The sequence below is a fragment of the Ipomoea nil genome, unplaced genomic scaffold, assembly GCF_001879475.1.
Source record: "Ipomoea nil cultivar Tokyo-kokei standard unplaced genomic scaffold, Asagao_1.1 scaffold2833, whole genome shotgun sequence".
Taxonomy (NCBI): domain Eukaryota; kingdom Viridiplantae; phylum Streptophyta; class Magnoliopsida; order Solanales; family Convolvulaceae; genus Ipomoea; species Ipomoea nil.
Window position 1 is genome coordinate 1,830,953 of NW_017619261.1, and position 72,089 is coordinate 1,903,041.

The 72,089-nt window shown below is 35.3% G+C and overlaps 2 protein-coding genes and 1 long non-coding RNA gene across 6 annotated transcripts in view; all 3 read left to right on the forward strand.

Annotated features, from left to right (window-relative positions):
• The window catches only part of LOC109159566, a 6,513-nt gene extending 467 nt beyond the window's left edge, over window positions 1-6,046 (forward strand). The window contains exons 2-3 of the long non-coding RNA XR_002050607.1: window positions 744-748; window positions 6,036-6,046. This is a non-coding gene — a long non-coding RNA (uncharacterized LOC109159566). The remainder of the gene's footprint in view (window positions 1-743; window positions 749-6,035) is intronic.
• Window positions 6,047-29,158: 23,112 nt separating this feature from the next.
• On the forward strand, window positions 29,159-38,082 carry LOC109159606 (DNA (cytosine-5)-methyltransferase CMT3-like). Of its 4 annotated transcripts, none has more exons than XM_019307725.1 (20): window positions 29,159-29,664; window positions 29,800-29,840; window positions 29,980-30,079; window positions 30,453-30,560; window positions 30,644-30,763; window positions 30,877-30,976; window positions 31,054-31,235; window positions 31,310-31,375; window positions 31,480-31,746; window positions 31,858-31,916; window positions 32,000-32,066; window positions 32,159-32,488; window positions 32,719-32,787; window positions 32,874-32,960; window positions 33,042-33,218; window positions 33,301-33,402; window positions 33,477-33,520; window positions 33,604-33,777; window positions 33,880-33,978; window positions 37,835-38,073. In XM_019307725.1, the coding sequence occupies exons 1-20, from the start codon at window positions 29,248-29,250 to the stop codon at window positions 37,911-37,913; spliced, it is 2,688 nt and encodes an 895-aa protein (XP_019163270.1). In that variant the 5' UTR covers window positions 29,159-29,247; the 3' UTR covers window positions 37,914-38,073. The 4 variants fall into 4 exon arrangements, 3 of the variants coding, with proteins under 3 accessions (XP_019163270.1, XP_019163273.1, XP_019163271.1); XR_002050629.1 differs by having other exon boundaries at window positions 29,160-29,664; window positions 33,880-34,111; window positions 37,982-38,082; XM_019307728.1 differs by having other exon boundaries at window positions 29,160-29,664; window positions 33,880-34,077; window positions 37,929-37,947.
• Window positions 38,083-62,809: 24,727 nt separating this feature from the next.
• Window positions 62,810-63,298, forward strand: LOC109159547 (TMV resistance protein N-like). The gene has a single exon (XM_019307648.1). It carries the CDS (start codon window positions 62,810-62,812, stop codon window positions 63,296-63,298), a length of 489 nt encoding a protein of 162 aa, XP_019163193.1.
• The last annotated feature ends 8,791 nt before the right edge of the window (window positions 63,299-72,089 follow it).

The following is a 72,089-nucleotide window of genomic DNA, read 5'->3' on the forward strand; positions in this document are numbered from 1 at the left end:
ACCCGGTAACGGTGCAGTTAGAATCTTGGCACGCTTTCGACAGGCTACACAGACCTACTACGGATAGCTTGCACTAGCAATCACGTAGGCGAACCTCACTATTGCTCAGACGAAGGGAGGGAGAAGGAGAATAGAATAAATGACTCGAATTCATTAAGGAATTTAAAACTCATATAAAGCATTCATAGGGTGCAAATCAATATTGCAGTACTTCAACAACTTCTATATTGCAAGGCTTTGATTGTATTAGCAACATATGAAAGTCAACCTCATTTCAGGTAAAGATCAAGTGGCGCTCTAACTAGCCTGCATGATCAACACCCTACTTCTTAAAACTCCCAGGTCGAGTGGTGAAACCGAAGTTTACTTAAAAACCATCTTCCTAGATAGAGTGTTCAAGAATGATGACTTTTCCATGTTCTCACTAAATTACAATTGAAGCCTATGATATATGCTCTTAATTTTATACAAATAATTTTTGGTAAAAAGTTTGAGCAATGTCTATGCACAAATTATTTCAATCAATGTCATTAGTATTCAAAATACTAAAGAAATAAGTACTGCTAAGTAATCAAAATTTAGACAGCTCAACTAGAATTCGGTACTAAGATAACCATACTTCATGCGAACCCTTAGAACTAGAGCAAATATAGTTACTCAAAATAACTATTTATTTAAAGAGACTCAATACTCATCTTGCGCTGTCAGATTGACTTTTGCTAGTTTTGCCCTTGTGATGGTAGCACTGGTGTGCTCGGTGTCCTTGCTTTCTGCACGCAAAACACCTTCCCTTAAACTTCTTGATTTTTCTACTCCTTTCGTTGTAGACGGTTCTGACACTTTGATTTTCAGTTCCATTGGCACCGTACTTTTCTGACAGTGATTCCCAAATGACTTTTGCCGAATCTTGTTTGACATAGATGTCGAACAAATCGTCATTCATTTGTGACAGCAGGTATCCTCTGGCTGCCGCATTGTCATTTCTAAATTGAATCAGAGTTACACCCGGTTCTTGACCCGGAATGTAATCTATTTCAGGACTGCTTTTTCTCGATTCTTCACCCGGAGTGTAATCAGGTTCATGGTTACATTTTGTAGCACCAAACGGAGAGAACACGGTTGGAGTAGGTTCAGGTGGAACTGAATATAGCACGTAAACCAACTTTAATTGTTCGAAAAGAATAAGCATTCTTTTATCCCACCTACTGTAATTTTTCCCATCAAGCGCGGTGATTTTTGATAGATCCGGTATGACAGAAGGTGTCATAATGCTCAAGGTTGACTGTTGCAGAATAACGCTTTTAACTGTTGGGAAAAATAGCAACGTCAACGCGCGATCTGGAAGCCTTTTAAGAATCACGGACACTATTGGTGTATGGTTGAAAGGAAATCTGTGTCGTGTTATAATAACACTACCTTAAAAGCGTTATTTGCCCGGTAACGGTGCAGTTAGAATCCTGGCACGCTTTCGACAGGCTACACAGACCTACTACGGATAGCTTGCACTAGCAATCACATAGGCGAACCTCACTATTGCTCAGACGAAGGGAGGGAGAAGGAGAATAGAATAAATGACTCGAATTCAAGGTGTGTTTTGAAACGATGTTGGGAGCTGCTATTTATAGTAAGCAGCCCCTCCATCCCTTCCACAAAAGTGGAAGGGACGTGCATTGTCCACAAGAAGAGCGCAAAATGCGCTATACCACCTACAACACTAGCCACACAAAGTTAAGCATATTCTCCAAACTTCATCTTTAATTTTCCAACAATTAGTTCTCATTTGAGGCTGTAAGAAGCGGCCAAGACCAAATATGGCAAAGCTCCCGCAAACAAGGCCAAATACGGCAAAGTTCCCGCAAACTTGGTAAGGTCACAAATATCTTGTAATATTGTTTCCAATTTTAGCACCGTGCTTATGGTGCTTCCTTATTCATTTTTGACATTTCATGATGGGTGTTGTACAATGTGGTGATATTTGTCGTGCGTAGAATGATTTAGCGGTGCAGTATAGTGTATTTTATAGTGCATTCTCAGTTGGCTCTTGTGTTTTACTATCATGTATTCTGGTATGTAAAGTGGGATCATGTGTCTAATTGGTGTATTCTTTGTGGACATTGCAGCAAGCCTTCCTTGCTTCATTTTTTTTTTTTTTTTTTGTAGATGTTAAGCTTCTTGAGAGAGCGGATTGCGTGCGACGCCTTAACCCGAAGCGCATGCAAATGTCTTGGCAGCTTACTGTTAAGAATGACAACTCATTGTGTGGACATAGTGTTATATGAACCATAAAAGAAACTACATTCTTAATATATTAAAAGTACATTATTTGTATACTGAATGTACATTATTATAATGTACATCCATTACACAAATAATGTACTTTCTCTTATTACAAAGTACATTTTTAATATATACTAAAAGTACATTATTTTTTAAATAAATATATATTATTTTATAGTATACAAAATATGGTCCACACAACTTGTGTGGACTATGGTGGCATGTACTACTCGGTTGGAGAACATATAGTATAACATAGAGGCTCTCTCTCGTGGCATGTACTACTCGGTTGGAGGACATACCATTTGGTCAAGGAGATTTGACCGAGTTGTTGTAGTTACCATTCGGTCAAATGGGTTTGCCCGAGTGGCTAAATCCTCAGTTGTGGTTACCATTCGGGTAGCGACCGTTCTGGCCTTCTGCGTATTAATTCAACTAGTACGATGCACGGACTATAACGGAAACAATTATGATATGGTGAATTAAGGGAGAAATTAGAAAAATGAAAAAATCATTACAGAAAGGAATAAAAAAATTATAATTAAATAGTATATTAAAATTTTACAAAATTTGGATCAACATCCTTATATACAATGTTTTTTATGTTAAATTTCTTTAGGTTCCTTCCTTATCGCAAATCAAAATCTTTAAATCATTTGGGTTGACGACTCTTGAAATAACAACATGCAATTGTTCGGGCTGAATACTGGTCTTTTCAAAAAGATGTCCACGTGAGAAAGTGATTATTGACTCTGACTCTTGTTAATTGTCATTGCATAAGAGATGGTTAGATGGAATTATCTTCTTTGAAATTTACAAAGTAGTCTCAAGTATGCTCATGTGGGTAATTGAACCCCTAGACACCGGAAGGAAGTCAGAAATGACTTCAAACTTAAAAACTAAAGAATGAAAGCATTACCAAGGACTTTGTAGTCCAATAATGGTATCAAGTTGCTCCCCTTTGTGGGAGGTGATGGGTTTGAGCTTTGGTGGAGGCATAGCTTGTATATGTGGGTATCCACCTTCCTTTGTAATAATAAAAAGGAAAGAAGGCATTAAACATGGCAAAATATTATGAAAAAATTAAGAATAGATTAACAATAAATAAACCTCCACATTTTCAAGAACAGATTTTAAGTTGACCTCGTACAGTCGAATCAACTGTACCCTTATTGTCTACGCAGTACATATTTTTTGATTATGCCTAAAACAATAAGAGATAATTAAAATGGTGGAGCGACGATGAATATTTCTTGGAATGAATGTTATATATATATATATATATATATATATATATATATATATATATATATATATATATATATATATATATATATATATATATATATATATAATATTATTAATTATTAATTGTAAATAATATTATTGTCCAAATGGTTGACATTACTAAAATATAGAAAGTAAGTAATTAAGGTAATAATAATAATAATATAATAATAATAATATTATTATTATTATTATTATTGTTGTTGTTGTTGTTGTTGTTGTTGTTGTTATTGTTGTTGTTGTTATGCATATACATATTAAATGTTAATTGTAAATAATATTTTTGTCCAATAGTAAAGTAATGGGTTAGATAGAAAGTAAAGTAATTAAGGTAATAACATTATTATTATTATTATTATTATTATTATTATTATTATTATTATTATTATTATTATTATTATTATTATTATTATTATTATTATTATTATTATTATTATTATTATTATTATTATTATTATTATTATTACTACTACTATTATTACTATTATTACTATTATTACTATTATTATTATTATTATTATTATTATTATAAAAAGTATATAAGGTATGACTAAATAGAATAGAGATTTGGCTACAGGCAATATGGGGGCTTTGGTTTCAAGCGCATACATGAGTTTAACATTACCTTGCTTGGTAAACAAGGGTGACGTTTGTTAACTAACCCTACATCTCTTGTGGACATATTGTTGAAGGCTAGGTACTATCCAAAGTATACATTTCTTGAGGCTTTCCTGAGAGTAGTCCAAGTTATGTGTGGAGAAGTATTATGGCTAGCCAGTTATTATTTAAAGGTGACATAAGATGGAGAATTGGGAATGGTTTGGAAACTAGTATTTGGTTACACACGTGGCTACCTGACACTAATGATCATTTTGTGCATACAGTTCCACCGCAGGGGACCCAGGATTCAATGGTTGGAGATCTTATCAACCCCGGAACTGGGACATGGGATTCGGAGCAGGTACTTAATTTGTTTGACTCTAGGGACGCAGGCCTGATTTTGAAGACCCTAGTGAACCACGTGAAAGATGATATTTGGTATTGGCATAGTGATCTACGGGGAGCCTACACTGTTAAGGATGGCTACAGGAGGTTAACTATTATCAATTCCCCACCAAATGGCGTTTGGAGTTATTTATGGAGGCTCCAAATCCCTCCTAAATGGAAATCATTCCTCTGGAGAGCTCTATCATCAGTGCTCCCTACGGCTAATAATGCACTTATGAAGAGGACGTTATGCACTTACTATGTAAATGCCAATACACCCAACGTGTTTGGGCAGTATCTGGTCTTCCAGATCACCTTCAGACGACTCCGATTTCGTGCGGTGGGTGGAGGCTGTTGGAAATACATTCAAAGTGGAAGCTTAATTTTTGGATAATCAACATGGACATATCCATTATTTGCGTAAAGATATGTGGCTGCATGGATTTGCTTTATTTCCACTTCCCTTCTTTTACGTTAGTGTGTGGATGGAATGAGAAACTATTATTTGAAGTCTTCATACCTCTACACTATATAAGGAAACAAGCCATTTTGTCTAAATGCAGCAATAATATTCCTTATCCTACTTCTTCTCTTGTCCGTCTTTAAAGTATGAGCAATAGTGAGGTTCGTCTACGTCTAAGCTAGTGTAGGCTCAACGTAGTTTATTCTATGTTTCATGTCGAAAGCGTACCGGTTTACTTTGACTGCACCATCACAGGGAAAATAACGCTTTTAAGGTAGTGTTTTTATAACACGACACAAACTTCTTTTTAGCCATACACCCGTTGTGTCCGTGTTTCTTAAAAGGTTTCCAGCCCACGCGTTGACGTTGCGAATATTTTCCAACATTTAAAAGCGTTAGTCTAGCAACAGTAAACCTTTAGCGTTATGACACCTTATGTCATACCCGATCTATCCAAAATCACTGCGCTAGATGGAAAAAACTACAAAAGGTGGGCTCAAAGAATGCGTATCCTCTTCGAACAACTAAAGTTGGTTTACGTGCTGTATTCAGTTGAACCTGAACCTACTCCAACAGTTTTCCCTCTTCTTGGTGCTAGAAAAGCTAGCCATGAACCTGATTACACTCCGGGTGAAGAATCGAGAGAAAGCAGCCCAGAAATATATTACATTCCTGGTCAAGAACCGGGTGTAACTCTGATGCAGTTTAGAAATAACAATGCGGCAGCTAGAGGATACCTTCTGTCACAAATAAATGACAAATTGTTTGACGTCTATGTCAAACAAGACTTGGTAAAAGTCATTTGGAAATTACTGTTAGAAAAGTTCGGTGCCAATGATACTGAAAATCAAAGTGTTAGAAATGTCTATAATAAAAGGAGTGGAAAAGTCAAGAAGTTCAAAGGAAGATACTTCGTGTGCGGAAAGCAAAGACACCGAGCACACCAGTGCTACCATCGCAAGGGCAAAACCAGTAAAAGACAATCTGATAGAGCAAGATAGTATTGCATTTCTTAAATAAGTAGTTATTTTGAGTAACTCTAATTTGCTCTAGTTCTAAGGGCTCGCATGAAGTATGATTGACTTAATACTAAATACTAGTTGAGTTGTCTAGTTTTTTATTACTTAGTAGTACTTATCACTTTAGTATGTTGAATACTAATGACATTGATTGAAATGATTTTGGCATAGATGTTGCTCAAATTTTTTACTGAAATTATTTGTATAAAAATAAAGAGCATATATCAAAGGCTTCAATTGCAATTTGATGATAACATGGAAAAGTCATCATTTTTGAATACTCTGTCTAGGAAGATGATTTTTAAGTAAACTTCGGTTTCACCACTCGACCTGGAAGTTCTTAAGAAGTAAAGTGTTGATCATGCAGGCTAGTTAGAGCGCCACTTGATCTTCACCTGAAATGGGGTTGACTTTTATATGTTGTTAAACAATCAAGCCTTGCAATAGAAGTTGTTGAAGTACTGCAATAGTAATATTGATCTGCGTCATATGAATGCTTTATATGGGGTTTTAATTTCCTCAAGTGAAGGAAAAAATTGTGCAAGTGGAATAACTTTAAGTATTAAAGTTATACTTGTTGAGTTCACCATGTTGAAATATATTCCCTAATAAATGTCCGTTTGAACACACTCTTTGCGTATGACATTAACTTCTCATAAAATTATTATTATGTGAAATTTGTGGTTATGTTGTCCAACTTGAAGTAGTATACAGACAACATTATCTATGTGGCTTACAAACAATGAGAATTTATATATATTATTTAACTTCTTGGTTGAGTCATCTTGAAAGACCTATAATTCCTATTTAAAGAGTAACTATGATGTGTCAAAATAACCAAGTTTGTTGAAATATATTCAAGTAAGTATGTACCAGGTAAAGTGCGGTGCTACTATAATGCTTCACAAAAGCAAATTTTCAAAACTCAGTCTACAAAGGAGCTAACGTTGGGCACCAAAATCAATCTGGGTCAGCGATCAAATACTTTTGAGAAAAATATTTGTAAGTGTTGCACTGTAGGGGTAATTAACTCCTGATAGATTTCTTTCTTAAAGGTCTCTTTGTGGTACAAACAATAATGGTAAAAGAGAATATTTCATGTTGAACATGAAAATTTTAAGGAAATTATTTGTGAGTAAATAAAGTACTCGTCGTAAGTTGATCGAGAGGATCAACTTACTTTAATGGAAAGAACTAATTATGAGGTTAGTCGTTGAATTATTGAAATGGCTTAAAGCCCAAGAGGTGATAAATTTGTGGTGGGTCCCACTTCTATGGTCAAATGAAGCCGTGAAAAGAATCACAAAATAGTACACTAATTGGCAATTCCTACAATGTGTGTACTTGTGAGGTTGAGCTACAACTCTTAATGAATTCATAACCCTATGAGAAGGGTGGTTTTGTTGAGACATAATGCTTGAGTACAAACGTGCTCTTGATAATTTATACTCAATTGGGGGGTCTATTTTTTAGGTAGACCTAACGAGATCCCTGACTTGATGAAAAAGGGTTAACCGCCTCTTATGAAAGATAATGGGGGTGTCCCAAGAAACAGAGTGGTTAATAAATATGTTGATAAACGTGCAATTGTAGGGGGGTCCAACACCTTCACTACATATATATTGCGATTCACAAACTGTCGCTTGCATTGCAAAGAACAGTGTCTATGATAGAAAGAGAAGACACATGAGGGTCCGACATGAGTCGGAATGGCAGTTGATGACTAAATATTGATTATAATAGAGTTTGTGAGGTCTGAGAAATCCTCTCACGAAAGGTCTAAACTAAAACCATCCTTGAAATGTCAAGAGAGGTGGGGTTAAGACCAGTGAGGTAAGGAGTTCATGGCGGATACCACTTCTGTGGTCAAACAAAATCATGGGTCTATACTGAGATAGACTCTGATAAGGTAGAAGTCTATATTGAGATAGACATGAATACTAAGGGTATTCATAATAAGTCAAAGAGTTTGACTTTTGTAGAACCTGCATTTTGAGTTGGTGTGCGCATTAGAGTTCAAAAATTTATCTAACCGGTGAGTTCAAGATTCATATCACTCTCGAGAAGAAACTCAGTGTCACTACGTGTCAGTTCAAGTTCTCAAACACTGACATTAAGATCAACTCATTTGTATTGCTCAAACCTTATTTCTTTCTAGCCTTCTACTTTGAATGTGTGGGGGATTGTTAGAAATACATTCAAAGTGGAAGCTTAGTTTTCTGATAGTCAACATGGACATATCCATTATTTGCGTAAAGCTATGTGGATGCATGGATTTGCTTTATTTCCACTTCCCTTCTTTTACGTTAGTGTGTGGATGGAAAGAGAGACTATTATTTGAAGTCTTCATACCTCTATACTATATAAGGAAATAAGCCATTTTGTCTAAATGCAGCAATAATATTCCTTATCTTACTTCTTCTCTTGTCTGTCTTTAAAGTCTAAGCAATAGTGAGGTTCGTCTACGTCTAAGCTGGTGTAGGCTCAACGTAGTTTATTCTTTGTTACCTGTCGAAAGCGTACCGGTTTACTTTGACTGCACCGTCACAGGGAAAATAACGCTTTTAAGGTAGTGTTATTATAACACGACATAGACTTCCTTTCAGCCATACACCTGTTATGCCCGTGTTTCTTAAAAGGTTTCCAGCCCACGGGTTGACATTGCGAATATTTTCCAACAAAGGCTTGATTGGTAAGTGCAGCTGCTAGTTTGCGTGACTCCAAGGGGATAATATGTGGAATATTGTATGAAATTTGGAGGGCAAGGAATCAGACAGTCTGGGAAGGTTCCATGCCAGCGCCAAGATCTTTGTGGCTGAAGTTGCAGACTCAATGGGATGCATGGATCGTTGCCAACCACCCACGTCACACCACTTCCACTGCCCAACCGACAGCACAACTCATACCGCCACCAGGCCGTGTTACTTTTACTGGAAGGATGACCTTTGTTGATGCAAGTGTTCAGGTTCACAATGGCACCACCATGTTTGGTTTCTTGCTCCGGAATTGAGATGGATCCTTCGAAGCTGCGACTAATGGCCCCCTAAGCTGCCCCAATGACCCATTATTGGTTGAGGTCATGGCTGTCCGGGAAGCGTTATCGTAGATTAAGGAGAACGGGTACTCGGATGTTATTTTATACTCAGATTGTCATACTCTCTGCTTAGGTCTCCACCAAGGCATTAACTTTCGTTCGTATGTTGGTCATGTCTTTCTTGCTTGTTTACAGTTAGTTCGTTTTATTCCTCGTTGTTATGTTAGCTTTGGGGATGCCAATCAGGCTGCCCATTGTTTAGCGAAAGATGAGGGTGATATGACTGCTTGCTTTATTTGGAGATTTTCTCCTCCTGCTTGTATCCCACAGCCTCCCTTATAAAGAAGAAACTTGGTGTCATTGGACTACAAGGTCCTTGGCTGATGATTTATTATAAATAGCTTTCTTGGCTTTCAAAAAAAAAAAGATATAGATGATTATGTTTTTCATTTATAAAACAGTTTTTAAAAGTTCATTAGTTTTCTAGAAAATTGAAAAACGTTATTAAACTTGTTTTCTGTTTTCAATTCTACAATCCTCCAATTATTTAGAAAATTTGAGAAATTTTCCAATTAATCAACGGGCAAGCTTCTTTGAATTTTTGAAAAAGCAATACAAAGCCCAGAAGACAAACTATTCTAAAAGCCAACCATGAGATAAACCAATTGTTATGCTATGGACCCGTGTCCAGCATGCATGCTGGACACGGGTAACAGTGCCTACGGCACTGTTATCCTTTTTTTTTTTTTAATATTTCAGACCGCTTCGTTATAGGAGTATATGTTTATAATTTTATTACTATATGTTCATAATGTCAGAGTTCTATGTTCATAATTCCATAACTGTACATTCATACTTCCATAACTGTACATTCATAATTCCATAACTGTACATTCATAATTCAATAACTGTAACTTCATAATTTTCGAAACTCTATGTTCACAATTTTAGAGCTCTATGTTCATAATTTTATCACTATATGTTCATATTGTAAGTTCATAATGTTAGAGCTCTGTGTTCATAACTGTACATTCATAATTGCATAACTGTACATTCATAATTGCATAACTGTACATTCATAATGCAATAACTGTACATTCATAATGCAATAACTGTAAAATCATAATTTTCAAAGCTCGATATTCATAATTTGAGAGCTCTATGTTCATAATTTTATCACTATATGTTCATAATTGTAAGTTCATAATGTCAGAGCTCTGTGTTCATAATTTTATAACTTACATTCATAATTCCATAACTGTACATTCATAACTCCATAACTGTACATTCATAATCCCATAACTGTACATTCATAATGGCACAAACGAATAACGCCGTTAACGGCGAAACAAAATCAATTTTTTTAACTAAAATGACGCGTTTTCCCTTAAAACGACGTCGTTTTGGACTCGTGTCCACAATGCATTGTGGACACGAGTCCACTGCATAATTTGTGGAGATAAACCTTCATAATCAACAATGAATCCCCTACGAAGTTTAGAACAATGTTCACAACTACACAACACAAAATATCTATAGAAAAAACATATAATAAGTCTCAATTAAAGTTATATTCTTGATTTATGTCCCTCTTTTTGTATGCTAATAAAGGTATATATTTTACTTTAAATATTATACACTTCAATGTTATTAGACAAAATTGTCCCTACTACATTCTTGTTAGACAAAACTACTATTATAGTGTTATAACACTATTACTTTTTAATTATATAACATTGATGACTCCATCATTATTACCATACACTCATATCTATCATATCTTCTCCATATTCATTAATTATCATTTTATTAAAATCATTATATAATTAATTTAATGATTGATTATATTTTAATTAAATTTTTATGAATTGTAAATCATATATGTGTGTATAAATACATATATTATTTGTATATATATAATTCGAATTATAATTTTTAATTATTTGTATTTATCAATGTTTTAATATTGAATATGAATTTTCACGCATTGCGAGTATGTTAGTTATTATATAAGTATAACAATATATGATGTGTATCCACATATACTTAATCATTTCTCCATATGTATAGATGCTATTTATATATCTATTATGTTTCACATATTAAGGATAACACAAATCAAGTTAATTGGGCAATTAATTTGGTAACCACAGAATTTCAAGTTTAACTACTCAAGAAATTATCTATTAATCTTTTTTGTTTGATTTAGTCGTCAACTATGAACAACCTTAGCATTACTCCTTTATAAGCACCTCATAAATAAAAAATGTATCAAATATTTTTCTATTCTATTTATATAAAGTCTACATAACATAACGAATAAATTTTTTTTTTTAATACTACTGATTCCATTACAATGTAGTATCTGTTCATAACTACTTTTTCAACCAAATAAAGCATAAAAGAGCTAAAATCGCCTCCACTAAAGCTCAAGCCCACAACCTCTCCTATGAGGAAACAACTTGGTGTCATTGGACCACAAGTTCTTCCTCGACAGAAAATGAATAATATTTAAAATCAAATAATTAGCTAGACTAACTTCACAATATGATAATAATATTTTTATACCTTACCAAGCAAATAAACATAAGAATCGCGTGAATTATCGTGCTACATATATAGTACTGCAGCCTGATTGTTCTAAATTTTGTCTAATAGGTATTTTTCCTCTGCTGTTGTTGATGACATAACTTGCTTACTTGCTGACATCCTCGATGACATATATCATCTTAGCTTTATAAAATTGACTATTCTCATCTTAGCTTTATAAAATTGACTATTCAAAACATGGTCGGTTCTGAGCATGTTTAATATGTGTGATCGTACAGGACCCCCAATTTTTAGGGGCCATATATTTAAAAAAAAAAAATATTATATGTATGTATAGTATACATGCAATCGTTATGTTGTGCATCCGTATGCATCATGCATGGTGCATCTGGATGCAAAAACGACGTCGTTTTGACGTCTAACTTTTAAAAAAAAAAAATCAAAATTACATAACTACACATCCATAATTTCATAACTATACATCCAGAATTACATAACTACACATCCATAATTTCATAACTGTAAATCCAGAATTGCATAACTACACATCCATAACTTCATAAATATACATCCAGAATTGCATAACTATACATCCAGAATTTCATAACTAAAAATCCAGAATGAATAACATAATGTTGTTGCTAGGAATCGAAACTGATTTTTTTGAGTAGGATGCGCGTTTTGATGCAAAACGACGTCGTTTTTGCATTTGTATGCACCATGCATGGTGCATATGGATGCACAACATAATTTTTCGTATACGTGATTTCAGGCTAAGTGCAGGGAGATTGGGCCAATCTGTGATAGGATGAAATTGAGTCTAATTGGCAATTACTTTTAAAACCCAAAAAAAGTACATATATATTTGTGTGTGTGTGTGTGTGTGTGTTTTCTAATCACTTGATTCCCTTCCCTACTTTTGGTGATTCCCAATTCTTAAATCTCGATTGACAAGTACCATTGTTAATTAAGAATGGCAATTCTCGATTCAAAATATAATCTCAAATAACAATTAGCATCTTCGATCGGGACCTTATGCTAATTAGCAATTACCATTATTTTTATTTTCTAATTCAATTCCCAAATCTCAATGAGTAGTGTGGTGATATGGATAGAAATGAATTGTGTATTGAGCTAAAATTGCTTAAAGAGATTTTATCAAAACAAAAGATAGGGCAATGAGTATATTAAATTCATTGAAACAGATGGGTTATTTTCCAAATGGTAATATTGCCTCTGCAGAAAGGAGTTTTTCAAAGTTGAAATTGTTGAAATTTTACTTACGATCAATTATGTTACGTTGCAAGAGAGACTCAATGTAATAGTTTAATGTCCATTGAAAATGAGCTTTTGGAAGAAGTTGATATCAAAAGTTTGGTGGATGATTTTGCGTCTAAATGCGCACGACGCATGTCACTTTTTAAATAAAATTTTAGATATATTTTATATAATATTTATATTTTAATACAATTTTTTGAACAACTATTATTTATATATAGAAATTACTTTTTTTATAATAAAAGAAAAAGGACCTTAAATTAAGATATTGCACAGGGCCCCAATTTTTATTAGAACGGCTCTGATTCAAAATAGAGTGATCACATTTCCTGAAGTTTATAAATTCTAGATATATTTCACTCTCAACATGCATGGGAGATGATGCCTGTGACCTCGAACATGAGTATATGACACAGTGACACACACACTCTATAGGATAGGATAGTATAAGCCGCACATGCTTAGTACAGTGGTTCAGTAAACAATATTTGGAAGAAGAAATTAAGATTTGAAATTCAGCAAACGATAGTGAAGGGATTTTACGTAAGGTGGACAAATTCTTTATAGGCACCAACATTTGGTCCTATCGGCTGAGTCATTAAGTTACCGTGGTTTACCTTTTCCCACATGTGAGGTTGGCTCGGCGTGAGGCACTCGGGACCGTGAGGCACTCGGGTGACGTAGAGATTCGAACACATAACCTTTGGCATGAGGTTGGCTCCGATACCAAATTGAAGCATGTGTTCTATCTTAACTAAAAAGTCTAAACTGATAATTAGATTGTACATTATTTATGTTTATATTTTATATAGAATTAATACCTCCAGTGGTCCTCCGAGTATTAGCGATTTACCAATTGTGGTCATCCGAGTTTTAAATGACATCTAATGGTCCTCTATGTTTTAAAAAATAACCGCCCGTGGTTCTAATTCTTTAAAAAAAAAAAAAAATCAAGTTTAAAATGACCACGAGACGTCCTAAAAAGACCACGGGTGTTTATTTTTTAAAACATGAATGACCATTGAAGGTCATTTAAAAATCAGATGAGCACAGCTGGTAAATCGCTAATTCTCGGAGGATCATTGAATGTATTAACTCTTTTATATATATGCTCAACAGTTGCAACTGATAATCGTACTTATAATTAAGAAAGAGACATTAACGCAAAAAGTCACGGGCTTAGTGTTAATTTGCGTTGATTGTGTGTTATACTGCTCTCCAATTCAATCTGCTTTCTCAGTTAGTTTGCCCCTTCAGCAGGGAAAAACGTGATTTTTGAGGGAAGATGGATTGCACTTTCCCAATTTTTTTGGTATAAATAAAGTCTTGTATTCTTCTTTCTGTGAATACAAGGATTAAACACAGAAAAAGGAAAGAACAAATACAAGAAGAAAAGAGTAAAACAGCGTAAGAAGAAGGATCAATGCACTGTGCATATTGAAGAGATTCCCACATCGGTGGAAAATAGAAGGTGGAGCTGAGCAAAGGCTTATAAAATTGGGCCGGGTGTAATTGGATTCCATACTTACTTGGACGGGGTCAATGGGCGATCAACAAAGCCCATGGCTTAGGTTGATGACTTCCATTGCACTTTGGAAGGGTGTTAATCTAAGGTCTATATTATAGATGGAGCCTATGTCATAATTTGTGGTAGAAGGGGGCCTGCGTTTGCGCGAACCATGCCCAATTTTATTGGCATCTTTATTTGGGCTGTTAGTACCAAAGATAGGGCTTAAGTGCCTCTCTGGATTGTAATTTATTATTATTTTTTGAATTTTTGAATAAATGAATATTTTTAATCGTGGAAATTGTTACCACATCAAAATTTGATTCCACTTTTACTGGATGCATTGTTCTACCTGCAAATGAAGTAAAATATTTACATTACAAGTGGGCGTGGCCTAGCTTTCTTTCTGCTAGCATCAGTGAGGTTCTTATACATTTTTTTGTCAAATGAGGTTTACTTGTTTATATAATTTTGCAAAAACTTGTGTAACATTGTCAAATTGTCGGACTTGCGAGACGGATCAAATTTTTGATTAATGGGGGTGAAGATATGACCTATTAATCAAATATTCGATCCGCCTTATATATTGAGACTCGTAAATATTCGATCCGCCTCACGGATTGAGACTCGTGAGACAGTCTCACACAAGTGTTAATTTATTCGTATGTGACGGTCTCACACTCTCACACAAGTGTTAATTTATATGTATGTATGTATATATATACATATTAAATAATTGGAAATGATATTCAAATTTTTGATTAATGGGGGTGAAGATATGACCTATTAATCAAATATTCGATCCGCCTTATATATTGAGACTCGTAAATATTCGACCCGCCTCACGGATTGAGACTCGTGAGACAGTCTCACACAAGTGTTAATTTATTCGTATGTGACGGTCTCACACTCTCACACAAGTGTTAATTTATATGTATGTATGTATATATATACATATTAAATAATTGGAAATGATATTTTTGTCCAATAGTAACGTAATGGTTAAATAGAAAGTAAAGTAATAATAATAATAATAATAATAATAATAATAATAATAATAATATTATTATTATTATTATTATTATTATTATTATTATTATTATTAAAAGAAAGTATATAAGGTATGACTAAATTGAATAGAGATTTGGCTACAAGCAATATGGGGGCCTAGGTTTCAAGTGCATACATGAGTTTAACCTTGCCTTGCTAGGTAAACAAGGGTGGCGTTGGTTAACTAATCCTACATCTCTTGTGGCCAGCTTGTTGAAGGCTAGGTACTATCCAAAGTCTACATTTCTTGAGGCTTCCCTAGGGGTAGTCTAAGTTATGTGTGGAGAAGAATTATGGCTAGCCAATTATTAATTAAAGGTGGCATAAGACGGAGAATTGGGAATGGTTTGGAAACTAGTATTTTGTTACTCCCGTGGCTACCTAACACTAATGATCCTTTTGTGCATACAATTCCACTACAGGGGACCAAGGATTCAATGGTTGGAGATTTTATCAACCCCGGAGCTAGGACATGGGATTTTGAAGACTCCAGTGAACCATGTGAAAGATGATATTTGGTACTGGCATGGTGATCTACGGGGAGCCTACACTGTTAAGGATGGCTACAGGAGGTTAACTATTATCAATTCCCCATCGAATGGCATTTGGAGTTGTTTATGGAGGCTCCAAATCCCTCATAAATGGAAATCATTCCTTTGGAGAGCTCTATAATCAGTGCTCCTTACGGTTGATAATTTGATTCGTAGAAGAGTGGAGGTGTCTAGCTTGTGTCCAGCCTGCAGTTTATATGAAGAGGATGCCATGCACTTATTATGTAAATGCCAATACGCCCAACGTGTTTGGGAAGTATCTGGTCTTCCAGTTCCACCTTCCGACGGCTCTGATTTCGTGCGGTGGGTGGAGGCTTGGTTGGTAAGTCGTTTGCGTCACTCCAAGGGGATAATATGTGATGGAAGGCAAAATTTGTGATGGAAGGCAAAATTTGCAATGGAAATGTTAGCAACAGAATCACGACAGCAATTATTTCCATCATTATATTTCACGCGAGAATAGGCAACGAAATATGAGTTTCGGGACGGAATATTTTTTCACGCGATGGCGAAGGGAGGAAACATTTTTGTTGCCACAATCGCGACGGACTTACGATTGACTGATTTATGTCGCCAACTTCGCAACGGAAAAATTCATTGTCGTTTTCCGACACCACAGCTCATGATGGATTATTTACGTCACAAAATGAAATACGACAAACTTGGAACCTACTAATTCGATCCGTCGCGAAAATGTAAAATTCCGTCGCAAAACATGATTCACGACAGAAAAATTAGTACGCAAATTGTGGTTTTTCTTGTTGTGAAGGAAATCTGCTTGTGCGGTAAGAATAAACATAAAGCATGTATTTAACTTCGTATGTAGAAAGTTTTTTTTTATTACGTGAATATGTATAAATTACGGAATACTTGTTATCCCTGTTAATACTAGTTAAAATATTCATTGACAAAGTGTTAGCCCCTTGATGGGCCACACAAACCCCTTGGTACACCTCCTCGGCATGTTGAGGCAACAAACATTTAAGCAACTTAAATGGGCCGCTAAAGTACTTCTTATACAGTTGCCCTTCCAAGATTACGTAGGCTGGCGCCTTCCTCCTTACCTTAACTGCCCTCCAAGGGTCTAATAAGGGCTCGACCTTTACTATGTAGCCGACCAGGTCATCGATCTAATTAGTCGGGTTCCACACCTCAATGGGGAACACCGCGGTGACCACCAAAGCATTTGTGCTAGCCACGTCAACCACTTTTGTTCGACATATTCGGTTCAACTAGTCAAGTATACCGACCAAAGCCAATTTTGGACAAGATGTTGGTCTCTTGATTCTCTACCGGGGAACATGATGAACCTCGTGGGCCTCTAACTTACCAAGCAACCCCTAAGTCACATTCGTGTACAGTTTCATGCTCTCTCTCTTGGCCTCGAAACTCCTGTTGATATGTCTAACCACCAACCTAAAATATGTTTAGATCCTTTGTTGGAGAATATTCGCAACGTTAACGCGCGGGCGGGAAACCTTTTAAGAAGCACGGACAAAACGGGTGTATGGTAGAAGGGAAATCTGTGTCGTGTTATAATAACACTACCTTAAAAGCGTTATTTGCCCGGTAACGGTGCAATTAGAACCCTGGCACGCTTTCGACAGGCTACACAGACCTACTACGGATAGCTTGCACTAGCTATCACGTAGGTGAACCTCACTATTGCTCAGACTACGGGAGAGAGAAGAAGAATAGAACAAATAACTTTGAAGTCAGGTGTGTTTTCCAAATATGGTAAGAGCTTCTTTATACAGTAAGCAGCTCTCCCATATTAGCCATGCAAAGAGAGACAAACAATGATGTCCACAACTTTGCACCAAACATGCTGACCACAAAAAAGGAGCGCACAAAATGCGCACATCCTCTTTGAATTTTCCAACAATCCCCCACAAATTTAAAGAGGAAAGGAAAAGGATAAAGTTTGAGCAATACAAATGAGTTGATCTTAATGTCAGTGTTTGAGAACTTGAACTGACACGTAGTAACACTGAGTAATTTTCTTTCCGGGAGTGACGTGAATCTTGAACTCACCGATTAGATAAATTTTGAACTCGAATGCACACACCAACTCAAAATGCAGGTTCTACGAAAGTCAAACTCTTTGACTTCTTATGAATACTCTTAGTATTCTAGAATGTTACGTCTGTCTCAAATAAAGACTTCTACCCTGTCAAAGTCTATCACAACATAGACTTTTAATTCTGACAAGTCTTACCGCATTACAAGATTTTTATGTCTTATTAAGTCTATCTCAACATAGACTTTTAACTCTATCAAGTCTATCTTAGTATAGACTACCACTAAAGGCTTATAGAGTAGTTAAAGACATAAATCAGTAGTAAGTCGTTTCTTTCTACATAGGCACTGTTATTTGCAACGCAAACGACAGTTTGTGAATCACAATGTGGTGAAGGTGTTGGACACCCCCACAACTGCACGGTTATCACCATGTTTCTTAGCCACTCGGCTTCTTGGGATAACCCCATTGTCTTTCATAAGAGGCGGTTAGCCCTTTTCCACTCAAGTTAGGGATCTCTTTAGGTCTATCTCAACATAGACCATCCCAATTGAGTATAAGTCACCAAGAGCACTTTGTACTCATGCCACTCTGCGGTGAATTCATTAGGTTTGTCTCAACAAAACCCACCCTTTCTCAAAGAGTTATGAATTCATTAAGAGCTGTAGCTCAACCTCACAAGTACACACACTGTCAAAATGACCAACTAGTGTACTATTTTGTAACTCTTTTCATGGCTTCGTTTGACCACAGAAGTGGGATCCACCACGAATTCATTACCACTTGGACTTTAAGTCCTTCCAATGATTCAGCGACTAATCCTCATAATTAGCCCTCAAGTAAGTTGATTCACTTGATCAAACTTACATGCACTTTGACGAGTACTTTGTTTACTCGTAAATAATTCCTTGAGATTTTCATGCTTAACATGAAACATTCTCTTTCATCATTATTCTCAATACCACAGAGAAACTTTTGGTGAAAATATAAGGAGTTTATTACCCCCACAATGTAAACACTTACAAAAATTTTGTCAAATGTATTTGATATCTTACCCAGACTGATTTTTGGTGTCCACCATTAGCTCCTTTGTAGACTGAGTTTTGCCGATTTGCTTTGTGGAGCATTATAGAAGCTTCGCACTCTGCTTGATACATACTCAGCAGTTGAATATATTTCAACAAACTTGGTTATCTCAATTGATCATAATTACCCTATAACTAGGAATTATAGGTATTTCAATAAGACTCAACCAAGAGTTTAAATAATATATATACAAATGCTCATTGTTAGTAAGCCATAGAAATAATGTTGTCCACATGCTACATCAAGTTGAACAACCTAATCACAAATTTCACATTATATTCTTATAAGAAATTAATCTCATACACAAGGAATATGTTCGAGCTCATATTTATTCAAAAATATCTCTCAACAATGAAACTTCAGAGTTGCCACTTGCACAATTTTCCATTCCCTTTAGAAAATTAAAACTCATATAAAGCATTCATAGGATGCAGATCAATATTACTATTGCAGTACTTCAAAAATTTAAAGGCTTTGATTGTTCAACAACATATGAAAGTCAACCTCATTTCAGGTAAAGATCAAGTGGCGCTCTAACTAGCCTACATGATCAACACCCTACTTCTTAAAAACTCCCAGGTCGAGTGGTGAAATCGAAGTTTACTTAAAAACCATCTTCCTAGACAGAGTATTCAAGATGGATGACTTTTCTATGCTACCACCACAATTTGAGTAAAGCCTTGGAATTTAGTCTCGATACACAATTTAGATATTTAAGATTAAGTGACTGTAAAGCATATATGTATCTCATCAAATAGAGCAAAGTTTGTAACATATCCACAATATAACACATAATGTTATAAATTCGATATGTGCATAAGTACACAATTTATAAGCTTTAAGTCAGATTGATGATTTAATCACTTTCCAGTAGTGTTAATTCAACACTTCTGACACAACAAAATAATAAAGCTCATCCATGTGAATAATAACAATTAACTTATCCTTGTGTACACCGTTGTTAATTTTCTCTATAATATTCAAAGCACTCACCATATAAAATATAAAAGCATGATTTCCAAAATGCTTGTCACAATATATATATTTCACGTTTCAAATGCTCTCAACATAATAATCGAATGGATGCAAAGATATAGGCAAACCATCTTCTAAATTATGCCATTATGATAATTTTAAGGGAATATGGTCAATGCCCAATAATATATGACTACTTGTGCTCAAAATAATCATTTGCATATGATAGTCTATTATCATATAAATATGCATGTGTCATATTAAAATATGAGAAGACAAACCTCATCGGAGTATGGTCAAAGCTCCGATATGAACCCAATAATTATTTTTGTTGTAATCCCTTGCTTAAAGGTTACACATAAGCCGAAATAGTGTGCTTCACCAGTATTGTTCTTTATGAAGCTGCTGCCTTCCACTGCTAATCTCTATTGTTGCTGCACCATCATGTCGCCAGAAAATTATTATAATCTGCTTCATGATTCGAGTAGTTGACTGTTGCTAGAATAACGCTTTTAACTGTTGGAGAATATTCGCAACGTCAACGCGCGGGCGGGAAACCTTTTAAGAAGCACGGACACAACGGGTGTATGGTAGAAGGGAAATCTGTGTTGTGTTATAATAACACTACCTTAAAAGCGTTATTTGCCCGGTAACGGTGCAATTAGAACCCTGGCACGCTTTCGACAGGCTACACAGACCTACTACGGATAACTTGCACTAGCTATCACGTAGGCGAACCTCACTATTGCTCAGACTACGGGAGAGAGAAGAAGAATAGAACAAATAACTTTGAAGTCAGGTGTGTTTTCCAAATATGGTAAGAGCTTCTTTATATAGTAAGCAGCTCTCCCATATTAGCCATGCAAAGAGAGACAAACAATGATGTCCACAACTTTGCACCAAACATGCTGACCACAAAAAAGGAGCGCACAAAATGCGCACATCCTCTTTGAATTTTCCAACATCCTTATCTTCCTTGCCATAAGAGCAGTCACCAAGTGTACCCCCTTCCCCAAGTATACCTCTCTGTATGTTCTATATATGCGTCTATTCAGTGTTTGGGTCGGGGTCATGTGCCCTTTATGTGATAAGAGTTATGTGCCTCCACCTATATAAGGAGGCCATCCCTGCACACATGGGGGTGCCGCTTCTTGACTCTCTCTACAACACTCAAGGGATTCCATTTTCTCTTCTCAAAACACTTAATAACAAAGCCTTCTTCAAGCCAATTTCTCTCATCTCCTCTATACAATTTACAATGGCTATTTCATTCTTTCTAAATTCAAGATAGCTAGTACATGCAATTAGTTCTATCAATTCTCATTCAGTTTATGATGTAAGAAATACAAAAATTAGTTTAACAAATGAATATTAACATACATGACATGTAAAATTTAACAGAGATAATATTAAATAAAATAATTTTAAAGTTAATAACTTATAAGAAACATGATAGACAATAATGGGGTGGCTTTGTATGACTTATTGATGATGATATAACACAATAAATGGTGTGACAATAATAACAAGTAACAACTCATAAAAGACAAATGACTAGGTGATGACTTGACAATATGTACTATTATAGTTTGTGAAAAAAAAAAATAAAACTACTATATTTTGGTAAATAATGTTTCAAAATACTTTGGTTTAGAATAAAACGCCATAACTCATTGTGTACCCAGTTAGCCAGTTAGGGTTTAGTAAATAAAACATATAAATTAAAGAATTAATTATTGGAAAAAAAAAAAAAAAAAAAGAGGCCGCAAGAAAGGAACAATGCGCATTAAATAGAAGAAAATGCATTTAATTGAGACTTGAAACGAAATACTATCTTTCAAGAATTCAAAATTTAAATATTCATTATCATAAAAATCTCGCGCATTATTTATTGAGACCTAATTAGGCTTAGTTAATAAAGCATATGTTAAAGAATTAATTAACTAACATATTTAGGCTTCATTCAAAAAGGATGGTGAGTCAAAACTGGTTGTAATTAATGAGTTTGAAAATGTAAAAGTAATAATTAAGATTTGTGTGTATTTTGAAATCGAAAAACTTTATAGGTGTGGCTATAGATTATGTTTATGCTATTGTTTTTTTTTTTGGGCACTAAGAGATTTGTGTATTATGCATAACATGTTGTAAATTGCATATTTTGCAGACAAAATTACCCTCATTATGTTACGTTATATCATAACCAATTATTACAAGTGTTAAAAATTAATTGCATGTAAATCACAGTGTCAAAGTTTGAACTAGGACTATGTGGTCTAATGGTACCCAAGTTGGATTTCCATTTGGAAGGTTGTGAGTTCAAGCCTCCTCTTTGTGTTTTAGTATGTTGAGAAAGTATATGAACAGATACTACATTGTAATAGAAAAAATACTACATTGTAATAGAAAAAAACAGTGTCAAAAGTATATGAACAGATACTACATTGTAATAGAAAAAAACAGTGTCAAAGTTTGAACTACATCTTGCATTATCTTTTTTTAAATTTTTTATCAAATAGGGAGGGAGGACCCCGGGGATAGCCAAACTAGATGGTCTCCTAACTCTAGGGCATTCGGCAACACCTGACATGCACAAGGTCATTGGTGTAGACCTCTTCACTCTCCGGTGGGCAAGATCGACATAAACACCTTCCAATCCGTCTGTTGAAGGGTGCCCAACATGGCGAGGCCAATAGCACACAACTCTATTATGTTCACGGTAGATGTGGCACGAATGGAGATCCTCCCCTCTTTATCACACAATCGGATTGCATCTTGGACAAGCTCATGAATGGCTCCCCGAAGCTCAGCTTTCTCACGGATCCAACGAATGGCATTCCTAGCATCATACTGGATTTCAATGTCCTGTATGCCTTTCCTTCACGCCCACTCCATGGCATCCTATAAGTTCCTTGCTGAAGGCCCCCGGAGTTAAGTACGTTGCTTGTTCTTCAATGAAGAGCTTGTATGCAGAGATGCGTATTCCTCATCGTGACATAGTTTCGTATATGCAGATCTTCAGAGCATTTTTTTTTTATTTTATAAATGAAACCACTATTTATTGTGGTTAGTGTATGGGAAATCTAACAAACTCCATCTATTTAGATAATTCTCAAATTTAATTTAATTATTTGAATTAATTATGTGAAATGTATCGAGACACTATCACATCCAGGTTCATGATCCATCCAATATTCAAATCAATTTTATAATTAACCACAATTTTAATTTCATAATTATGCATTTATATGGTCCACATATATTGTTTATGGGTCGAAAACAAGTCAAAACCCGTCAATTAAGCAGCCCAATTAATCTAAATAGCTCGATCTATCATTTTAACTCAATTAAATATTTCTTCAATTTGGGTCAAACAATTCAACACCAAATTACTCTACTAGGCAAATTATGCCCTGGACCCGTGTCCACAGTGAATTGTGGACACGGGCCCAAAACGACGTCGTTTTTCAAAAAAAACGCGTCATTTAATTTTAAAAAAAAAAATGCGCGCGTTTTGCCGTTAACGGCGTTATTTTTTTTTTGGATTATGAATGTACAGTTATGCCGTTATGAATGTACAGTTATGCAATTATGAAATTATGAGCACAAAGCTCTAACATTATGAACTTACAATTATGAACATATATAGTGATAAAATTATGACCATGGAGCTTTAAAATTGTGAATATAGAGCTTCGAAGATTATGAATGTACAGTTACGAAGTTATGAATCTACAGTTATGGAGTTATGAATCTACAGTTATGAGATTATGAATCTACAGTTACAGAATTATGAATGTACATTTATTGATCGAATTATGAACAAAGAGCTCTAACATTATGAACTTACAATTATAAACATATAGTGATAAAATTATGAACATAGAGCTCTAAAATTGTGAACATAGAGCTTCGAAAATTATGAATGTACAATTATAGAGTTATGAATGTACAGTTATGAAGTTATGAATGTACAGTTATGGAGTTATGAATATACAGTTATAGAGTTATGAACGTACAGTTATGGAGTTATGAATGTACAGTTATTAATAATATAGTAATAAAATTATGAATATATACTCCTATAACGAAGCGTCTGAAATTTAAAAAAAAAAAAAAAAAAAGGAGATAACAGTGCCTAACGGCACTGTTACCCGTGTCCAGCAAGCATGCTGGACACGAGTCCAACGCATAACGATTGACTCTACTATGGATTAAGTAACTAGACCAATTAAATATTCATTGGACTATTTAATCAACCTAAATAAATAAATATTTATCCACTTAACCCAATTAAAATAATTAATTATGGGAAAATGGCACTTTTTTTCCCTTTGTTATATACTTATAGCACTTTTTCCCCCTAAATTATTTAAGTGGCAGTTTTTCCCCCTGATATATTAAATGGACATATTTACCCTTAAAATAAATATTTCATTTATTTTTCTTCTCCAACAAATTATAACCACAATTTGAAAAAATAAAATACATTAAGTGTTAAATTTAGAATATTTTAAAAATAAAAAAATAAAATTTTAAAAGAAAGTTTGAACCAACCGTTCAAATTGGATCCAAAATCTTGAACCGACGGTTCAAAATAAAACTCAAATCGCGATTATATATACATATATGTGAGAGTCAATATAAATGCAGAAAAAAACATACACTATTTGCAAATATTATAATTATAATTTAAGCTATTGCTAGTAGTTGTTCCGATTTGAACTTCCGGTTCACGGTTCAGGATCCATTTTTTCCAGTTCACGATTTTAATAAACGGAAACCCAAATATTGGGTTATGTTATGAATCATAACCGAAATTTTTTAATTTGATTGCTATAGTGTTTGGTTCAGTTCGAACCGAACCGTGGTCATCCCTACGTATAAGCAATAATTTGGTGAAGAAGAGAAATAAATAAAATATTTGTTTTAAGGGTAGAAATGTCCGTTTAATATTATCAGGGGGAAAAACCGCCACTTCTATAATAATTGAGGGGGCAAATGTGAATGCATGAATAACTCAGGGGGAAAAAGTGCTATAAGCATATAACACAGGGAGAAAAAGTGCCATTTTCCCATTAATTATCACTGAATGCCCAATATCGCACAATCAGTCCATTTAAAATTTCCATTCTTACAGGGTTTACCTGACTAACGAAGTTAATCATACAAACTAAATAAGCTAGTTAACCCCAAAATGCCAACAATTTTGAAAAAATAACAAAATTTTTCAAAACGCCCTCCGATTTTTTTATTATTTAAAAAAAAAAAACACACAATTAACTATTATGTGATTAAGGGGCTCTATGATTTATTTAAGGGGCGCTATGCTCCTTTTATAACGGGAGCTCAACGCTCCTCTTTTATACCATTTCAATGTGAGATCAATCCTACATTAAAATATAAAGGGGAATCATGCTTCCCAGTGTTTTTAGTTTATTATTATTATTGTTGTTGTTGTTATTGTTGTTGTTGTCGGTATCGTCGTCATCGTTGTTGTCGTCTTATTTGTATTTTAATAATAAAAATCATATTATTATTGTTAATGTTATAAAGTCATTTTACATGCATGTAATCAATTACGAATAAACAACTAATTTAACAAATAAATATTTGCAAATAGCTACTATCAATGGGTCAAAATCAGATAATTCAATCATCTATTAACTATCAATTAACTCAATCATTTATCAGTCATTTGCCAAACACCTTCTTTTTTTTTTTTTTTGAGTACTACTGACTATATGACAATGTAGTATCTCTTCATATATCGTCCCCACTAGTCATCAAAGCTTCAAACCCATGATCTCCCATTCGAGAGACTCACTTCATATCACTAGATCACAATGTACCACAACTTATTGTCTTATTAATTGTTTAAAAATTATATTTAAACTAGTATTTTATATGCGTGATGCGCACAAATATATGCCTAATATTAATATATATATATATATACTAGTTTTTTTACGCTCTTTGCGCGAATGGGATAATGCCCAATAATTATTTTTAAATAAGTACTCCAAAGTATATCAATGTAATATTATATAGAAGATGTTCATGTATAGGTAAATAAATGTTGAATTTATTTATTTAAATCGGTAATTTAAAATATATAATTGCAAGATAATATATGAGAGATTGATTATAACTGTCACTAAAATAAATGTTTGCAACTTTGTAATAACGCTAGTCTAAATACTTAGTCTTAAAGCGATAGTCTAAATAAATACTACTTTTTGTTTAAATTTCTCTAATTCTTCTTAATTCTTTTTTTGGGTAGCATTGTTATTGTTTTCATCTTCAGTACATGTTTTTTTTTTTATTGGTAGTGTGTCATGTGCAATTAGGTTACTGGTAGCAGGATAGAGGGATTCATCATGCAATGAGATTATGGTGTAGGAAGTTTTAGATTTGCCTTGCTGTGTATATGACTGAGATTTTAGTTGTAATATGAACTCTTTAGTGTACAAATACCTATTGATATTTAGTAGTGGTAGTTTATTTCCTACATATTTCATGTGGTGTGAGATGTGTGTCGTAGGTTATCATGTGAAAGTATTGAACAAAATATTAATATTTATTATATTTAATTTGTATAAAATACTTGGTAAATAAATAAATAAATAATAAATAAATATATATATATATATATATATATATATATATATATATATATATATATATATATATATATATATATATATATAACATGTTTTGTATTATAACTTTGATATTTAATTACAAGATAATATAAAAAAGAAGACAATGAACAATGTAGTGAATATAATAAATTAATAAATTTGAAGGTAAGGAATTTTTGAATTGTAGAAAATAAAGATAATATAACTAATGAAATTATATTTCTTTTAAATTTTTTTATAATGAATAATTTTTTTTTTTAAAATAAAGCATTATAGACATCTAATTCTAAATTAATTAAATGCATATGCATTTTTTGTTGTAGCTACTAATTTATTTAATTAATAAGAGTAATAAAGTGTTGTCCATACTTTTCTTTAACAATAATGAAATCAATGATTTTTTTTTTTTTTAAATTTCCATTCCTTGTTGAGACAAATTGTTTTGAGAGTTTGTCCATAACAATTGCTACAATTGCTGTCAATAGAGGATGATAATAAATAATTCAAAATATATGGTTACAATAGATATTAATATAATGATATAGTAAAAATTAACTTACAAATTTCTTTAAAAGTTTTCATGCATTGATAAAATTTTGATGTGTAAAATTGTTCAATTGGAGCTAGTAGGATGTTAACATTGTCAATTATTTGAAAAATGATCTTACCGTTTTAGAGTCCATGTGTAATTGTATTTATGATCAACAACTTTGTAGTTAGGCCGCGCAGGTCTGACAATGATGTAAGAACAATTTTGTCCGATAAAAAAAATAATAGTATAATATTTGTAAAATAATGTAGAATTGTACCATTATAAAAAAATACAAAAAATATTAATACCATAATGGCCTAAATCATTCCAATAATGCAAAAGCATAATTGAAATATTAAGTTTTGTTCTAAATAATCCGAAAAAGATTAATTTAAAAAAAAAAAACTTAACCTAAATTTATTTTTTTTTAATAAAAAAATTCAAGAAAATCAAATGATTTTAAAGTAGTTCTTGATTTATAATATTTGATGCTCAACTTTGAATGCTATTTATTTAGTCGAGTTAATTATTTGACCAAAGTTTATGTTAAATTTTATATTATATATATTTTTAATACATTTTAACATATTCATAATATATGTTTAACAATTATGCCAACTATACTTGGGATGGGGTTCGAACCTAAGACCTTAAATAAATTAAGAGTATATTAAAAATAATAAATAGTTAACGGAATATTCCGTTACTAAAGTTTAAACTAACGGAATTTAAGGTTATTTAAGGGAAGAAAATAATATAATAGAGGGTAAATAAGGAAAATCATTAAAAGATACTAAAATCAAAATAATATGAACCATTCATTTTAAGAAACAATTAGTACCGACATTTTTTTGTTCCAGTTAAGGGCCTAACATTATTCGCTCTTATTAGATTTGTAGAGATGTAGAGATATATATATATATATATATATATATATATATATATATATATATATATATATATATATATATATATATATATATATATATATATTTATTTATTTATAATTGTTGAATTCAAATCTATATTATTGAAGTAAGAATTATAAAAATGATAAATTACTTGTTCTCAAAAAAGAAATGATAAATTACTAAATATAATTATGGTAACATTTAATTAAAATTTAAACAAAATCAAACTTACCATTGAAGAATGTAGAAAAAAATATTGTGTATGCATTTGTATGGTAATAATAATGTGAAAAAGATAACATAAGTTATAACGGTAGATATATTTTTGTCCAAAAAATTATGTAGTATAACTTTTATAGCATAAGATACATAACAAATGTAACAGAAAAACGGACATAAATCAGAGGTATAACTTGAATTGAAACTTATTATGTTTTTAAATTACTTACACATAATAACATAATAAAATTCATTAAATATACTAAAATATAAAATAATAGAAATATTCAAATATAATAATTAAATTGTTAATTTTTAAAAATAAAGTTTATAAATAAAAGTAGTAAAATGTTAACAAAAATTATAAAAACTTTTATACTCCGTAATATATATACCCAGTGAGTCGGGTAGTAACTCAATGCGAGTTTAATTTTTTAAGATTCACCCTTAATTCAATATCTGTTATCATTACAAAATTGACTAATTAGAAATGAATTCGGATAGATATTTGTAGAGCGAATTAAAATTGCCATATAGGAAATCTAGGAAAAACAAACAAAAATGGAAGAATATTGATGGCTCAACCAGTCAACCAAACAGAGCTTCATACAGTCATACCCCACCAGAACTAACGTACACTTTCCCGGACGTCATGTACATTCAAATATACTTTACAAAAATGCCAATAATTCCGCGTTCCCGCCATTCCAAACCCATTTCAAAAATTTCGGCTCCAAAATCTGGACCTTTTATATCTCACTGTCGATTTCCAAATCTCTCTGTACTACACTACTACCGCCTCCTGCTCCCCAGCTTAAAACCCTACCCACACAAAAACTCCCCATTTCTACCTCTTTGCTATGGAGACCTGTTCGAATTCCGCTAGGAAATCGACCAGAGGAAGGCCGAAGAAGGTTAGAGATCTGGCGGAGGATGTTACTGAGGTTAAGGTGGTTGGGGCTGCTGGCAGTGCAGTTGAAATGCCGGCCAAAAGGAAGGCTTCGACGAACTCGGATTCTAGCCGGAAGTCGAAGAGGGGAAGGCGGAAGGCGGTGGTAGATTCGGCTGAAAAGGACTCGGAGTTGAACGAAGAGCTTGCGGCGGCTGAGGAGGAATCGGACGATGTTGCTGGTGGAAACCTCGTGCGGAGCCAGGCTTCGCCGCCGGAGCGGAAACGGATCACGACTAACGTGACGAACGATGAGGACAGTGAGTTTGTTGGGGGTCCGGTTTTGGAAGAGGAAGCGAAGCAGCGGTGGCCTCACCGCTACCAGAAGGTTTGAGCTTGGAATTGCATTTGTTCTCTTCTTATTTATTGGCTTGATGTGTTTTAAATTGAGTTACTTCATTTTTTTTTGTTTATTCTGTTGTGTTTTGCTATGCATTTCTTGATTAAATGTTTATTGTTATAGGGGACTGAGAAATCAAATGGTGTAACTAGGAGTATAACTAGGTAAATTTCCTCTGCTGGCAAATGCTCCATTTATGTTTTGTTTTAATGCATTTATTCAATCAAAGATTTAGATTTTGTTGTGTATGTTCTGATTAGATAATATAATAAATAATAAATTTGTAATTAATTGGTGGTACAGCCAAGATGAATTTGCTGGGGTACTTCAGGCTAAGAGACATTTTACAGCAGCAAAAGTTGATGGCCTGTTTTATAAGCTTGGGGATGATGCTTATGTTAAGGTAAGGTTCTGATTTGTCTTTTACTTTTGTCATTAGGATGGGATAAATAGGCCTTTTTTGAGAGGTTTTTAATCTTTCAGTTGAATGAGTATGCGCTATTATCTTGTAACTTCTAGTTTTTAGTAAATATTCATTGAAAATGGTTGGATAATAACTTTTGCTGTACTCTTCTGTTTCAAACAATAAGAACCAAGGTTAAATAAAGAAATTTATTGAGAAAGACCTTTTGGTGAATGAATTTACCACATATTCTCTAGGTTTCTATATATGAATTTCACGCCTTATCTACTTGGTAACAAATAGATTTTCTTAAGGTTTGCTCTAAATTTGTAATCTTATTAAAATTATTTATTGTGATGTTTCCTCTGTTCAGGCTGGAGAGGGTGAAGATAATTACATCTGCAGAATTATAGAAATGTTTGAAGCAGTTGATGGTGCACTTTATTTTACAGCTCAATGGTACTATAGAGCCAAGGACACTGTAAGTACTTGAATCATTGCCAGTGAGTTTTAAATTGCTACTTTTTCATCCTAAATGATAATTTAATGTGGTTCATTTATTAGGTTATCAAAGGCTGTGATGAGTTTGTTGACAAACAGCGTGTCTTCTTTTCTGAAGTTAAGGATGTTAATACCATTGATTGCCTTGTTGAAAAAGTCAATATTCATCGCATACCTTCCAATGTATGTTGCTACTTGATTACTGAGCATTTTTAACTCATTGATATATTATTGTTTTCAAAAAAAAAAAAAAACTCATTGATATTAGGGTTCTAATATGTTCTGATTTATCACAGGATAATTCCAATTCAAGGGATATCATAAAAGCTGATTGTGACTTATATTGTGATACAATGTATCTGATACCATGCTCAACATTTTTGAACTTGCCACCTGGTTGGTTTTTTTTCCCTGTGTAAAAGAGAAGCACATTTTTTTTTCTTCAAATGTTAAAATTAAACATTGTGATGCAGATGTTACAGCTTCTTCTAGTGAGTCCAATTCTACAATCTCCAGTGAGATGGATGTTGCAGAATCTGCAGAAGCTAAAGAGGATAGTTCTGAAATGACTCTCCTGGATATGTATTCTGGTTGTGGAGGAATGTCTACTGGATTATGTCTAGGAGCTAATAGTTGTGGTGTTAATCTGGTTACTGTAAGTTATAATTGCTTTTGAATACTTATCTTTGCTTGTCAAGTTGGTAACTTGTATTAAAATTTCAAATGCAGAAATGGGCTGTTGATTTGAATCAATATGCATGTGAAAGCTTGAGGTTAAACCATCCAGAGACAAATGTAACATTATCCTCCCTAATTCATTTTCTTTTATAGGTTGTATTTATTTATTCTTCAACCAAGTTTATTTTTAAATAAAATTTGTGGTGGTGATATTGTTTCAGGTGAGGAATGAGCCTGCTGAAGATTTCTTGTCCCTTTTGAAGGAGTGGGAGCAGCTCTGTGTATCTTGCTCCTTAATAAAAGGAAACTGCTCCCCGCATCCTCATTTGAACATTTCAAACATTGATGGAGAGGTAGAGGATGAAAATAGTGATGATGATGAAGGTGCTGAAAATGATGGAAATGGGGAAGTGTATGAGGTTGAGCATATTTTGGATGTTTGTTATGGAGATCCTAATGGTATTAAAAAGCCTGGATTATACTTCAAGGTACATTTTGAAACTCATGTGAGTGTTGCTATTTCTTTAGAAAGGCCTCAAATACAATTGCTCTCAACCTTGCTGTGCTCCTTTTTTTTTTTTTTTTTTTTTTTTTTGTAGATACATTGGAAGGGCTATGGTGCAGATTATGACACATGGGAACCTATAGATGGTTTGAGGTATAATTGAAAAATGTAACTTAAAACTTGATAAGATTCACTTGTGTGTTAATTAATATATATCTTATTTTTATGGTATGTAGTGATTGTCCACTAAAAATAAAGGATTTTGTGGTAAATGGGTTTAAAGCAAAACGTTTCCCTTTGCCTGTAAGTCCTTTTCCTCTTCCAACTATATTCTATTCACTAATTAATATTCAGTGTGCGTATGGGATCACTTTTTTAATGCTCTGTTTTGATAGGGAGCTGTTGATGTTATATGTGGGGGTCCTCCTTGTCAAGGCATAAGTGGTTTCAACCGTTTCCGGAACACAAAGAATCCTTTACAAGATCCCAAAAACAAGCAGCTTGAAGTGTACATGGACATGGTTGACTTCTTGAGACCAAGATTTGTTTTAATGGAAAATGTTGTGGATCTTCTGAAATTTTCAAATGGTTTTCTTGGGAGATATGCTTTAAGCCGGCTTGTAGGGTTGAATTATCAAGCACGGATGGGCATGATGGCTGCCGGAGCATATGGACTCCCACAATTTCGCATGCGAGTCTTCATGTGGGGTGCCCTTCGAGGAGAGGTAATAAAATCTCCTAATAAAACAAAAAAAACATTGGAATAATCTGTGAGTCATTTTTTTTAATAGACTAAAATTTCATGACTTTGGCCTTCTATTGATTTATATGATAATATAGAACTGGAAAATTGAATGCCTTAGCTCTTATGAGCTCTTATGATACGAGAATACGAAACCTAGTACAGTCTATATTATGATTTTAGATTTGCTTACTGACCTTATTCATTTTGCAGAAATTGCCACAGTATCCATTGCCAACACATAATGTTGTTGTGAGAGGTGTTATTCCTACTGAGTTTGAGGTAGAATATGCATAATTAGTTCTTCCATGTTAACCCTCTGTTGTGAACTTGGCAATCAGATAATAAATGTTCTTTCATGGCTGCAGCTAAATACTGTTGCATATGATGAAGGGCATGGTGCCAACTTGAAGAAAGAGCTCTTTCTAGGGGATGCAATATCTGATCTTCCTCCGGTAAATTTGTTATGAATTTTGTATTATAGGTGCCAAATATGTACATGTGGTTATTTTAGCTTATATGGTGTGGTATTACAGGTGGAGAATAATGAGAAGAGGGATGATATGGAATATGTTGATAAACCTGGGTCTGAATTCCAGCAGTTTATAAGGCTTGGGAGAGATGGTTTGCCTGGAATAGTGTTGCACGATCACCGTCCATTACAATTAAATGATGATGACTATCAACGTGTCTGTCACATTCCGAAAGCCAAGGTATCAAAAATTCTTTTGAAGTTTTTTGGTATAGAAGTTTTGTTTTCTCAAAAATGCTGAGCCATTGTGTATATTATGTTAGGGAGCAAACTTCAGGGATCTGCCAGGTGTTCGTGTTGTAGACAATAAAGTGCACTGGGATCCAAATGTAGAGAGGGTATACTTGAGTTCAGGGAAACCCTTGGTATGTTTGTTCTTGTGTTCTTCCTTCAGCTATTCCCTTGGCTGTAGTTGACTAAATCATTCTTTAACTTACAGGTTCCTGATTATGCAATGTCATTTGTGGGCGGAACTTCCTCAAAGTATGCAGTAGTATTTTTTTACCTGTATCATCATCATATTCAATCACATTTAGGTGCTAATATTCCCATGTTCATTTATGCAGGCCATTCAGAAGACTATGGTGGGATGAAACTGTTCCCACTGTTGTCACGAGGGCTGAACCGCACAACCAAGCTATTTTGCATCCCCTTCAAGATAGGGTCCTTACAATCAGAGAAAATGCTAGGTTGCAGGGCTTCCCTGACTACTACAAGCTGTGTGGCCCAATCAAAGAAAGGTAACCATCCCACCAGTGCTCTTCTATTAAATTCACTAATAAAACTGGAATGTAGTGTGGTTGAGTGCAAGCATTTATTTGTTTTGTTTTATGGTAAAATAGGTACATACAAGTGGGAAATGCAGTTGCAGTGCCAGTTGCAAGAGCTTTAGGGTACTCGTTGGCATTGGCTTTCAAAGGCTTGTCTGGGATGGAGCCAACATTTGGTTTGCCAGAGGGATATGGCGAAATTGCTGCTACCTTGGTAGAGTCTGCTGCTGAAGTTTCCCAGTGATTTAATTCTTTTTTCCTGTTGTTGTTGCAGTAGTACCATGTTTGCTTATTTATTTGTAACATCATATCATTGAGAATATTTGGGATATTTATGTGTAACATTATTGTGCTGAGTATGCCATAAATATGGCAATCAATGTAAACTATTTATGTGAAATAAGAAGCAGACTGGTAGTTTAGTGATCTTCACTCAAGTCTATAGTACAGTTGTATGGAATGTATCAAGGAACTATTTACTTGTCAAACTCGTGAGAAGCTGATGGAGGGTCTACAGTTCATCCCCATGGAGCAAATTATCAGGGGACTTGGTTGAGAGTTTGTAGAGCAGAGGATATATATCTTGAATCATATACCTGTCTGTTATATCAAAGTTTGTAATATCCTGAATAGAAGCTTATGCTTTCTTTTTTAGTAATGTTAAAGATCTGCTCGTTTTATTTTTCTTCACTCAAACATATTATTTGCAAACACATAATATTGTTGTGAGAGGTGTTATTCTCACTGAGGCATATATATGTAAGTCTTCTATTTCCCTAACAATTCCACCTGACTCATCTTGAACTATCAGTTTACCTCCAGGTCGAACTTATTCTGTCAACCTCCACCATCACCCCTTTAATGTCACACCTGCAGATAATAAACTTCATTACAATCTGATACAATGATGATGTGCTTTTCAATTACCTCTTTTTTAGCCTGGAGAAGAGGTGAAGGAGGTCATATGTTCTTGGATATGTACTGAAGGATTCACACTAGTCATGGTACATGCCGAAAAGGCCACGCTCATAAATGATGGGAAGTAGTGTATCTGGCGAATCTCCGTTCACCACATTCATCACCCACACTTTAAGGTCCTATAGTGCTGCTGAGTAGCCATTAATCTTCTTTCAGTACATTGATTACCTGCTTAATTGGCATCATCATTGTCTGTTAATGTGAGTGGAAATGTATCTCTAATGTAGTGTTTACCCTCCATAAACTACTCAAATATGTCTTTCTCACCACGTTTTCCAGTGCTTATAATCTGATTCAATATATTCCCTTCTTAGCTCTGTAAAGCCAATATGGAGGGGTGTGAAGTCGGGCCGGCCATTTAGGTGAATATATAACCTACAGAAAAGTGGGCTAATCCAACTAATCTTGCTTGCACAATAGAAAGGGCCACTCAGGCCATTTTGATCCTCTCTCCTTTTCGTCACTTGGGGCTCTATGCATGCAAGGTTCCTGAAAAATGAAGTCAAGTATTAGAATTTTCTGCACCAAAACAATGACTTTTGTTGCAGTGTCTTAACTTGTTCATGGTGCAGTTTCAGATGCAATTAATACTTGCATTAGGATCATCATCCTTCTTACACATGGGAGGTGGTTTGTTGCGTTTTCTTTGTTCATAGCAGTCGTTTGTGTCTGGTTTACGATAGATAGCAGCTCCGATGGAGTTCAATTTGTCTTTCTTGATGGTTACTAGCTCCCCAACACATGGACACTGTAGATGTGCATATATCAATCAATTTTGCTGGACAGAGAGTCAAGATTGAAGCCGTCCTCCTACCTTTCCATATCTGCACATCTTCAAGTTTCTGGCCGGTACACGGGAGTTGCAGACCAGAAAAAGTGGCCTCCTGGACGAAACCTTAATTTCAGATTCAACTAGTTAGCAAAGCTGTCTTGTGTGGAGGGACTAGGGAGGCTAAGACAAAGTCTAAAACCAAACAACAGATGTCAAATATTGTATTAGGTGGAGAATAATGAGAAGAGGGATGATATGGAATATGTTGATAAACCTGGGTTTGAATTCCAGCTATACGGCTTGGGAAAGAGACTTTGTGTTGTATTAACTGTGAACAATGAATATACGTACGGTTTATAGTATACAAATATACAAACAGATCCTTGGTTGAAATAAAGTTGAATGATAATTAACTTCCACATGTTTTGTCCTCACATAAAACACAAGATTCCCAAATTATCACAACACAACTGAGGTGGATTGGACAGAACAAAGCCAAGCTCATCAAGTAATGAAACAATCCAGGTGACCTCAGCGGCAAGTCGACAACATTTGCCAAGCCCTTGTATTCAACCTCAGTGGAAGACCTCGCCCCCAAGAACACAGTGAAACCGCGTGTGGATTTTCAGTCCACAGGACTGTCAACCCAATCAGAATTCGAGAAAGCATGCAAATCAGTGGACATCGAGGGGCGGCAAATTATGCTATGCCCACGTGTGCACCTTGCAAGGTGCGCACGGCGCTAAAACGGCGTCGTTTTCCGTGAAAACGACGCTGTTTTAACTAAAAAAAAAATTTGTTCGAAACGCCGTTAACGGCATATTCGTTATGAAATTATGAATATACAGTTATGACATTATGAATGTACAGTTATAGAATTATGAATGTATAGTTATGGAATTATGAACTTACAATTATGAACATAGAGCTTCGAAAATTATGAATGTTCGGTATGGAATTATGAATATACAGTATGGAATTATGAATGTACAGTTATGGAATTATGAATGTACAGTTATGAAATTATGAACATAGAACTCTGACATTATGAACTTACAATTATGAACATAGAGCTTCGAAAATTATGAATGTACAGTTACAGAATTATGAATGTACAGTTATAGAATTATGAATGTACAGTTATGGAATTATGAATGTACAGTTATGAAATTATGAACACAAAGCTGTGAATATATGCTCCTATAACGAAGCGGTCTGAAATTATTTTTTTTTTTTAAAAAAAAAAAAGAGGGAAGATAACGGTGCCTGACGGCACCGTTATCCGTGCCCATGAAGCACGCTGGGCACGAGCCCACAACATAACTATCCTCGAGGGGCGCAACCGCAAGCCAAAGTGCATTAGCGATGTAAATAGGCCGCCGAGCTGAGTTTGAGTTTTAGAAAATTAGGTTTGAGCCTGGGTCTGTATGTAGGCTTTTTTGTTAGGCTCAAGCCTAAGCCTACAGTTGGCCTGGCCTAACCTGAAACTTTTTTAAAAGCCTATTTAATATGTAGGCCTTTAAAAATGGTAGGTTCTAAATACAATCGTTATATCGTGCACCGCGGTGCATAATCGATTATGCACTACGCGTCAAAACGGCACCGTTTCTGCAGTTATAATGGAGCGGCACTACAATGTGTCTAAACCGACACTGTCTCACGTATTATTTTTATATTATCAAATGAAACTGCAGTTATATCAAAATGATACTGTAGTTGTGGTGAAATGAAACTACAGTATATATAAAATGAAACTGAATAACATTTCACATATTTGAGTGTATATTGTACAATGAAGCTGTAATTATATTGAAATGATCATGTAATTGTGTTTTAATGAATTGAAACTATAGTGTATATAAAATAAAATTAAATAACATTAGTTATATCAGAATGAAACTGTAGTTGTGATGAACTGAAACTGCAGTGTATACAAAATGAAATTGAAGAACGGAGTTATTTTTTGCGAAGATTCTGTTTCTTTTCATTAAATAAAACGACGTCGTTTTGATGCACGGTGCATAATCAATTATGTACCGCAGTGCACGATATAATTTGCCAAAGCCTATTTAAGGCCTACATGTTAACGCCTTTTAAAGCATACATGTTGTAAAAAATTTAGAAAAATATCTAATATATAAGATATAACTAGCATATATATAAGATATAACTGGCATTACATAAATATATTATCACAAATCCATGTATCATATTACAAAATTACAATCAATCAATAAACATAAAATGACATACACTTTTGTCTGGGGTGTAGCCAACAATTAGTTTTCCAGAGGGATATGGCGAAATTGCTGCTGCGTTATTAGATCAAATGTCTGCTGCTGAAGTTTCACAGTGATTTAATTCTTTTTTCTTTTGTTTGTTGTTGCAGTTCACAATGCTTGCTTATTTATTTTGTAACATTATATCATTGCAGAATATTTGGGATATTTATGTGTAACATTATTGTGCTGAGTACGCCATAAATATGGCAATCAATGTGAACTGTTTATGCGAAATGAGAAGCAGACTGGTAGTGTAGTGATCGAATTATACTTTTTAAACAATAGTACAATGGTAAGGATTGAACTATTTACTTTAAAATAATTGACTGTTTCGGCAATCGTTATGCTGTGGAATCGTGTTCACCTTGCAAGGTAGACATGGTTATATGTTCATAATTATTGAACTGTTTGTTCATAATTATAAAGTTATGTATTCATAATTTTTGAACTTCATATTCATAAAATTATTGAACTCTATGTTCATAATTACTGAACTATATGTTATGTTCACAATTCTATGTTCATAATTACAAAACTATATGTTCATAAATTTTGAACTATATATTCATAATTATTAACAGTTTTGGAGGTGAACACAGTTCCACAACATAATTTGTTTCGGATTCAATTAATATCGTCCCTCATTTTTTCCTACAATAAAATCGTTCATTTCTCCCAAAACTCTAGCTTGGCAAGACTGGGTGGAGGTTAGAGAGGGAGATATTATGGGGTTTCTATTATCCAAAAGTGAAAAGAGTTGGAACCCACACTTTTGGGAAAAGGAATCTTTCCAAGATCAAGAAAGAGGGAGGAAGATTCAGGCTACATCAAAGATTAAGGAGAAGCTTGGGATGACACCACTTATTCAAAAAATATCTTATTGTTTTCCCAATATTTTTAGCTCCTTGTATTTTACTACATAATGTGTATTTGAGACGATGTTTCTTAATGAAATACATGTGCTATTTTTTACCTTGTGTCACAATTTGTGTTTTATATTGTTGGACAATGAAGCATACAAGGTCAAGAAAGAGGGAGGAAGATTCAAGCTACATCAAAGATTAATGAGAAGCTTGGGATAATACCAACAAATTCTTATTAATTAAAATTTAAATGAAATAAAATTCATTTATTATATTAATCCAATATATAATATCTACAAATATTATTATCATTAAAGAATATATGAAAAGATATGGTGGATGCATGTGCATGATAAAAATAATGAAGAAGATAACAGAAGTTATAACGGTAAGGGTATTTTTGTCCAAAAATTTGTATAGTACAACTCTAAAAACACAAAGTACAAAATGGTTAGCACTAAAATATGGACATAAATTAAGAATATAATTTTGATTGAGACTTATTATGTTTTTAGATATTTTATTATTTTTCCAATATTTTTAGCTCATTGTATTTTCCTACACAATGTGTATTTGAGACAATGTTTCTTAATGAAATACATGTTTGACAATGTTTTTTTTTTTTTTTTTTTTTTTTTTTTTTTTTTTTTTTTACATTGTGTCACAATTTGTGTTTTCTATTGTTGGAGTGTGTGATTAAGAACTCAAATTGTATGCTTCATTGTCAAATTGTGTCTTGATGGGAATTAGGGAATAATTTAGGGCACCACACTTGCACTTAACTCTTGCTCATTGGGAAATGGTATATAAGTATCTCAGGGAAGTAAATGTATTGCAACCTCCGACACATATTTGAAATTTTCTGTATTCGTGTTAAGATTATGGATTCAGATTATTATGTTTGAGAGACAGATTTATCATTGAACTAGCATGACTAATAGAGTAATATATGTATCAACGATAAGACTTAGTGCAGAAATAAAGCCAAACAGAAATAAAGACACACGATATTGTTTACCTAGTCGATACAACAATATCTATGTCTGGGGAACCACCATCAGTGAGTCCAATTCACTATCTCAACAACAAATCAAACAGATGGTAAAAGAACACCTTCTCATCCAATGTGTGCTACACACCACACGGTAGTACCCAATCTTTTGAAGCTTATAGAGGTTTGTCGAGCTCGGAGATCCGTGCTGCAGCATCCAAAGTCCCTTTGGAGATCCGTGCTGTCACTATCGTCACGCTGACACACTCACCACTGCACCATAGTTGTATGGAATACGGTCCACTGATTTAAGCTTTGTAGAACTTCTTCCCAAGACTCTTATTAAACTTAGATCATCAATGGTGTCTTGAGAAGATGATAACTCAAAGTATTTTCTTTGTAATTCGTGGAGAGAGATTCTTGATATTCAGATCTTGAAGAATATTTATTGTAAAACACCTTTTTTTTTTCCTCTCTCTCTCTCTCTCTTATTTTTCCAATGTAAACAACCAGTATATATAATACTTTGAGTCTTGGATGACAAGTAATCTTCTAGGGTTTCCTTGTAGACAAAGCTAGATTACTTAGGCACTTTTTTTTTTTTTTTTTTTTTTTTTTGCAATTCTGACTTCATCAGGAATGGTTTCTAAAAACATCAATATGCTCTGCTGGTCATAAAGGATGTGAAATTCAACATCTAATTTCCAAAAACCCGTCTAGTGTAGTGTCTGTTTCGTCAGATCTTCACTCAGTGACTATTCCGCCAGATCTTCATTCGGTGTCTGTTTTGCCAGATCTTCACTCAAATACTATAACAGACACTAAACCTGAACTATCTAGTTTGCCATAATAATTTGCCAAGTAGATGTTGGGGTTTACAATATTTAATCACTAACACTTGTTGATACCGAAATACATGTTTCACTTTAGATCAACACTATAGAGTTACACACTTGACTCAAATATCCCACTTCTCACTAACTTGCATTCCCCAATTTATTTATATTTATTTATGTTAGTTAATTACTTGCTCACCTTTTATTTTTGTCTTACTTGTTACGTTAGGATTAGCTTAATGCGAATATATTATTATCTAGTGCTTGATCTATACTCAATTTCCTTGTTTGAAGAGTTGAAAACCGGAAAGCTGAAGACCGAAGAGTAGAAGACTTGAAGTTTGAAGAATTGAAGACCCGAAGGGAACCCCTTTAAGGTGGCTAGTTCTTACTCCGAACTCCTATTTGGTCCATTTTCCTTGCTATTTTGGGTCTTGTGGTTATATCATTACACTTCAAAGTCAACCATTGTTACTTCCATAAACTCTCATGGTTCCCAGAACATATCTATTTAGAAGAAGTGTAATTTAGATTTTGATGATAGCAAACAAAGTTAGAAAATTTAGGTCCCCAATATTTTCTCTTTCTAGACTTAGGAATTTTTCAATGTAAATCTAAAAGGTCAACTTTAGGAACGAACTTTACTAACTGGAAAGTAAAAATAACGGAAAGTAAACTCAATCCGAAATGTAAATCTTAGGATAGTTAAGTCTTACAAGGTTGTGAACAATAATCTTTGAAAAGCCACAATTTAGAAGGTTGAAGGTTGAAGGCTGAAGAGTTGAAGACGCGAAAGTTGAATGATCGAAAAGTGGAAGAGCCAATCTTAACCAAAAAGTCAAACTAACTAGATAATTAGTTTATATCAGAATGTAGTTAGATTTGACTTTACGAAAAGTCAAATTCAAAAGGTTTCTCAAGATTGAAGTGTAAAGTAAAATCTCCAAAAAAGTAAAAGGGTTAATTTAAAGATGAAAATTATAATGTTCACTGGCAAGATAGTGAACAATCTCAATCGAACAGTAATCAAGAATAATGTTGCAAGGTATTTCAAGTCCTAGGTACACATCTCAAGATGAATTTTCATAAATGGCAAAGACAAAGTGAATACTGCTGAGTGCCAAGATTTTAAGAGAAAAGGTGACAGTAACGACTGTAAATCATACAAAAGCAACAACCTACTTGAATATCAATTGGTGAATGCACAATAGATAAAAGACTATTTGAATTTTGTTCCCTCAAACAGACAAATTCAAATGTGTCTATAAATACTTTCATTTAAAGCTGAATGAGATGTTGGTTATTTTAGAGAAAATAATACAAGTGTGCAAGTGTTTTTAAAGAAAATCAAGTATTGACTAGTAAGAGAGACAAGCTATATTTCTACATCCAGATCAAGCTTTGGCGAAACAACTTCAACTTGAAGCCAAGTCATACCATTGGAGAAACTGAACAACATGTGGTGTTCAACCAAGAACTCTATTGTTAATAGTAGATAGAGGAGGTATAACAAGTGTCATCTTGTGAAAAACCTAAGTCTTATAGCCGACTTAGTGATCAAGGTTTAAGAGCTCACATTTGCACTATGAGGAATAATGCAAACCTTCTCGGGTGATTGGCTCGAGTTGCCAACAACCAACTTACACATTGCTTGGGCTTTCTTTATCCCCTCGGCCAGGGGAACATTGGAAGAGCTTTCTGCCTGAGCTGGAAACTTCTTTGCCTTCTTCTTGGTGGGGGTTGCTATTGTTGGAGCCTTAGCTTGTCCCTTTGAGCCCGGGGGCTTGGTCCATATATAATAATTGTTGCGATGGGCATCGACTGCCTTTTAGAGCTTGATTCCTTTTGCCTTCAATAGCTCGGATACTAAGAAACCAAATCTCACCTCTTGATCAAGGTGTGGTTTTTGACAGCTCGCTCAATACATGACTTGAGGAAGACATATACTACCCTTGACTAATTAACATGGTAGTTGTTGAGGAGTGCACTCAGCATTGTGAACTTCTCCTTGGTCACGTTGTCCGTGTGGGCAACTTGACTTTCCATAATTTTGCTGAGGATGTCCACAACACGCTCAAACTCTAGCTTGAGCACCTTCTTCCTTAAAGAAAACTTCAGCTTCTCTAGGGCCTACTCACCTTGGACCTCCTTCCACAGCTCCTCTTAGTTGTAGGAGTGGGCTGAACAGTCCATCTTGTCATCCTCACGAACAGGGAAGTTGAACATCGCCCGAATGTCACCATGGACAATGATGACCACCGTGCCATTGACTGTGGAGCGAATGGCGTCCTCCTTCTTTGCAAGCTTTGATTTCACAAAGAACTTAGTGGCGTTAAGATTGTGAACCTCCTTATAGTTGTATGTGACATAGGCGCTTCAACACCCTTTCCATCGTCGCCCTATCCTCACTATGGCGGAGGTAGACATCTCTGTCAAGCATGGAACCAGACTTAACCTTTGTGATCAGTTCCTCAAGAACTGTCTGGTTTGTTATCGGGGCTGAATGCGTTGAAGATTCAGGGTCGGTTTTTTAATTTTGGTGGCCCTGTTCTTGTACATAAATGGGGCCCTATCAAAAGTATAAGTCAATCTTCAGAAGAAATTTGTGGTGTTTTAGTTACAAACTTTTCTAATGCTCCTTTTTGTAATCGTTGTAACTCTTTAAATTTTTTTTTGTTTCTTACGTTTTTCACATCCAGATTCATATTTTCTAATACCAGGAGCCATAGTAATGACTAATGATAATATAGAAATATGCAATTAAACCAAAATTACCAAACAACAATTAAAAACTTACTGATTGAAAGATTTGAAACCAAAATTACCAAACAACAATTAAAAATTGTTATGACTAATGATAATATAGAAATATGCAATTAAACAAAAATTACCAAACAACAACTAAAAACTTACTGATTGAAACCAAAATTACGCAAACAACAATTAAACCAAAATTACCAAACAACTAATAAAAATTACCAAAGTACATTGTAAAACAGTAAAACTAAAAGCTTAAAATTAAAGATTTAAAGTAATTAAGTAAAAACAAAAAGGATTGGAACAACCTGATTGGAAAGCCTCAAAGTCCTTATTCCTTTCCTTGATTTCGCTACAATGTTACGGAATGTCGGAAATCGGAATTGGGCCGTTTGGGGTTGTCGTTTGGGAGAATTGAGGAATTGCGGAAATATGCAAACTACGATACTGCCGTCTGCCGCTCAGCGCCTCAGCCCTCGCCCCTCAGCCACTGCGAAATCAGAAATTGTTGTTCGCTGGCTGCTGCGAAACCGTCGAAAAGTATCGCAAATCACTTCATGTGTCTGTCTTCCTCTAAAATGCTAAATATTTGATTCCTATCATGCTATTTCTACTGATTTTAGTGTTCTATTGCTCTCAGAAGTCTCAGTGCTCTGCACCTTTGCCAATTGCTAAGAAGATTAGAAGACGATTAGAGTCCTTAGTCACGAAGAAACAGTCAAACAGGTACTCAGGTGTAGAAGAAAAATTATTATTTTTTGTTTATTTCTTCTAATTTCTAAACGTGCGGCGGTGGGAAAGCTGATCAGTTAACATAATGCATGCCTCAATTAATGAATTAATTATGTTTAGTCGTTTAGAGAGCTGATGCAGTGATGCCGGCGTTTTAATTGTAAATTTTTTTTTTAATTTCTTAGGTATAAATTAAATATTGGCCTACTGCCCCCCCCCCCCCCTAAAAATGGGGGCCCTGTGCTGTTGGGCTGCTTGCACAACCCAAAATCCGGCCCTGTGAAGATTGTGTGGAGGAACTAGACGAAGAACTTGAAGTCGCTATTAATGGAGTTTGGGGTTTTAGAAATTTTGGAAGACTTTGGAAATTCTGGGATTTTGAGAGAGAGTTTGAGAGAGAAAAAGGTTTTACTTCTTCGAAAATTGCTAAAAGTGAAAGACCTTGCCTGGGTTTTAGGTATTTATACCTTATGAAAGTGGATTGGGTTGCAATGAATGGGTTTGAGCGAAATAAATTGCAACTAGACAATAGACTTAATTGCTCTCGAAAGTTTTGAAATGTTTGAGGAATTTTGGTCTTTTTAGCTATAAGTATGGTCAGTGATATGGTAAGGAGAGAGAGAATAACCAAAATATTGAAATGTGCATTAAATAAGAGAGAGAAGACATTCAATGCCTTTCTCGTCCTGTCTTAGAGCGAGCGGGGACATGCACGGTCAGGAGTGGATTTCATTCTCAGTGCTCTGTGAATAGGGATGTCAATTCTACCCGCACCTAATGGGTTCCACGCATCCCCGCCCCTACGGATTTTTAAAGGAAATCAAGTACTAACTAGTAAGAGAGACAAGCTATATTTCTACATCCAGATCAAGCTTTGACGAAACAACTTCAACTTGAAGCCATGTCATACCATTGGAGAAACTGAACAACATGTGGTGTTCAACTAACAACTCTATTGTAAATAGTAGATAGAGGAGGTATAACAAGTGTCATCTTGTGAAAAACCAAAGTCTTGTGGCCGACTTAGTGATCAAGGTGCAAGAGCTCACATTTGCACTCTGAGGAATAATGCAAACTTTCTCGGGTGATTGGCTCGAGTTGCCAACAACCAACTTACACATTGCTTGAGCTTGCTTTATCCCCTCGGCCAGGGGAACATTGGAAGAGCTTTCTGCTTGAGCTGGAAACTTCTTTGCCTTCTTCTTGGTGGGGGTTGCTATTGCTGGAGCCTTAACTTGTCCCTTTGAGCCCGATGGCTTGGTCCATATATAATAATTCTTGCGATGAGCAGCGACTGCCTTTTAGAGCTTGATTCCTTTTGCCTTCAACAGCTCGGATACTAAGAAAGCAAATCTCATCTCTTGATCAAGGTGTGGTTTTTGACAGCTGGCTCAACACATGACTTGAGGAAGTCATATACTACCCTCGACTAATTGACATGGTAGTTGTTGAGGATTGCACTCAGCATTGTGAACTTCTCCTTGGTCACATCGTCTGTGTGGGCAACTTGACTTTTCATAATTTTGCTGAGGATGTCCACAACACGCTCAAACTCTGGCTTGAGCACCTTCTTCCTTAAAGAAAACTTCAGCTTCTCCAGGGCCTACTCACCCCAGACCTCCGTCCACAACTCATCTTGGTTGTAGGAGTGGGCTGAACAGTCCAACTTGTCATCCTCACGAACATGGAAGTTGAACATCTGCCAAGCATGGAACCAGACTTGACCTTTGTGATAAGTTCCTCAAGAACTGTCTGGTTTGTTATCGGGGCTGAATGCGTTGAAGATTGTGTGGAGGAACTAGACGAATAACTTGAAGTCTCTATTAATGGAGTTTTGGGTTTTAGAAATTTTGGAGGACTTTGGAAATTTTGGGATTTTGAGAGAGAGTTTGAGAGAGAAAAAGGCTTTACTTCTTCGAAAATTGCTAAAAGTGAAATACCTTGGCTGGGTTTTAGGTATTTATACCTTATGAAAGTGGATTGGGTTGCAATGAATGGGTTTGGGCGAATTAAATTGCAACCAGACAATAGACTTAATTGCCCTTGAAAGTTTTGAAATGTTTGAGGAATTTTGGTATTTTTAGCTATAAGTATGGTCAGTGATATGGCAAGGAGAGAGAGAGAGAGATAATAACCGAAATATTGAAGTGTGCATTAAATAAGAGAGAGAGAAGGCATTGAATGCCTTTCTCGTCCTGTCTTAGAGCGTGCGGAGACATGCACGATCAGGAGTGGATTTCATTCTTAGTGCGCTGTGAATAGGGATGTCAATTCTTCCCGCATCTAATGGGTTCCTTGCATCCCCGCCCCTACGGGTTATAAAATACCCGCACAATTTGGGTAATGGGTGCGGGTATGAGGGGAATTTTGTATACCCGCGTGGGTATGGGGGCGGGTGCGAGGAGAGGTATCCCCGCCCCGCACCCGCACTTATATATATTGTTATTAGTATTAATTTATTATATAAGTTTATGTATATTTTATAATTAAAAATGCATAATGAATTAAGCTTTTTAGTTTTTTAGTTTTTTTTTTTTAGTTTTTTTTTTAGTTTTTTTTAGTTTTTTTTTTTTTTTTTTTTTTTTTTTTTTTTTTTTTTTTTTTTATGAAAATTGAATAGGAGCAACACAAATAACATAATGAGTAAACACTTAATACAATTTATACTACCAACACAATTTTCGTTCTAATTCATGACTAACTTCATTGACTCTTATTAAATTTTAGAGTTATGTTCAAACTTATAAAAAAATTCATGTGATAATTAGAATTGTAGTATAAAATTGAGTTAATTCCAACAATGGTCCTCTGACTATTGCAATTTTCCAAAATTAGTCTTCGTCTTTTAATTTGGACAAAATAGATTCTTGACTATTAGATTTGTTCCAGCATTGGTCCTTCCGTTAGAGATCGGTTTGTTAGGCGTTAGTGTAAGGGTTAAAATGGTCTTTTCTTTAGTTATTGCTTTCTTCTTCCTCCCTTGTCCGATTAGCAGCCCTACACCTTCTTCTCCTTCGTTCTTCGTCCATAACATTTCCTCCGATTCACACCTGTCGCCATCCCAAAACTACACAGCAGAGGATTAGAATTCACATATAATGGCTGTGATCATACAAAGGTTTAGACTTTCCACCAACTTCCTTTATATTTTACATCACACACTGTACTAAGTGAACAACCCCATTCAATTCCACAACAAATCACACTCTGCCATGTCCTGCCTACATATATGGGCTACCTCCATCGCGACTCTTGCAAAAAAAAAAAATAATCCTACTCATAATGAGAATGGCAGGCAGTTTCAGTTTCACCCCATTTGGAGCAGCAAAATGTCTCCTTGTCTTATTCTCTCTTTTCCCCACTGCCATACCATCAGAAATCATGCATGGGGAAGAAGAAAGTAAAGAAACCTCCCCTACTGCCTCCCATGTTTATAATGTCGACTGTGGTCCATTGTTATATACCTCCACCCCCGCCGCCGGTGGATCCGGTGATACGGCGGTCAATTAAAGCCATAAGGACTTTCAAGAAATCGATAACAGATGACCCAAAAGGGATCACCAAAACGTGGGTTGGCAACGAGCTGTGCACAATAAATAAGAAGAGGTACAAAGGGTTCTTCTGCGAGGTTCCCATAGGCGGTGACAAGAAAAGGGCCAGCAACAAAGGAGGAAGAAGAAAGCAATAGTTAAGGAAAAGACCATTTTATCCCATAAATTAACGCCTAATAAACTGATCTCTAACGGAAGGACTAACACTGGAACAAATATGATACTCAAGGGTATATTTTGTCCAAATTAAAAGACGAGGACCAATTTTGGAAAATCGCAATAGTCGGAGGACCATTGTTGGAATTAACTCTATAAAATTTTTATTAGATTTAAGTGTAATATTAATAATTAGAGTTGCGGATTGGGTATTACCCGCACCCGCAAAATCCCCGCGGGGGCGGGTATGGGTAGGAGTTTCATTACCCGCGCGGGTGCGGGTGCGGGGAGTGAGTTGGGAATGCGGGTGCGGGGGCGGGGGATATATCCCCGGCACCTACCCCGCCCCATTGCCATTCCTAGCTGTGAATAAGTAATTCAATTTAAATAAAATAAACTGTACCATAATTACTTTGACGCCTCAATGCTTGACACGTCCCCCATGTCTCCTTGACTTCCGCACTCCTCATTATAACCAAAATGATTTGCCTTTTCCTCAGATAATCATTTAAGCATTTATATCACTTCAAATAACGACCATTCGGATAGCTTCGTCCATTCAGTCAACTTGGTTATTCGAAGTTACCTATTCGGCTATACTTTGTCCATTCGGCCTTACTTGCTCTCAAATGACTAATCGGTTCTACACCATAATCCTTGAGTTATCTCTTTCGCTTCTACACCATAATCCTTGAGTTGTTGTTTCATCCATAAAATTTGTACACAACAACTTCCGGCTGCTATGTACTCCGCTTCGGCAGTACTTGTGGCTATGGAGTTCTACTCCTTGCTAAACCACGAAACGAGCCTAACTCCTAGAAATTGACAAGTCCTAGAGGTTCTCTTTCGGTCTATCATGCATCCAGCGAAGTCAGCGTCTGAATATCCAACTAGCTCGAAGGATCCACCTCTCGGATGCCAAAATCCAACACTTTGCGTACCTTTGAGATATCTTAGGATATTCTTTGCCGCTACAAGGTGACTCTCTTTGGGGTTGGGCTGAAATCTTCCACACATGCGTACTGCAAATGAGATATCAGGTCTACTGGCAGTTAAGTACAATAGAGAGCCAATTATTCCTTAGTATTTTGCTTGGTCTACTTCTTTCCCTTCGTTGTTGATGTCCATTGGTAACGAGGTGTTTATTGGAATCTTGACCAAAGACTTCCCATCAACTCCAAACTTCTTGATAAGCTCCTTGGTGTACTTGGTTTGGTTTATGAAGATGCCTTGCTTGACTTGCAGTCCGAAGAAGTAGTTCAATTCTCCCATCATGCTCATTTCGAACTTGCCTTGCATGAGCTTTAGATTGGTGCTTCCAAAGATAAAGTTATCCACATAGATTTGCACCAATAAGATGTGGTATCCATCATTGATTCGGAAGAACATTTTATCTACTTGACCTTTCGTGAATCCACAATTGATGAGGAAACACGAGAGGGTGTAATACCAAGCTCTTGGCGCTTGTTTCAGTCCATACAAGGCATTTTTCAGCTTGTAGACTTTATCCATACCCAAATCCGTTTGAAAACCTAGAGATTGCTCTATGTACACTTCTTCTTCCAATAAGCCATTTAGGAATGCGCTTTTGACGTCCATTATGAAGACCTTAAATTCCTTGTATGCAACAAATGCTAAGAAAAATCCTTTTTGCCTCCAATCTTGCTATGGGTGCGAAGGCTTCATCAAAATCTATGCCCTCCTCTTGGAAGTAACCTTTCGCTACAAGGCAAGCCTTCTCCCTAACAATGACTCATCTTTCATCCATCTTGTTTCGAAAGACCCACTTCGTCCCAATTACATTTTGGTGTGAAGGTTTAGGAACTAGCTCCCATATATCGTTCATTTCGAACTGATGGAGCTCATCTTGCATGGCTGTGACCCAATTCGGATCACCAAGTGCTTCTACCACGTTCTTAGGCTCGAATTTTGAAAGGAAACACGCCATCACACATTCACGAATGGACGATCTTGTCCTTATACCTTGCCTTACATCTCCAATCACTTGATCTGTGGATGATCCCTTAACCACCTTAGATCTGGTTGAAAAGTTGTTGGATGAGCCTCTTCATCTACTGCATGAATATCTGGAGTCGCCTCGACCTATGTCTGCTTAGGTAGATGGAGCTGGCTAGGTAACCAAATAGTAAACTCCTCTGACTCGGATTCGACGTCTCGGACCCTGTCGGCTTTGTCTACTACTCGTTATGCCCTTTTTGATTCTATGCTCGACCTGATTGGACTATCCATTCGAATGCTCATCTGATCTAGATTATCGGACAAATTACTTACATCTAAGTTGATGCTTCCTTCATCAAATATGACATGGATGGATTCTTCAACCACCATAGTCCTCTTGTTAAGTATTCAGAAAACATTGCTGACAACTGAATAACCCATGAATAGCCCTTCGTCAGCTCTCTCATCAAAAGCCTTCAGATGTGATGTTCGGTAGTTGTGAATAAAACACTTACTACTGAATGTGTGGAAGTAGCTCACAACTGGCTTTTTACATTTCCTTAGCTCGTAGGGAGTCCTCCTATGAACCTTGTTGACTATGGATCGGTTTTTGGTGTAACACGTTGTGTTAACAACTTCAGCCCAAAACCTCTTAGGTAAGCCGAAAAATTCTATCATTGACCCCGCGGCTTCTTTGAGAGTTTGGTTTCTCCTCTCGGCTACACCATTTTGCTGTGGTGTCCTTGCGGCTAAGAGTTGGTGGAGAATGCCAAATTGTCCGCAAAAAACTTTGAATGACCTGATTCACGAACTTTGTCCCTTGATCTAACTGAATCTTCATTATGCTTGTGCCCTTATCGTTCTGCAACTACTTCAACAACTCGAGCAGTAACCTCTCGGTCTCGTTCTTCTTCTTCTTGAAGAACATATCTAAGTATACCTAGTGTAGTCATCTGATCTACTACAACTAACGTATACTTTCGACCACTTAAACTGACTGGGTCGACTGGACCAAATAAATCCATGTGAAGTAGACTCAAGGGTCTAGAGTTTGGATCACAGGATTTTGGCTTAAACAGAGACTTGATTTGTTTCCTTTTTTTGACAGGCTTCACAAATCTTGTCCTTGTTATAAGTCACGTTTGGTAGTCTCTCTACCAAACCTCCTCTAGCTAGCTTATTAATGGCCTTGAAGTTGAGATGGTTGAGCCTATATTGTGCCATTCCCAACTTAAGTCATTGTTGCTCTTAGCTACCAGACATACACTCGGCTTAGCCGATTCCCATAGTACAACATACATGTTTTTCCTTCACCTTGCTGAAAGAACTTTATCTCCATTCTCCTCACTGATCACACTACACTTATCCATGGAGAATTAAACTTTGTGGCCCTTATCACAGAACTGACTTGTGCTGAGAAGGTTGAACTTCAACCCTTCTATATACAAGACATCTTTGATTGTCAGTCCGTTCCTTTGTACATCACCTATTCCCTTAGTTTATCCACTCCTCTCACCACCACACACTACTCTCGGACCATTAACTCCTCAGTAGTTGCTTAGATTGGATCTATCACCAGTCATGTGCCTCGAGCAACCGCTATCAACATACCATATGGCCCTGTTAACCTGAAATAAAAAATTAGTTAACTTTAGGTACCCATGCCTTCGTGGGTCATTGCTGGTTAGTGAGCTTGGGCATCCACATGAACCTAGAGCTCTTCAATCCCATTCTCGGTCCAATATAGCCATTAAAAACAACATATTCATAAGCAATAATATGAAATTGTTTGGGTGTTTTAGGTGCAAAGTGGTTTGAAAATAGGGTTTATGGACATAGTTATGCACCCTAGAATAAGACATCTGCTTATGTCTATGGAACCACTCTAATTGCACTTTCGGCACTGGTTCATTGACTGTAAGCTAGTCCTCATCGGAAGAAAATAATATTCTAGCGATTCTCATCGATCTGAAAGTAAATCTCTAAGGCTTAGCAAACCTGTTGTCTTGACTATTCGGGTAGCGTCTTGGTTTACCCTTCGGATGACCATTTTGTGATTTCTGTCCCCTTCATGAATGGTTCGACCTCTGGTTTTTCTTGGGTTTACCCCTCAGGTGGTTACCCTTCGTTGGCTGACCCATCGTGGATTGACCAGTCGGTCCTCTATCACTAGGTCTATTCGATCCGTGTGCTGGACACTCATCGGGTTAACGTTAGGAGGATTTCTTCTCGGGAGATCCACAACTCGTTGAATAGCTTTCCATTTTGGTTGACTATTCATTTGTGGTGATTTACCCTTATCAACAACTTTCACAGGTTCAGGCTGCAAGATCTGACCTTGAACAAACACAGATTTTAAACCTCCACTAGTTGAAGGGTCTGTGGGTTTGGTCAGTAGAACTTGTGAGGGAGAGTTGGGATTGTAACCAAGTCCGGCTTTATTCCTGGTTGGTCGTTGCTCACCTACCATTCGATCCATTATCTTGGATGAATTAGTGAAGGTAGCTATGACCTCACGTAAATTGTGCTCTCTCACTTCTTTTTCTTTGCACTCTTCCTTCAATAAGAGAGTTTGCTTCTCAAACTGGCTGATTGTGCTTAAAATCTCGTTATTTTTTAGCACGATGCTCTTAAGATTTTCGCGTTCAGCCAATAGTTGAGAATTCTCTTCTTTTAGTTTAGCATGAATGCTCTTGACTATCTTGAATACCTTTATCAGCTTACAAACTGAATCCATTGGATCTTCATCACAAGTACACTCAAAATCACTTTGTGTATACTAAGATTGAGAATGTACCTCTTTGTCCTTAGCAATTAAGCATAGATTTTCATCCGAATCTTCCTGGCTGTAGAGGCAGATGAGTCCCTTCTCATCGCCCGAGCTCTTGCTTTCTGAGCTCGATGCACTATTTAGGTATCGCCTTCTCGGCTGACTCTTCGGTTACTACTGCTTTTTGCCTCCTGTCACCTTTGGAGTGACTACCCGAGTGGTTAACGCTTTGATTCCTCGTCTCTCCTAGGGTATTCCTTAAGTTTCTCTGGTTGCTAGTGCTTCTCAGTTGATCTTGGTGCTTCCGGACTACCAGGTAAGGGCATTCTGCCTTAAAGTGCCATTGCTTTATGTAGTTGTAGCATAACATCTGCAACTCCTCGGGTTTCTTATTCTTTGAGGTATTCGAGCTTTCAGAGTATCTCCTATTGGATGAGCTCGGTGTTATTGGAGAGTCTTGAGGATTGTTCTTCCTCATAAACCTTTTAAATTTCCTGACAAACATAGCAAATTGCTCGTTAGTTAAAAAATCAGAAGGGTTAGAATTGGACATGGAAAAAACGAATGGTTGTTGATCAGCAACCATTGCCACATTTCTCGTATCAGGCTCTTCATCTCGTCTCGGTTCATGCATGAACTCGTATTCCTTCAGGTCATTGAATATTTGAGACATTTGGATTGCCTTCAAGTTTCGATGGTCACACATTACGATGACCTTTATCTCGCACGACTTGGGAAAACCTTGGAGAATCTTGAGGATGATCTCCTTCTAGTTGAGTTCCTTTCCTAGGTCAGCGACCTTACTGAGTAGCGTCATAAACCGAGTCTCCATCTCGGCTATGGTGAGCTTGTTCTCTTTTTCCTACTCGTCACCCTCGCATATTTGCATCAACACTTCCCAGATATCTTAGGAAGATTCACACTTTCGGATCTTAGAAAATATCATCTCGTCTACTGTTTTGAACAATATGTCGTTGGCTATGTTGTCAAGGTTGTTTCTGGTGCGATCTTCCTAAGACCATGCATGCCTCGGCTTGGGTACATACTCCGGTGCTTCTGGTCTTGACGCAGCTTGGTTGGCGTTGACCATCAAGATGTTCACCGGTCCGTCTATGATTACCTCTCACACTCATCATGTAGGGCCGAGAGATGCGCCTGCATGCGCACCTTCCAATTATCAATTTTCAAAAGATTGTACAGTAAATGCTTAGAAAGATGATGATCCATATTTTTGTAAAAATACGCGCAAAGAGTAAAATAGATTTTGGAGTTTGAAACGAGATCAACAGGCAATACACAGAGAGTGTTTACCGTTCAAGGTAACTGCTCTAATACCACTTGTTGGTCTCGGTGAGGGTTAGGAGCGAGTCTAGAGGGTGGTGAATAGACTCGCTAGGTTTTTGAAAATTCTCATGATTGGTTAAGTCTACTCGAGGGGTAAGCTTAACTATTTGATTAGAGATTTTATGTGCACATAAGAAATTATAAGTTAACCCTTTTAAACTTTCTTTGGACGTTACGTTTGCTTGATAAACCTAGTTTGGTTCGTTAAGTATGCAAATATAAAGCAGTAAAGAGAGGGGAGAGGGAGGGAGGGAGGGAGGGAGGGAGGGAGAGGGAGAGAGAGAGAGAGAGAGAGAGAGAGAGAGAGAGAGAGAGAGAGAGTTTTTATAGTGGTTCGACTGTTAATGAAGCCTACTCCACTCTTCTTCACAACACGTGAAGGTTTGCATTAATCATATCCTACAGAGTTTACTCTGCCTCTTTCTACTTCTCCGAGTAGAGTTACAAAAGGTGTTTATAGGTAGGGAGAAAAATAGTTCCGTTGGAGGGAAAACTATTTTTTAAAAAAAGCCTATGGACCAGCGGATAGAGACCGACGGGTAATTCGGAGGGTAAGTGAGTTATCAGATTTTCCAGCCGTTGAATCCTGAAAATGCGCTGAACATTGCTTTTTGTTCTGCACAAAAGGACAAACATTTAATGGGAAATCAACCTTTAGATATGTTCCTAAGACTCACTTTGCCTTGGACATATTCTCTTCACCTTTTTAAGGTTTCAGACTGTTACGCTCAGAGAATGTCCTGAGCAGTCCTACCGAGTTCTTAACTAGGTTAACGCCACGAGACTTAGGTCCTCTTGGATATGATTGGTTGTCTTTACCAATCATCCCTTAACTCCTCGAATGATTTTTCTTATCACTCGGTCTTGATAACTCACGAGGGGCAGACCCTTCCTTCATTCGGTTATTTGCAGCCTCTCAGTCTTCGCTCTTCGAATCTTTGTCTTCGTCTTCAGTCTTAAGTCTTCTTGTCTCGAACTAGAGATAACCACTCGGGTTACTCTTCTCCTTGGGCAAACAATGATAACCCTTAGGTAGATCTTTGACTCGTTGTCCTTCTTTAACAGAGAGTTAACCACTCGGGTTACTCTACGATTCTTTGTTGAGACTGTCTCCTCGATTGTCCATTTGGATGTTTACATTATAGCCACTCGGGATACCATTCGGTTTGATTCGAATCTTAAGTAGATCATGGACGGAGCCAAAAGGGGGCGGGGGGGGGGGGGGGGCAGTTGCCCCCAACCCCCACCCCATATATAATAGCTGTATGTATATATGTATATATATTACAAGTTTTAGTATTAGTATAAAGAAATAGATAAAAGTTAACAAGAAGTGAAATAAATTAGTTGGCAAAGCATATGTTGTTATAATGAAGGTCCAGAGTTTGAATCTTTTGTTAGCATATTAACACAATTTTTCAGTTTCTCTTGGCTTCAACACAATCACATTGTTAATAGCTTTTTTAATATTTAGTAAAATACACACACACACACACATATAACATTCTTTTATATTAAAAATGAAATGTGTAATTTATAATGTGTTCTCTATTCAAATTATTTTATCAAATTAATTATGTTTCATATTTTGTTATGAATATTTTTAATAAAATTTCGATGTGTTGTATTTTTCGCCCATATCCAACAATATTTATACCTATATTTCTCGGATATTTTTTTTTTTTAAAATTATCTCTTTTGTTTTAATGTCTCGCCTTCACTCGAAAAAATTGATGGATCCGTCCTTGCTTCTTCGTCCTCTCTCAACAAAATTCCTGACTCCGTCTCTGAAGTAGCTAGATATAATATAAGTCTAGAAATAAAAAAAATTGGGGGTCTAACTTTCTAAGTTTAGTATCATCAAAATCTATTACAAAATTTTCCTAACAACATTGCTATTCTAATTTAAAAATTTTACTAATCTAATTGCAACATCGTTTTGTTCGCGGTAGATGTGTTTATTATTAATAATTATCACTTTAAGTGCTAGTCCAAGTCTTCCTTTCATGTAGAAGGAATTTGGGATGATCTACAAGATTAGGAAGTATAATAAAAAGTTAGAAAACTAGATCCCCACCAAGTTTGAGGAGTTGCTTATGTAAGATTGTAAGGTATCAAAGTTGGGAGCCCGCACATGTTGAAATTTTGCTGACAGGTCCAACATAGCTAAGCATTGCCCGATTAGTAGCTCAAAGTAAGTCGTTACCATCGTTGTAAAAATTGTGCCTAGGCATCGATAATTGGCGCCTAGACACTAGGCACTGGCTGTCCGTCTAAATTTTCATCGTAATTAGTGCTTTAGGCGACCGGCCGTTTAGATGGCCTTGGCAGATGTCTAGGTGGTCTAGGTGTCGATTAGCTATTGTTTCATTTTTTTTAAATAAAAAAAGGGTTATTTCGATAAAAAAATGACGTTGTTTTGAACAAAATAACCCTAAATCGTTCAAATTGGTCGCAAACCCAAAAAATATTTTTTTAAAAAAATCGAAATCAACTACTCTAATATTGATACTTTGTGAGTTGTGATTTTGTGGAATTGTATTTATTCTTTAAATCTTTATACAATTTACAATTCTAGATGTTTTTTAGATTAATATTTTATATTTTAATATTAACTATTAAAGTATTAAATAGTTTTTAATTATCAAGTCTTAAAATATTTTTTTTTTAAAATTAAAATAAAATAAAAAAGAACACTTAGACATCCCCGGAAAACGCCTAACAATTTTTACAACCTCGGTCCTTACATGTGTTAAACTCTAATGTGATATTTGGAATAGTCCCAGAAATCTGGCTTTGATGAAACCTGGTCTCTATGATCAATTTGTCTGCCTTGGGGACTGGGATATTCCCAGAGCTAGCCAATCCTCACGTTACGGTATATGTAGACTTGTTGTATAACCTCCTCAATGGCGTCTTTGAGAATTAATATTTCAAAATTCTTTTTCAACTATACCTAATACACCTATTACAATTTTATATTGCATCACCATTCATTAAACGTTATTCGGGGAGTAAAGTAGGTTTTATACTAGTGTAACGTTAATTTCAACTAAAATAGTAATAAATTATTCATTTAATAATGTTTAAATATTAAAGTTTAATATTAATTTGAAAAAGTGTACAAACAAACCTTTCAGTCAAATGAATAAGAGATTTTTAAGTTTTCTAATTGGAAAGAATATTGACAAATAGGTACTTAAATGGAATTGCTTTTTGGTGATTTAGAATACTTCACAAAAGATACTTTTAGTTATAAAATACAATTCTACTAATTTGACTTAGGGTTGATTCACAGGTGTGAACGAAGCAAGCAAATAGTTGAGTGTCGGTTGTGGTTGCGTTGAAAGGTCTTGCCACCGTCAAAACTCCAAAATGTCTGGTTGTTTCTATTTTCTTGGTCATCGTATTTGATTAAACAATTTATGGTACAAAACTTTTCAATACCAACCCCATTCCACTGTGGGTTTGTCGGAGGTGATAATGCTCCATTAGCTGATAGTTAATTAGCTTAATTGATAAATTATATTCTGCACTGCGGTGCATAATCGATTATGCACCGTGCTTTAAAACAATATCATTTTATTTAATGAAAAGAAATATCATCTGTTTCGCGTTATTCTGCGCTATTCCGTAAAAAGGGTGTTTCGCGTTGTTCCGTGCCATTCCGTAAAAAGTAACTCTGTTATTCAGTTTTATTTTATATACACTATAGTATCATTTCGATATAACTACAATGTCATTTCAATATAACTACAGTTTCATTCGATATTATAACACCTAAATATGCACAAGTGTCAAATAGACATCTACTACTGCGAAGTGCTCAATTCTCACCACGAACTAAATTAAGTGTCAAATAGGCCTATCTACAAGCTAAATTTGTTCAATTGACATTTTTTACAGGTTTCCTATTTAATTATTAAAAATAAATAAATAAATAGAATTAAAAATTTAAAAATTTTAAAAAAAATTAAAAAAATTAAAAAATTAAAAAATTAAAAAATTAAAAAATTAAAAAATTAAAAATTAAAAATTAAAAAATTAAAAAATTAAAAAATTAAAAAACTAAAAAATTAAAAAATTAAAAAATTAAAAAATTAAAAACTTAAAAAAAAATATCAGCGGCCGGCTGTCCTGATATATTTTTTTTAATTTTTAATTTTTTTAATTTTTATTCTATTTATTTATTTATTTTTAATAATTAGATAGGCAATCTGCTAGCAACCTGTAAAAAATGTCAATCAAACAAATTTAGTTGGTAGATGGGCCTATTTGACACTTAATTTAGTTCGTTGTGGGAATTGAGCACTTCGCAGTAGTAAATAGGTCTATTTGACACTCGTGCCTTTATTTTATATACACCATAGTTTCATTAAAACACAATTACATGATCATTTCGATATAACTACAACTTCATTACACAATATATACTAAAAAATGTGAAATGATATTCAGTTTCATTTTATATACACTGCAGTTTCATTTTAACACCTACAGTTTTATTTCAATTCAATTGCAGTTTCAGTTGATAATATAAAAATAATACGTGAGGCAGTTTCAGTTTAGATACACTGTAGTTTCATTTCAACACAACTACAATTTACTTCAATTGATTTGCAGTTTCAATTGATAATGTATAAAATAATACGTGAGGCACTATCGGTTTAGATACACTGTAATGTTAGTTGATAATTAATACACCAAATATGTGCGCTCCGTTAACTGTAACGGCGCGCCGTTTTGACCGCGGTGCACGTGCACCGCGGTCCACGATATAACGACTGGGATTAATTAGAGGGTATAACTAGTTGATAACATTAGCTGATTGTAGAGAGGTGTTTGGTAAATTAGCTGTTAGCGGATAGCTGTTCGGTATAATTTCTTGCTCAAAATGTTAATTGAAAATATTGCTTGAGTGAATTCCATTTTTGGTCCTACTGTTATAGGGACCATTCCAATTTTAGTCCACCATAATTATTTTTGCAACATTGCGTCCACTATTATTAAAAGTGTTCCAATTTTAGTCCACGAAAAATCTTAAAGTGGACTAAAATTGAAACACTTTTATATAATAGTGGACGCAATGTGGCCAAAATAATTATGGTGGACTAAAATTGGAAAAGCCCCTATAACAATAGGACCAAAAATGGAATTCACTCAAATTGCTTTGAGTAGCTTTTTGAATTTTAACATTTTAGAGTACAAAAAACTAATTAACCAAACACTTATATTAATTTTTAAATCAAGTCAAACAACTAATTGTGGTTAAATAAGTAAAAATTAGCCTATAGACTAACTATTTTGGATTAATGCTTTTACATTTTTGTTTTACTTTTTTTTTTCTTTTGTTCATATTAGTACTTTGGATGTCATTATATTATGATCAATTGCCTTAATTTATTATTTTTATATTTTTAAAACCTTTATTTCTATTATACGTTATACGTCACTAAACATCAATATTGGTAATCATTCCAATTCCACACTACAACCAAACATGCAAAATACTTTCACCAAAACTCATTACTATTACTAAGTATTTGATTCCCATTCTGATTCCGATTTTCTTGAGCGAACCAAATACAACCTTAGTAATGGTAATGAGTTTAACTAGAATGAATCACAATGAATTGTAATTAAAAAATAATTAGTTAATTAATAAAAATAAAAATAAAAAGTCTCATTTCATCTGTCCTATTTACTATTCATTGGTCAAACAAACTCTTTCTTTGTTGACTGTTTTTATTAGCATTTTCTTATAATTTTTAAATTTGATTATTTGTGTTTAATAATATCATCCTTTAAATGTAATTTCTAAATATAGAAATTTTACATACTAATTCTAAATTTAATATATTATGAAAAGTTAAATTGTAAATAACTTTAGTTAAGCTTATTAACACAACTAGAAACATAAAATGTGACGGAGGGGTATAACACACACACACACACACACACACACACACACACACACACACACACACACACACACACACACACACACACACATATATATATAATTCATACTCAATGCTTGGACAATGATATATATATATATATATTTTTATGTTTCATTTTATGTCTCTTATTTTTTATTTCATTATTTTTTATTTCATTGTTCAAAAGAAGATGACTAAAATTGTAATGTATTTTGTAATTACTAAGGGTGCTTTTGGTTCCAACATTGAAATCAGAATACTAATGAGAATCAAATACTTGATAATGGTAATTGATTTAAGTAAAAAATGAGTCATTAGTAATTGAGTCAGTAGTACTCAAAAAAGTTAAATGAGTCATTTTGTTTGATAGTAGTAGAAATTGGAATCTAAACTAACAAATAAATAAATAAATAAATAAATAAAAATATATAATACATACATACATACATATATGCATATACCTAATGGTGCAATCCGCACCGACTGCATGGGAAGCGCTGTCCTTATTTGAACCAGTACATATATATATATATATATATATATATATATATATATATATATATATATATATATATATATATATATATATAGAATCGCACTCAGGTGCGAATGCTTCGCCCAGGCGCGAAATAGGAATGAATTCTGTCCGTCCACGTGTCGAGATCTAATAGATGAGAAACACTGATTTTTTTAAAAAAACGCGATGACATTTTCGTAAATAATTGAACATCGAAGTGCAAGTAAAATGTATTACAACTGCATGTAAAATGTATTATAGGTGCAAGTAAAAAATTTACTCTGAGAATCAATACAAAGTGCACCTATAGTTATAAGTAGTTGCACATATAGTTATAAGTAGTTGCACCTAGGTGCATGAATGTTTGCGGGTGGTTTTCTGGGGTATTACTACGCGATGAACTCGGATCAATGAATGTTAACAAGGAAAAATTACATGCACTTATAGGTGAAAGTTGGTGCACCTATAGTTATAAGTAGTTGCACCTATAGTTATAAATAGTTGCACCTATTGTTATAAGCACACCCAGGTGCATGAGTGTTTGCGCAAAGTGAATACTAACAAAGAAAAATTATTTGCACTTATAGGTGAAAGTAGGTGCACTAGTAAGTGATTTTACTTGCACTTCGATGTTCAATTATTTACGAAAATGCCACCACATTTTTTTTAAGTTATTAGATCTGGACACGTGTCGCGCACTGATTCGTTCGCATATTCCTTCCTGGGCACTTATTCGCACCTGAGTGCATCCCTATATATATATATATATATATATATATATATATATATATATATATATATATATATATATATATATATACATATATATATATATATATACATATATATATATATATATACATATATATATATATATACATATATATATATATATATATATATATATATATATATATATATATATATATATATATATATATATATATATATATGGCCAAGTTCCAGTGCGACCAGGCCTTAACGTGCGGTCAGTGGGGCTGCACCATTAGGTGTGCAAACATGCACCAATAGTATTGGGAAACGCACAACAAAAAATGAACCAATATAATGCACCAAAAAAATACATCATTAGCTATGCATCACCATAAAACGCACCATTAGGTATGCATAAGCGCACCACATAGTGGGGAGGTATGATACATTTTTTTGAGTGTTTTGTGCATTTTGTGGTGCATTCGTACATTTCATTGTTGTGCGTTTTCTAATACTAGTGGTGCATTTTTACATACCTACCTAATGTTGCAGTCACACCGACCACACGTTAAAGCATGACAACATTTGAGCTGACGTGTATATATATATATATATATATATATATATATATATATATATATATATATATATATATATATATATATATATATATATATATATATCCTTAGGTGTGGACGTGAGGACTAATCTAGACGATTGAATCAGAATGATGCACGACTCAGATTAAAAGAAACAAATCATACAGATTAAGGAAATAAATCTCTTTAAAATATTAAAAATTATACAGTTGGGTAAATTAGTATTAGAAGATGTACATTCCTATATAGAATGTTGTGCATTCCTATATCGAGTGTCATGCATTCCTATATCTAGTGTCATGCATTGATAACTCTCTGATTGTGCATTCAAATACCGCCAAAAAATTCTACGATGAACATTTCAATGTCCCCCGATGCACCACACTTAGTGCACTAATGCACATCTCAGTAGCCTGCGATACACACTCACAATACTGGGTTGCACAACTAGCATACCCGAATGCACAACCGTACTATCCAGACATGTGTACATATATACCAACATCCAAATATTGGCATTATTATACTGAAAAGAATGAGCAAAAAAAAAAAAAAATAATGATCGCTTTGCATGGACGAACACTCGATCGATGATGAAGAAATCGCGGCTCCAAATCGCAACGATGATGATCCAAGAAAATAGGAAATAAATTTGGCCAAGAATTACCCATGCGTTCACACTAAAAATAAAAGAAAAAAGAAAAAAACACTACATCAATCTATATAATCTTAGGAAATCAAATCCGAGTCATCCAAATAAAAAAACGAACGTACAAGATTAGTTCTCACGTCCTCATCACCTAAGGAAAGAGAACAAACAAAGAAAGAAAAATAGAAGAAAGAAAACGTGATCTTCAAACAAGAAAAACGGCGGGTAACCACATTTAAACCTCTACTAATTCAGGAAAAGGACAATATATGTCACGTTTTAAAAATTGATGGACAACATTTACACCACTAATAATTCTAGAATAACATTGATAATTGACATATTTATGAGGGACATAAATTACAATTTTCCCTTTTCCTAACAATCCTAAATGTTTAGGTACTAGGCTAGCTACGTGCTAGATTTAGCAAATGAAAAGAGAATATTGTGCTATCGACTGCTAGTCTTCTACTCCGATACACACGCTTTGTTGATCTTTAAGTCCTTACTGCAATTGTTATATAAACGATTAGAGTCTTGAGTTACTAGCTCATTAGGCAAGACGCCAGATAGTGTACTCAATATTAAATATGGCATCATCATCATCATCTTCGTCTTATGCCAGTAAGGTGTATGATGTTTTCTTTAGTTTTAGAGGCGATACACGAAAAAACTTTATCGATCATCTTTATACAAATTTAAGACAAGCCGGAGTCAACATTTTTCGAGATGATGAAGGAATCGAGAAGGGTGAGAACATCTATGTTGAGCTATTTAAGGCCATTGAAGAGTCGAGAATATCTATCATTGTATTCTCTAAAACATATGCTCGATCTAGATGGTGTCTAGATGAACTTGTGAAGATCATGGAACGTAAAAAACAGTTGAAACATACTGTTTTCCCCATATTCTATGATGTTGATCCATCAGAGGTCCGCAACCAGACAGGCGAGTTTGGTGATGCATTGGCTCGACATAGAGAACGATTTGGAGAACAAAAAGTTGATGAATGGAAAACGGCACTCTCTATGGCTGCTAATTTGTCCGGATGGGATTTGCAAACTATGGCAAATGGGTAATCCTAGCTAGCTCTTTTCAATTTGTGTTTATTTTTTGAACTACTTACAATCACACCCAATGCGTTATAGAAAAGTAGAATGAACACAAATTAAAGCGAAATTATATAATCAAAATAAATATAAAAGTATATGGACTTTTTAATTATTATGAGAAACAAGACGAAAAATCACAATGAGCACAAATTAAAACGAAATTATATTATCAAAATAAATATAAAAGTATATGAACTTTATAATTATTATGAGAAACAAGTTGTAAAAGTATAAAGAGAAAAAAGAAATAGAAATAATAAAGACATTACGGATAAAGAAAAATGTAAAAAGTTTACAAGAAAGTAAACACAATTATACATTAGTATATTTAATGGTATTATTTAATAGTGTTAACAATTTACTAGTGAAAAGAAAAAAGAAGGATAAAATTAGAATGTATTTGTGAGTTACAATAAAGAAATCACAATGTAAAAGTTAACACTTTATCTATTACACTAACATACTTTTTATTAGTAGAACAATACTTCTAAAAAGAATTTTGTTATTTAACAATTCAATTTACAAAGTACATGAAGAGATGTATTTATAAATATACAAAGAATCCTAGTAAGATGAGGAATGATAAAAGGTAGATTTACAATAACACATGGGGAGGGAGAAGAAATTCTAGTGTGACTAGAATACGGAGTCCTAATACGCCCTCTCAAGCTTAAGTTTCTCTAGAAAGAACATTGAGCTTGTTCCTTAGATGATTGAACCTTGCAGTGGTTAGTGGCTTGGTGAAGATGTCTAGTAGTTTGTCTTTTGTAGAAATTTAGTTTACTTGTAGTTCCTTTGATGCTACGTTGTGACGGACAAAATGGTAATCTATTTCAAAGTGTTTGGTTCTTGAACGAAACATAAGATTTGCACACAAATTGGTAGCACCAAGGTTGTCACACCAAAGTTTTGGTAGTTTTTGCATAGTAAGACCAAATTCTTTAATTAAAGAAATTAACCATGTTACCTCTGCTGAGACGTCGACTATAGCTTTATATTCTATTTCTGTGAGGATCTAGCACCTTTCTTTTGTTTGCGGCAAGCCCATGAACTTATATTTTTACCAATGAAGACGGTAAAACCACTAGTGTACTTGCGGTCATTAGGACATAAAATGCATGAATGTTGTTTGAGTCTAATTTCATAAAATGTAGCACATAGCGTAGAGTAGCTTTGACATACCTTAGAACACGCTTTAGGGAAACCCAGTGATCATTGGTTGGAGATTTCATAAAATGATAGAGCTTTTTGCAGAAAATGAGAGATCTGGACATGTGATGGTTAGATATTGAAGTGCTCCAACTAAGCTGCGGTATTGTGCGGGATTGTCATATGGTTGAGATGAGTTTGTTGCACTTAGCTTGCTATGGATTGGGATTGGAGTGGAGATTGGTTTGCAGTGTTCCATTCCAGATTTTTTGATTATTTCAAGCATGTATTTTTGTTGTGATAGGATCATCACCTCCTTGTTGTGAACTGTCTTGATTCCTAGGAAGAAGTTTGGAGGTCCCATATCTCGGATCTTGAAATTTGGAGTGTCTGCTTGTTATGTAACCCAAAAGACTTTTGTTGCTGCTCAGTATTAGTATGTTATCAACATAGACAAGTAAAATAAATTCGAACATTGCAGCATAATAGATAAACAATGATACATCAATTTTCAAAGCTCAATCGAGAGTAGACAATCTTGAAGAAGTTTAAACCATGCATGTGGTGCTTGCTTCAAACGATATAGAGACTTTTGTAGTTTGCAAACATGAGTAGGAAAATTTTTGTCAATATACCCTGGTGGTTGCTTCATGTAAACATTCTCACTTAGATATCCATTGAGGAAGGCATTGAATACCAAATTGTCTGATAGATCAATCTTTTGTTATAGTAAGAGATAAGAAAAGTCTTACTGTAGTTGGTTTAATGACTAGACTGAAAGTTTCAAAATAATATTCTCCTTCAACCTGATTGAATCTTTTTGCAACTAGTATGGCTTTGTATCCAATGGCGTTCATATCTCGTTCATGTGGAACCAGCTTCCAAGTGTTGTCCATTGTTGTTCGCCATTCGGGGCTCTTTGCAGTTTGAGAGTAGTATGTGGGTTCAAAGTCATCTACACATGAAATTAGAATTTTATTACTTGTGGAGTCACGAGTCATTTTTTGTAGGACCATATGATGTGTACGTTGAGCTGAGGGTGGTGGTCGACGTCGTTCGATCATGGAAGGAATAGTTGGAGTATGGTCGAGAGCAAAATCCACTGAGGGACGGGGGTTCACGTCGACACGGCCGTGTCCTAGTGGTGTCACGATTGTATCTTTTCTTGTTGTAGGCAAAGTCTCTACAATATGGTTGTGTCCAAGGCTTGTCGTGGCCATGTCGATCTCTTAGATTCCTATTCTTCTTGGTATGTTGACGACAACCCATGGTATCGCACCTTGAGTCAAAGTAGAAACCTATGGAGGAGTTTTAGTTGCAAAATAGAAAACATTCTCATCAAATCAAACATGGTGAATGGTAAGAATTTTTTCAGTATTTAGATTCAAGCAACGATATCCTCTAAATGAGTCTGGATACGCAAGGAAGACATACGAAGAAGAACGGTACTCTATTGTGTGTTTATTGTAGGGATGGAGATATGGAAAACATAGACAACCAAAGACACGAAGGAATGAGTAGTTTGGAGTTGTTTACTTGATGACTTCATAGAGACTCAAATTGTACAAGGTTGCAGAGGGCATATGGTTAATTAGAAAGACTGTAGTTTCATAAGCATCAACCCAAAATCTGGTAGGGACAGATAGCAATTTAGTTTATGAAGATAGGGGATACGTGATAAGCATTTGAGATATAAAGTTTAGTCAAAACAATGCGAGGTCTTATGTAAAGACTCAAAACCAAGGGTTCATGTAATCACAAACTCACGTAGATATAAATCACTTCATACTATTGTTCGCATACTTCAACAATTAGACATGCTCGGGATACACTTTCGACTCAATTAAAACATGCCAAAAAGAGTATAAAAATAAGGAATCATGCTCAACACTTTTAATAAACCTCAAGTTGATTCACACAATAAATAAGAAGATAAATCATGCTTTTGTTGGGAAAACAATTTTGTGCACATAGCACGTAGCACATAACATTTTTAAAACAAGTCCCCGAGTCCTACGAGTCACGGAAACCCGCAAAACACAAGTGGCTAGACGCGCGACAATCACAAGGGCCCTAGGTCGCGCGGGCTGGACGGCGAGTCTCGTGAGACCTGCTGCGCCAACCGCGCAGCTTTGGGGCCGGCGGGTCTCCCAGAACCCGCGGCCAGGCCCACACGCCGTCGAGGGGAGATGAGGCAGTAGCTTTGTCTCTCTTGCTCTGTTCCAACCTTGTGCATTTTTTCTCACTTCCAACATGATACAACCCCCAAATCACACCACCTAAGTAATAATATCAACATTACAACAACAACACATTCTACTCACAAATACAAGATTAATATCATTTCTAAAGCTCACATATCATCAACAGTAGCTAGCACATATTCATCAGGCAAATAAAGGAAAAATGATGTATTTTGGATATCCATGGATTATACCGCAAGCTTGATGCTCTAAAAGCTTAAATCCCTCACTAAGCCTCATGGATGGTTGTCTTCTCCACCACCTAGACTCCCCAAAACCAAGCAACCAAAGAAATACATACAACATATCATTCACATGCACACGAAATATTCAATACTAACACTATCTTAGCTAAAGAAGAGAAGAGTGGTGATGGAAAACTTGGAAATGAATGGAAGAGATGAAGGAAGCCTTACACTAGTGTTGCCTCTTGCTAGCTTAACTCTCAGGAAAAAAAGTTAGAAATGATGGAGGGATTGATGCAAGTCTCATGGAATAGTAACTATATATACCTTGGGCACAAAGCCCTAGGTCATTCATCAGACAAAGACACGACAAAGTGAGGGTATTTTGGGAAATTTGAGGTTTTGAACTTTGGGTTATAATTTGGGTCAAAAGTTGGGTTAAATTCGGACCACAATACAATATAATAAATATAGAAATAAGATAGTTTTATTTTGAAATTAAGTTTTGAAAGAAAACTTGGCTATCAGGTTCACAAGTTCCTCTCACATTGACTTTTGGATAAAAGAATATTTTTCCTCAAATTGGGCTTTGGAAACTTAATTATATAAATAAAATTTTGAATTAAATTATTCCATATAAGGATTTTGGATAAATAATTTATTTATACAGGTTACTAGTCAATTTAAGAACGAAATATTAAAAAAATATTTTGACTAGTTTTTATAAAATTGGTTTAATTTAGAAGAAATTTTTTTGGGTTGTTACAACATCATCAACATAAGTCATATTTGCTTGAGGAACGGGTGCTCTTAAATATCTTTGGTAACATTATAGGGCAGTGTGACCTAAGTTGTTGCAGATTTGACACTTTGGAACATAGCCACGACCACGTCCACGACCCCGCCTTCCTCTATTTCCATGAACACGACCACAATGTTGATTAGTAGTGCTTTCCTATTGAGAGGCAGTGGTCGGTCCTTTCTATGCAACAAGTACTGATGGTGGGGCTGGGGAGCAGGCAAAGAGAAATCATCTGCATAGATGAACTGATGTGCGATGAGATAGTCGTTAAATTGATCAATTGTCATACGTTCCTTAGTGATTAATGAGGAGACCATTGCTTGGTACTCAGAGTGGAGACCCTTGAATAGATAGAGATTATGTTTATCAAAATCAATTGGTCGGCCAATTTTACCAAGTAATCTATTCAAATCCTTGGCTTTGCTAAGATACTCACTCATCGTGGAATTTCCTTGGCACAAAGATTGCAATTGACTAAGGAGATCAAAGAACGTGCTCGAGAGGAGGACCCAAATGCATCTTTAATAGCTTATCGTAGGGCCCGGGACGCATCAGATAGAGATGAGATGAGCATGGACAAAATAGAAGAATCCCAATAGACCCAATCTTGACCCGCATGATTAGCTACCATGAAACTTCAATCCAAAGCCTGAAAGAAGTTGGACACGGTAACATATCATCAACGTATCCACTAAAATTTTGTCCGCGAAGAAAGGAAACAAGTTGGGTTTTCGAGAATAAATAGTTCGAAGATGTAAGTTTAATGGATATAAAGTGATAAGTTGTCTTTAGAGTATTTATCAGGGTTGGGATGGGGGTGGAAATATTTAAGATGGTGTGAGAGGAAGATGCAAAGTCATCTCCAACTTCCTCGGTGGCGGCGACGATGGTGGTAGAGTTGGTAGCCATGGATCTTTAAGTCTACTTATGCCAGATGAGAACAATAATTCTAAGAAGATTTTGATTATTGAACAATTCAATTTACAAACTACATGAAGAGATGTATTTATAACAATACTAAGAGTCCTAGTTAGAAGAGGAATAGAGGTGGCCAAGGGTCGGGTTAGGATCGTAGCAGGCAAAAAAAAATTTAGGCCTGCGCTTCACCGGGCCTCGCCCAGACTCGGACCAGCTTGTACAAGGTTGGCTTAGGTTCTATTAAAAAATAGCTCAAGGCCCAACTCGAAATCGCCAAAGACCGGGTACAGACACGACTTAGGCTCCTAACCGACCCAGACACAGCCTAGGCCTAGACTTTGGCCGGTATGAGTTTAAATTAAAAAATAAATTGTATTCAATTTCTTTAGATAATACTTCTTCCAATACTAAATCTATAGATTTTTTTACTTGAAACCTTACATTTACATGTTAATGGTCAATTATTGCATATTATATATTGTACCCATGTTCTAAGTTTATGTGATCAAAAAAAGTTTTCAAAGTTTGAGTAATTTTGTTAAACCAATTAGAAAATGTGCCAAATGACTTAGATACAATAGAAACTGTTGGGTTTTGACTAGGTTAGCCAAGTTCAGCCCCTGCTTGATTTAGGACGTGGCGCCTGTGGCTTACCATGGAGGGATGTGGTTTAATGGTTACTGTCCTCCTACTTATCACCAATTGGTTTTATGTAGGATATGACAACCAGATAGCCAAAGAACTCTTTGGTGAAGCATGCTTGACTTACAGTAGTCATAGGATGGGTGACCCACTAGGAAGTAAACATAGTGCAGCGCTCAGATTCAATGATTGGTATCAGAGTCGAGGTCATGGGTTCGAATCGATGGCGAGGCAGTAGACAAGTCCAATCCCGGATTGGATGTCGACGTAGGTAGGGCAAAGTCCAGTCTTAGGAAGGGGATGATGGGCACGTAAGCTAAGGACCGAGTCAGGCATGCTGTGCAACTGGGCTTGGTGATCAAAGGTTGCGGCAGGTGTTGGGATGGAAATTGTTGGGCGTCGGCTGGGTTGGCTGAGTTCAGCCCCTGCTTGATTCGGTATGTGGCACTATGGGCGGTGTTTTCGTGTAACCGTTGTCTCGAGCCTTGACCAGTGTGGTGGTTGGTTTTGACTATACGGAGACTCCCCTCACCATCCCGAACGACATCAGACTCCGCAACCGGTCGGAATTCCCTCGGCGACCCCTCGGACCCCAGAATTTCAAGAGGTTGGCGATCGTCAAATTGATTGCGGGGAAAGGATCGCGATGCGCTCCCCTCTCCGTTGCCGCCCTCCGAGTGGCCATGCACAACCTCCATCGCCGGAAAATACTCCACAAGCAACGGACGACTCAGAACACCCGACTTCGCAGCAGGCAGCTGATATTCAATCCGATCTCGGCGATCACTCCGCTGAGCCTCCACGACATCTCCTAGAGGTTGAGAGAGGCCATCGCCAGCCTGAACGGCCGGCGGAATTGCCATAGACAAGGCTGGATCGCGATCGCGATTAGTCTCCAAGGCTGGCCGACCACTCCAATTCTATGTGGAATTCTTCGTGCTTTCTTCGCTGTGGAGTTCTTCGTGTTTCTGTGCGTCAAATAAGCCTTGCAACGTCAAGTGTACTGATATATTAGGAAGAAAAAAACAATATACTGAAAAGACAGAATTGCCCACTACACGGACGACCAACAAACACTTATTGAAACAAAGGCTCAATAGTAAAAAGCCATAAAAACTAAACAAAGCCTATATTAAAGGATTTGAACCCTTAACTTTCCAAAGCTCACACACATTTCTAACCATATGAACTAACTCATCTCTGGTTAAGTTTATTTATTTTCTTATACTTATACTAAAACATGTACTATATATGCGCGCACACACACACACATATATATGTGTGTGTGTGTGTGTGTGTGCAAGGATTATATAGGGGTGGGGGTGGGGGAGGGGGCAGCTGTCTCCACTATAGTTCCGCCCCTGCTTATGAACATAAATTATGTACCTAAATCAAATTTGAAAAAAATAAGTAAATATATAACATATGTATGTGTCTTGTGTTGTAATTTTTTGTATCTTGTGTTATAAAATTATGTACCTTACAAGTATGAATTTTGTATCTCGTGGATCCCGAATCCCCCTCCCGCACTTCTTGCCTTTTTGACCCCGAAATCCTTGCCCCTTCGTACTTTTTATCCCATCTTTCCAACCTTTGCCCTCCAACATCCTAATCTTTCTTCTCCATCCCAATTTGCACCATCTTCCATTGGCAAATTATTGTGTGCACCGTGGTCACACTGCTATGTGGGATCACGATCTAAAATGACGTTGTTAAATTATGAGTTATAATAATGTATTTTATGTGTTAGAATAATGTATATTATGTGTTAGAATAATATACTTTGTGTGTTAGAATAAAGAAACTTCTCGATAAGATAATGTACTTTGTACATTATGCTTTAAAATAATGTACATTATACTTTAGAATAATGTACAATATAAATTATAAAGATATATGTTGCAGTAGATCAGATGAAATGACGCCTTTTTTAAAATATGGTCTATACAACTATGTGGACCAAGATACACAGAATAACTATTGTTTTCTTTGCACTTTAGTCAAATTCACACCCACATCCTTTTTAATCCCATGGGCCCAACTCCTTAGGCCGAACTTATACCCCTCCTTTAACCGTGGACTCTAATCACCAAATATTATTACATGGATCATAAATAAAAATACATTTTTAATATACTAAAAATATATTTTTTATATACATAAAGTATATTATTTGAAAGATCATTATTTGAGTACTTAAAATACATTATTTTATATAATATTAAATAATATATATTCAGTACAAAATAATAAACTTTTAGTATATTAAAAATGTACTTTATATTCATAATCCACAGAACTATATGTACTATGGTCCACGTAATAATTTGCCTCTAATCACTTCATGGCCCCAAGCCCAATTTCTCCATCGCTATGAAATATCTAGAATCCATCTAACTTCAGGGTCGATTTTTAGATTTTTGTGGCCCAGTTCTTATAAATAAATGAGGTCCTACCAAAAGTATACGTGCAATCTTTAATGGTGAATGGTAAATGGTATTGGTGATGAATGGTACAAGTTTCAAGTTATCTCTGTAGATTTAGGGCTTGAAATATCATTTGTGCCGTTAGGGAAACATAATGGTTTTGCCATGCTCAATTAATTAGGTCATAATTATTAGGAGAGAAAAGTTATTTGAGATAAAACTAACGAGTTTTAGGATTAATTGTAGATTTTATTTTTTATTTCTTAAGTAGCTAGGTCAAAAATAAATATTGGGCCCTCTAAAAATTGAGGCCATGTGCTATTGTCCCATCTTACACGCCCTAAAATCCGGCCATATATGCTAATAACTTGTTATATATAAAAATACTGAAAT

What these genes read in the sequence shown, in the direction of transcription:
- LOC109159606 (XM_019307725.1), top strand. Translation starts at nt 29,248, where the DNA reads ATGGAGACCTGTTCGAATTCCGCTAGGAAATCGACCAGAGGAAGGCCG. An exon ending in GGGATGATGCTTATGTTAAG is followed by an intron (nt 30,080 to 30,452) that starts GTAAGGTTCTGA and finishes TCCTCTGTTCAG; the next exon opens with GCTGGAGAGGGTGAAGATAA. An exon ending in GTCACATTCCGAAAGCCAAG is followed by an intron (nt 33,219 to 33,300) that starts GTATCAAAAATT and finishes ATATTATGTTAG; the next exon opens with GGAGCAAACTTCAGGGATCT.
- LOC109159547 (XM_019307648.1), top strand. Translation starts at nt 62,810, where the DNA reads ATGGCATCATCATCATCATCTTCGTCTTATGCCAGTAAGGTGTATGAT.